Source organism: Triticum aestivum, chromosome 3D (genome assembly GCF_018294505.1).
Source record: "Triticum aestivum cultivar Chinese Spring chromosome 3D, IWGSC CS RefSeq v2.1, whole genome shotgun sequence".
In the NCBI taxonomy this organism is placed as follows: Eukaryota; Viridiplantae; Streptophyta; class Magnoliopsida; order Poales; family Poaceae; genus Triticum; species Triticum aestivum.
This window is the reverse complement of record NC_057802.1, coordinates 570,112,160-570,184,248: the sequence shown is the minus strand read 5'-3', so window position 1 is coordinate 570,184,248 and position 72,089 is coordinate 570,112,160. Positions and strand designations below refer to the sequence as shown.

General features: G+C 45.8%; 1 protein-coding gene, 1 non-coding gene and 1 pseudogene across 2 annotated transcripts; 1 reads left to right on the top strand and 2 right to left on the bottom strand.

Moving 5' to 3' along the window:
- The first annotated feature begins 24,459 nt into the window (after positions 1-24,459).
- On the top strand, positions 24,460-24,540 carry TRNAL-AAG (transfer RNA leucine (anticodon AAG)). Its single transcript has one exon. It is a non-coding gene; the product is annotated as a tRNA-Leu (tRNA).
- A 1,396-nt stretch (positions 24,541-25,936) lies between these two features.
- LOC123075515 (F-box protein CPR1-like) lies at positions 25,937-28,033 on the bottom strand (annotated as a pseudogene).
- A 17,156-nt stretch (positions 28,034-45,189) lies between these two features.
- Positions 45,190-57,712, bottom strand: LOC123076543 (E3 ubiquitin-protein ligase BRE1-like 2). The gene is made up of 16 exons (XM_044498733.1): positions 57,551-57,712; positions 57,379-57,466; positions 57,040-57,270; positions 56,767-56,934; positions 54,394-54,587; positions 51,486-51,578; positions 51,260-51,379; positions 50,997-51,183; positions 50,739-50,899; positions 48,415-48,491; positions 47,185-47,379; positions 46,454-46,508; positions 46,167-46,304; positions 45,793-45,995; positions 45,537-45,699; positions 45,190-45,347 (listed from the first exon to the last, which is right to left on the bottom strand). The coding sequence occupies exons 1-16, from the start codon at positions 57,710-57,712 to the stop codon at positions 45,216-45,218; spliced, it is 2,367 nt and encodes a 788-aa protein (XP_044354668.1). The 3' UTR covers positions 45,190-45,215.
- Between the last annotated feature and the right edge of the window lie 14,377 nt (positions 57,713-72,089).

The window sequence follows — 72,089 nt, the reverse complement described above, 5'->3', positions numbered from 1 at the left end:
TGTCATCGGTATGTTACTTGCCCGAGATTCGATCGTCGGTATCTCGATACCTAGTTCAATCTCGTTACCGGCAAGTCTCTTTACTCGTTCCGTAATACATCATCCCGCAACTAACTCATTAGTCACAATGCTTGCAAGGCTTATAGTGATGTGCATTACTGAGTGGGCCCAGAGATACCTCTCCGACAATCGGAGTGACAAATCCTAATCTCGAAATACGCCAACCCAACAAGTACCTTTGGAGACACCTGTAGAGCACCTTTATAATCACCCATTTACGTTGTGACGTTTGGTAGCACACAAAGTGTTCCTCCGGTAAACGGGAGTTGCATAATCTCATAGTCATAGGAACATGTATAAGTCATGAAGAAAGCAATAGCAACATACTAAACGATCGGGTGCTAAGCTAACGGAATGGGTCAAGTCAATCACGTCATTCTCCTAATGAGGTGATCCCGTTAATCAAATGACAACTCATGTCTATGGCTAGGAAACATAACCATCTTTGATTAACGAGCTAGTCAAGTAGAGGCATACTAGTGACACTCTGTTTGTCTATGTATTCACACATGTATTATGTTTCCGGTTAATACAATTCTAGCATGAATAATAAACATTTATCATGATATAAGGAAATAAATAATACTTTATTATTGCCTCTAGGGCATATTTCCTTCAGTCTCCCACTTGCACTAGAGTCAATAATCTAGATTACACAGTAATGATTCTCACACCCATGGAGTCTTGGTGCTGATCATGTTTTGCTCGTGGAAGAGGCTTAGTCAACGGGTCTGCAACATTCAGATCCGTATGTATCTTGCAAATTTCTATGTCTCCCACCTGGACTAAATCCCGGATGGAATTGAAGCGTCTTTTGATGTGCTTGGTTCTCTTGTGAAATCTGGATTCCTTTGCTAAGGCAATTGCACCAGTATTGTCACAAAAGATTTTCATTGGTCCCGATGCACTAGGTATGACACCTAGATCGGATATGAACTCCTTCATCCAGACTCCTTCATTTGCTGCTTCCGAAGCAGCTATGTACTCTGCTTCACACGTAGATCCCGCCACGACACTTTGCTTAGAACTGCACCAACTGACAGCTCCACCGTTCAATGTAAATACGTATCCGGTTTGCGATTTAGAATCGTCCGGATCAGTGTCAAAGCTTGCATCAACGTAACCACTTACGATGAGCTCTTTGTCACCTCCATAAACGAGAAACATATCCTTAGTCCTTTTCAGGTATTTCAGGATGTTCTTGACCGCTGTCCAGTGATCCACTCCTGGATTACTTTGGTACCTCCCTGCTAAACTTATAGCAAGGCACACATCAGGTCTGGTACACAGCATTGCATACATGATAGAGCCTATGGCTGAAGCATAGGGAACATCTTTCATCTTCTCTCTATCTTCTGCAGTGGTCGGGCATTGAGTCTTACTCAATCTCACACCTTGTAGTACAGGCAAGAACCCTTTCTTTGCTTGATCCATTTTGAACTTCTTCAAAACTTTGTCAAGGTATGTGCTTTGTGAAAGTCCAATTAAGCGTCTTGATCTATCTCTATAGATCTTAATGCCTAATATATATGCAGCTTCACCGAGGTCTTTCATTGAAAAACTCTTATTCAAGTATCCCTTTATGCTATCCAGAAATTCTATATCATTTCCAATCAGTAATATGTCATCCACATATAATATCAGAAATGCTACTGAGCTCCCACTCACTTTCTTGTAAATACAGGCTTCTCCAAAAGTCTGTATAAAACCAAATGCTTTGATCACACTATCAAAGCGTTTATTCCAACTCCGAGAGGCTTGCACCAGTCCATAAATGGATCGCTGGAGCTTGCACACTTTGTTAGCTCCCTTTGGATCGACAAAACCTTCCGGTTGCATCATATACAACTCTTCTTCCAAAAATCCATTCAGGAATGCAGTTTTGACATCCATTTGCCAAATTTCATAATCATAAAATGCGGCAATTGCTAACATGATTCGGACAGACTTAAGCATCGCTACGGGTGAGAAGGTCTCATCGTAGTCAATCCCTTGAACTTGTCGAAAACCTTTCGCAACAAGTCGAGCTTTATAGACAGTAACATTACCATCAGCGTCAGTCTTCTTCTTGAAGATCCATTTATTTTCAATGGCTTGCCGACCATCGGGCAAGTCAACCAAAGTCCATACTTTGTTCTCATACATGGATCCCATCTCGGATTTCATGGCTTCAAGCCATTTTGCGGAATCTGGGCTCACCATCGCTTCTTCATAGTTCGTAGGTTCATCATGGTCTAGTAACATGCCTCCAGAACAGGATTACCGTACCACTCTGGTGCGGATCTTGATCTAGTTGACCTACGAGGTTCAGTAATAACTTGATCTGAAGTTTCATGATCATTATCATTAACTTCCTCACTAATTGGTGTAGGTGTTGCAGAAACTGATTTCTGCGATGATCTACTTTCCAATAAGGGAGCAGGTACAGTTACCTCATCAAGTTCTACTTTCCTCCCACTCACATCTTTCGAGAGAAACTCCTTCTCTAGAAAGGATCCATTCCTAGCAACGAATATCTTGCCTTCGGATCTGTGATAGAAGGTGTACCCAGCAGTCTCTTTTGGGTATCCTATGAAGACACATTTCTCCGATTTAGGTTCGAGCTTATCAGGTTGAAGTTTCTTCACATAAGCATCGCAACCCCAAACTTTAAGATACGACAACTTTGGTTTCTTGCCAAACCATAGTTCATAAGGCGTCGTCTCAACGGATTTTGATGGTGTCCCTATTTAGAGTGAATGCAGCCGTCTCTAAAGCATAACCCCAAAATGATAGCGGTAAATCAGTAAGAGACATCATAGATCGTACCATATCTAATAAAGTACGATTACGACGTTCGGACACACCATTACGCTGTGGTGTTCCGGGTGGCGTGAGTTGCGAAACTATTCCGCATTGTTTCAAATGTAGGCCAAACTCGTAACTCAAATATTCTCCTCCACGATCAGATCGTAGGAATTTTATTTTCTTGTTACGATGATTTTCAACTTCACTCTGAAATTCTTTGAACTTTTCAAATGTTTCAGACTTATGTTTCATTAAGTAGATATACCCATATCTGCTCAAATCATCTGTGAAGGTGAGAAAATAACGATATCCGCCACGAGCCTCAATATTCATCGGACCACATACATCTGTATGTATGATTTCCAACAAATCTGTTGCTCTCTCCATAGTTCCGGAGAACGGTGTTTTTGTCATCTTGCCCATGAGGCACGGTTCGCAAGTACCAAGTGATTCATAATCAAGTGATTCCAAAAGTCCATCAGTATGGAGTTTCTTCATGCGCTTTACACCGATATGACCTAAACGGCAGTGCCACAAATAAGTTGCACTGTCATTATCAACTCTGCATCTTTTGGCTTCGACATTATGAATATGTGTGTCACTACTATCGAGATTCATTAAAAATAGACCACTCTTCAAGGGTGCATGACCATAAAAGATATTATTCATATAAATAGAACAACCATTATTCTCTGATTTAAATGAATAACCGTCTCGCATTAAACAAGATCCAGATATAATGTTCATGCTCAACGCTGGCACCAAATAACAATTATTTAGGTCTAAAACTAATCCCGAAGGTAGATGTAGAGGTAGCGTGCCGACGGCGATCACATCGACTTTGGAACCATTTCCCACGCGCATCGTCACCTCGTCCTTAGCCAATCTTCGCTTAATCCGTAGCCCCTGTTTCGAGTTGCAAATATTAGCAACAGAACCAGTATCAAATACCCAGGTGCTACTGCGAGTATTAGTAAGGTACACATCAATAACATGTATATCACATATACCTTTGTTAACCTTGCCATCCTTCTTATCCGCCAAATACTTGGGGCAGTTCCGCTTCCAGTGACCAGTCTGCTTACAGTAGAAGCACTCAGTTTCAGGCTTAGGTCCAGACTTGGATTTCTTCTCCTGAACAGCAACTTGCTTGCTGTTCTTCTTGAAGTTCCCTTTCTTCTTCCCTTTGCCCTTTTTCTTGAAACTAGTGGTTTTACTGACCATCAACACTTGATGCTCCTTTTTGATTTCTACCTCCGCTGCCTTTAGCATTGCGAAGAGCTCGGGAATTGTCTTATCCATCCCTTGCATGTTATAGTTCATCACGAAGCTCTTGTAGCTTGGTGGCAGTGATTGAAGAATTCTGTCAATGACGCAATCATCCGGAAGTTGAACTCCCAGTTGAATCAAGTGATTATTATACCCAGACATTCTGAGTATATGCTCACTGACAGAACTATTCTCTTCCATCTTGCAGCTATAGAACTTATTGGAGACTTCATATCTCTCAATCCGGGCATTTGCTTGAAATATTAACTTCAACTCCTGGAACATCTCATATGCTCCATGACGTTCAAAACGTCGTTGAAGACCCGGTTCTAAGCCGTAAAGCATGGCACACTGAACTATTGAGTAGTCATCAGCTTTGCTCTGCCAGACGTTCATAACTTCTGGCGTCGCTCTTGCAGGAGGCCTGGCACCTAGCGGTGCTTCTAGGACGTAATTCTTCTGTGCAGCAATGAGGATAATCCTCAAGTTACGGACCCAGTCCGTGTAATTGCTACCATCATCTTTCAACTTAGCTTTCTCAAGGAACGCATTAAAATTCAACGGAACAACAGCACGGGCCATTTATCTACAATTAACATAGACAAGCAAGATACTATCAGGTACTAAGTTCATGATAAATTTAAGTTCAATTAATCATATTACTTAAGAACTCCCACTTAGATAGACATCCCTCTAATCATCTAAGTGATTACGTGATCCAAATCAACTAAACCATGTCCGATTAACACGTGAGATGGAGTAGTTTCAATGGTGAACATCACTATGTTGATCATATCTACTATATGATTCACGCTCGACCTTTCGGTCTCTGTGTTCCGAGGCCATATCTGTATATGCTAGGCTCGTCAAGTTTAACCTGAGTATTCCGCGTGTGCAACTGTTTTGCACCCGTTGTATTTGAACGTAGAGCCTATCACACCCGATTAACACGTGGTGTCTCAGCACGAAGAACTTTCGCAACGGTGCATACTCAGGGAGAACACTTTATCTTGAAATTTTAGTGAGAGATCATCTTATAATGCTACCGTCAATCAAAGCAAGATAAGATGCATAAAGGATTAACATCACATGCAATCAATATAAGTGATATGATATGGCCATCATTATCTTGTGCTTGTGATCTCCATCTCCGAAGCACCGTGCTTGTGATCTCCATCTCCGAAGCACCGTCATGATCACCATCGTCACCGGCGCGACACCTTGATCTCCATCGTAGTATCGTTGTCGTCTCGCCAACTTATTGCTTTTACGACTATCGCTACCGCTTAGTGATAAAGTAAAACTATTACATGGCGATTGCATTTCATACAATAAAGCGACAACCATATGGCTCCTGCCAGTTGCCGATAACTCGGTTACAAAACATGATCATCTCATACAACAAATTATATCACATCATGTCTTGACCATATCACATCACAACATGCCCTGCAAAAACAAGTTAGACGTCCTCTATTTTGTTGTTGCAAGTTTTACGTGGCTGCTACGGGCTTAGCAAGAACCGTTCTTACCTACGCATCAAAACCACAACGATAGTTTGTCAAGTTGGTGCTGTTTTAACCTTCGCAAGGACCGGGCGTAGCCACACTCGGTTCAACTAAAGTGAGAGAGACAGACACCCGCCAGTCACCTTTAAGCAACGAGTGCTCGCAACGGTGAAACCAGTCTCGCGTAAGCGTACGCGTAATGTCGGTCCGGGCCGCTTCATCTCACAATACCGCTGAACCAAAGTATGACATGCTGGTAAGCAGTATGACTTATATCGCCCACAACTCACTTGTGTTCTACTCGTGCATAGCATCAACGCATAAAACCAGGCTCGGATGCCACTGTTGGGGAACGTAGTAATTTCAAAAAAATTCCTACGCACACGCAAGATCATGGTGATGCATAGCAACGAGAGGGGAGAGTGTTGTCCACGTACCCTCGTAGACCGACAGCGGAAGCGTTATCACAACGCGGTTGATGTAGTCGTACGTCTTCACGATCCGACCGATCAAGTACCGAACGCACGGCACCTCCGAGTTCAGCACACGTTCAGCTCGATGACGTCCCTCGAACTCCGATCCAGCCGAGTGTTGAGGGAGAGTTTCGTCAGCACGACGGCGTGGTGACGATGATGATGTTCCACCGACGCAGGGCTTCGCCTAAGCTCCGCAACGGTATTATCGAGGTGTAATATGGTGGAGGGGGGCACCGCACACGGCTAAAATATCGTATATCAAGTGTGTTTAGAGGTGCCCCCTGCCCCCGTATATAAAGGAGCAAGGGGGAGGCCGGCTGCCCTAGGCGCGCCAAGGAGAGGGGGGAGTCCTCCTCCTAGTAGGAGTAGGACTCCCCTTTCCTAGTCCAACTAGGAAAAGAGGGGGGAAGGAAAGAGAGGGAGAGGGAGAGGGAAAGGGGGCTGCGCCCCCCTCTCCTAGTCCAACTAGGATTCCTCCTGGGAGGGGGCGCGCCACCTCCTGGCTGCTGCCCTCTCTCTCCCCTCTAGGCCCACTAAGGCCCAATACTTCCCCGGGGGGTTCCGGTAACCCTCCGGCACTCCGGTTAATCCGAAACTTCTCCGGAACACTTCCGGTGTCCGAATATAGTCGTCCAATATATCAATCTTTATGTCTCGACCATTTCGAGACTCCTCGTCATGTCCGTGATCACATCCGGGACTCCGAACAACCTTCGGTACATCAAAACATATAAACTCATAATATAACTGTCATCGTAACTTTAAGCGTGCGGACCCTACGGGTTCGAGAACTATGTAGACATGACCGAGACACCTCTCCGGTCAATAACCAATAGCGGAACCTGGATGCTCATATTGGTTCCTACATATTCTACGAAGATCTTTATCGGTCAGACCGCATAACAACATACGTTGTTCCCTTTGTCATCGGTATGTTACTTGCCCGAGATTCGATCGTCGGTATCTCGATACCTAGTTCAATCTCGTTACCGGCAAGTCTCTTTACTCGTTCCGTAATACATCATCCCGCAACTAACTCATTAGTCACAATGCTTGCAAGGCTTATAGTGATGTGCATTACTGAGTGGGCCCAGAGATACCTCTCCGACAATCGGAGTGACAAATCCTAATCTCGAAATACGCCAACCCAACAAGTACCTTTGGAGACACCTGTAGAGCACCTTTATAATCACCCATTTACGTTGTGACGTTTGGTAGCACACAAAGTGTTCCTCCGGTAAACGGGAGTTGCATAATCTCATAGTCATAGGAACATGTATAAGTCATGAAGAAAGCAATAGCAACATACTAAACGATCGGGTGCTAAGCTAACGGAATGGGTCAAGTCAATCACGTCATTCTCCTAATGAGGTGATCCCGTTAATCAAATGACAACTCATGTCTATGGCTAGGAAACATAACCATCTTTGATTAACGAGCTAGTCAAGTAGAGGCATACTAGTGACACTCTGTTTGTCTATGTATTCACACATGTATTATGTTTCCGGTTAATACAATTCTAGCATGAATAATAAAAATTTATCATGATATAAGGAAATAAATAATACTTTATTATTGCCTCTAGGGCATATTTCCATCAGTCCATGCCTCAAGGCTCCTGCAAAGTTACCATATGAGAGGACCGACGAGAAAAATGCGGACATCAGTGCTGCCGAAGTGCAGGCCCATTTTGAACGGAGGAAACGTCCACCTCCGACGGAAACAATAGATCCGGTGAAAGCGAAGCGCACTCTGGATGCCCTTAAGCAACCACCACCGTCTCCGCCGTAATCCAACTATGACCGTTGTATTCAAAGGACATATGGTGAAGCGCGACGGTCAAGAAGAACTGCCAGTGATGTAAGAGAAGTAAAACGCAGAAGTGGGTAAACAATTCCCCAGCTCGGCGAACAGGAGAAGGAATCGTGCCCCCCGCTCAAGGTGTCTAGCGATATCGCTAATCATCCGGGGCTACTGCCCGGTACCAATCTTGGTGATTACGTGGGTGATGATGTACAGTTGGAAACGTTAGAGGTAGTAGAGATGTTTAGATACGAGCACGGGAAGCCTCTCGTCAACCTGATCATCCTCCTCTAACAACAATGATGCAAAGATTGCATGAATGATACTTGGAAAGCTGCAGGAAGTCTGGGAACGATAGTTTGATGGCGAGAATCCAAGAGGAGCACGGCCTCATTGGAGTCGACCTGATGCCTGTTGAATTTGTGGATTTATTTCAGTTATTCAATCAAGACGCCCTCGACAAACAACTCATGACATGCTACTGTCTGTAAGTATTACTTCTGTAATTAAGTCTCTAGCTCAGCTCGTTCATTGCATGTATATATAATTATCCTCACTATATTATGCAGATTCAAGATCATCGAATGAAAAAAGGACAAGTCTATGACATTGGGTTCATTAGCACAAATACCGTAAATGAATGGTCGGCAAAACAGAAAGCCGAAGTTATTGAGGAAAACTTGCTAAAATTGTTCCTTCGACATCAAAACAAAGGGAAAATACTCTTTCCTTACAACTTCTAGTGAGTGTTACTGTCTTGTGCATATTGTTCGCTTACTCGAAGTTAAGTAATGTAATTGATGAGTTACGTGTGTGCAGGTTCCACCTTATTCTACTATCCTTAAGCTTGACGGGGGAGTAGTAATTGTCTTAGACTCGAGACGTAAAGATCCCGAGGAATATGCGAACATGACTGCAATGCTCCAGAAGTAAGTTCAATCATTATCGCACCATATCGGCAACTTTCATTCATTTCCTGATATCAAGTAATCATTTTCTTTGCCTGGCAGGGTTTGGAAAAAGTTCACTGGAATGGTTCCGGGTCTGCAGAAGGAGTTGCGATTTACACACCCCAAAGTAAGTAGTACTAGCTAGTTCCGCGCATCTCTCATTCATTATTCGAGTTTCATCAATACCATTTATCATGCTTGATTATCAGTTTGATTGAACTCTATTTGTCGTAAAGTGTTTGTGGTAGAAAGGCGGGAAAGATTTATGTGGATACTACGTTTGCGAGTTCATACGCCACTCGACCTCTGACCGGGGCTACTCTGACAAACAATTTAAAGTACGTAAACAATATTCACAATTTTATTTTATTACCATCAATGGTGTTGAGTTTTATTCATATATATGTATTGACCCCCTTCTTTAAATTAGATGTGGGAGATGCGGCACTCCTACCACATGATCGCATACGAGCAATTCAAGAGGAATTGGCGGGGTTCTTTCTAGACCATGTCATATATGAAAAGGGAGAATGCCATGTGGAATTCAAGCTGATTATCGGTAGATGATGTCAGGGATCGTAAGAGATGTTATATTGTATATATGTAGTAGCGTCGGATAGATATACGAAAACTTGTTGTTCGACCAAGCACGGAGAGAGAGAGGTCACTTCTCTCTATATATGTTCATGATCAAGATGTTGTGTAATTAATGGTTCCTTCATTTGCTGACTAGCTAGCGCCGAATTTTCTCCATATGTAGTAGCTACCGTCGACCAAGCACGGAGAAAGAAAGGTCACTTCTCTTTATATGTAGTAGCTATAGCTAACACGATATGAACCCCTAAACCCTCCAAAACCCCTAACCCCCCCCCCCCCCCCCCCCTCAAAAATAAACAAAAACCCCAGCGCCTGGAAGCTGCTGACGCGTGGCTACCTTTTAGTCCCGGTCGGTGTCACCAACCGGGACTAAAGTCCTCCTTCCTGGACGCCCCACAGCCGCCACGTGAAGCTCCTTTAGTCCCGGTTTGTAAGCAAACCGGGACTAAAGGTTTTCAGCTTTAGTCTCGATCGTTTTGTCCCGGTTCCAGAACCACGACTAAAGGCCCTCTGAAACCGGGACTAGTACCATGTTCTCTACTAGTGGACTGTATTCTCTGCTTACCAGAGCTGCATGCACAGCCAATGCAATAGAGCCATCGCGCGCCGCAGCGGATAGTGAGCACGCATGCAAGCTAGCCACAATCCGTTTCATCCAGATGAATAGAGCCAAATCACTTCCACTCTATACTATCTAGGCAGGTAGTACAGAGAAAAGGCACAAGGACAACGTTGATCAAAGCCATGCACAACCTTCTTTTACTGCGAGGTTGTCCTTGCTTCTGATTGCTTAAGGGCAACTCCCACGCCGGAGCTTAGAGCATCTATAACCAGATCTCTCAAACCTTTCTCAAACGTCTAGAGGGATAGTCCGAACACCGCTTGGATCGAAAAACGCCACACACACCCTAAAGCTAGCCCAAACGTCTTGGCTGTCCAACACCCCTCAAACCCAGCCCATATGTGGGGTGGATTTGGGACCGTCCGAACACCCCTCAAACGCAAAATCACAGTGATGTCCTCAAGAGAATAGCGGCACCCGTGGGTGTTGACGCCAAAGTGCAGAGCTTTCCCACGGCAGCTCACCCTTGCCACCACGTGGCACCTAGACCAACTACGATGAGTACAAGCTTCCAGATCTGGATTTGAGCGTCACCACTACCAACGACATGCATGGAGCGAGCCCGGGCCACCGGCCACTAGACCCCTTGCCGTCCAAACGACCAAGAGGCAAGCCACCACCGCTGCCAAGGCGCCCACCGAAAAGCCAACCATGTGAACCACCATCTGGAGCAACCGCCCCGACATCCATGTCCCAAGCCACCGCGATAGGTCCACATCACACGCCCCAACCACTGTAGGAAGAGTGGAATCACACGCCCCAACCACTGTAGGAAGAGTGGAGGACCCAGCCGTCCAATTCTAGCCCAGCATCAGTCATCGAGTCTAGGCCGACACCTCCACCGTAGGAAGCAACAACGTCTACATCCCCTGCCAGTCCCAATGGACCGGGAGGGGGCACAACCAAGTGGGCGAGCAAGCATTAGTCCTCTGACCTTGATCAAGGCAAGCTCGCACATCACTACACCAATGACCAACGGTGCCGACCTGACCGATGGCACAACAGCTGCAAGGGCGCCACACTCGGACCGCCGCCAAGACCAAGCAGCATGAAAGGAGAGCACTCATGCAAAGGCACACACCAGCTTGGACTAGGTCGGCTCCCTGTACCTGCTCACCGCCCAACGTCGTCCACCACTACCTTCACGCATTTCCACACCGCAAACACGGCTGATGAGCCCGCCATCTCCTGCCCGGAGCGGCGGAGCCTCCCCTACACCGCCTTCTCGGAGCGTTGGTTGCACGAAGAACAACACCGCCACCTCCCGCCCCCAGAATCCAGCCGGACGCACCACCATCGATCCACCACTCCGGCCGCAACTACGACAGACTTGTTAGTCGTAGGAATTCAGAGAGTGGGAGAGACTCGAGAGTGTTTTGTGTTGCTAACCATCTGCAGCGTTTTCTCTGACGTTCTTATTAACAAGCAAAACTGAAAACAACTGAAAGGGGGGATTGTGCCCGAGCTATTCGGCCGCGCCATCCCACGACCAGCTCGCCACTCCCTCGATGCCGCCATGCACGCCTGGTTCGTGCCATCCCACGAAACGTACATGGCCGCCTAGTCTACCTATCTGCTAAGGACTCGGTCAAGCCACGAACACCCTCATGGACTTGCCGTTTATTTGCTAAGTCTGAAACTAACTGAAACTAACAGCGACAGGATTACAAGGTCAACAAATCTCCCCTTAATCCTGGCGCCCAGAAGAAACCTCCATGACACCGAGCTTTAGTCGCATCTCCAGGAACTTGACGCGGCCCAGTGACTTGGTTAAAATGTCAGCAAGTTGGCCATCTGTGCTGACGTGCTCGATGTCCACCTTGCCTTCCTCAATGCATTCACGAATGAAGTGAAAACGAAGGTCGATGTGCTTGCTCCGTTCGTGGTGCACTGGGTTCTTTGCCAGCTCTATCACAGACTTGTTGTCCACGAACAGTTTCACTGTTTCTGGTGGCCGTCCAAGCAGCTCGCCCAGCAGCCTACTCAGCCATACTGCCTGACATGCTGCTTTGGAAGCTGCAATGTACTCAGCTTCGCAAGATGAGAGAGCAACCACAGCTTGCTTCTGTGAAGTCCAGGTGATGATGCTGGAGTCGAGGAAGAAAACCACTCCAATTGTGCTCTTCCTGTCGTCGACATCCCCGGCGAGATCACTGCCACTGAATGCCACCAGTTTGGGTTTGCCACAGGAGCTCTCCTTGTACCTGCAGCCGTAGCCGATTGTGCCTCTGATGTACCGCAGGATTTGCTTCACCGCCGCCCAGTGCGACGCCGTGGGAGCCTGCATGTACCTGCTCACCATCCCGACGGCGTGAGTGATGTCAGGACGGGTATTGCACAGATAACGCAGACTGCCCACGATACTCCGGTAGTCCGTGACGTGCACCGCATCTCCGGCTCCTCCCTTGCACAGCTTGAGCCGGTTCTCCATCGGCGTGTGGCAGGAGTTCCAGTCTGCCATTCCCGCAGCCTCCAAGATCTTGCGGGCATATGCATCCTGACAGATTGTGATCATCCCCGCCTCTTGCTTGACCTCGACGCCCAAGTAATAACTCAGCAGGCCGAGATCGCTCATTGCGAACAGACTGTGCATCTGTTGCTTGAAGATGGAGATGTCGTCGACGTCCGTGCCCGTGATAATCAGATCGTCCACATAGACTCCGACGAGCAGCATCGACTTGCCCGTGGTCCTCCTGAACACGGCATGCTCCAGAGGGCTCCGCTCGAACCCGAGTGACGCCAGGGAGGCATCCAGCTTGGCGTACCATGCCCGTGGTGCTTGATGGAGTCCGTACAGGGCCTTGCGCAGCCGGAGCACCTTATCCTCCTCACCGTGGACGATGTAGCCGGGCGGTTGGTGTACGTAGACCTCCTCCTTGAGATCGCCGTTGAGGAACGCCGATTTGATGTCCATATGGTGCACCTGCCACCCACAGTGAGCGGCGAGTGCGAGCAGCAACCGCACGGTCTCCATGCGCGCCACCGGCGCAAAAACCTCGTCGAAATCTACTCCTTGGCGTTGCGCATAGCCCTTTGCGACAAGCCGCGCCTTGTATTTGAGCACATTTCCTGCAGGATCCTTTTTTACCTTGAAGACCCACTTCAGCCCGATGGCCTTGTGCCCGGACGGGAGCGCAGCGAGCTCCCAGGTTTCATTGTTGCGGATAGAGGCGAGCTCCGCGTCCATGGCTTCTTTCCAGCTCTCCTCGTTCAGAGCCACATCCACAGATGCAGGTTCCTCCGCGGCCACCAGGCACAGCTCGTCGTCGAACTCCTCTGCATCGGCCTTCATCACGTAGTCGTTGTAGATGGGATTCGGCTTGACGATGCCGCCGCGAGCCCGCGTGATCATCGGATGCTGTGGCCTTTGTGGTGCAGGAGAGGCCTCGGCATCCAAACTTGTAGACGCGTGGGACAACATGGGACTCAGCGTTGTCCCTCCCGTGTGCTGCAGCGGCGAGCGTGTGCCACTGCTCCCAGCCGTGGCGGCAGCGTCGTGAGGCGTCTTTGCTACCGTGGCAGCGCTTTCAGGCGAGAAGCGCTGTCCAGCAGGGCTCTTCACCGCGAACGGGCATTCCTCCGCACTCGCCGTGGCGGGAACGAACACCTCGACTTGGAATGGCCCCGCGTCCATCGCCTCGCCGGTCTTGTCCCAGTCCCACCGTGGTGGTACGCCGCCGAGCCCGGCTCGTAGCCGAACAGCACCATGGGGATGCTGCGATCATCCAGCTTTGCCAGGTTTGGCTTTGTGACCTTGACATGAGCTACACAGCCGAACACACGCAAATGACTCACGTCAGGCTTATAGCCGTGCCATACCTCGAAAGGAGTCTGCCCATCAACGCTTTTCGTGGGCGAACGGTTCAGCAGGTACACCGCGGTGGACACCGCTTCTCCCCAGAATCTTGCAGGTACCGCCATCGCCTTCATTAAGCTGCGCGCGGTGGAGACGATCGTCTGATTGCAGCGTTCCACAACGCCGTTCTGTTGTGGCGAATATGGCGCCGTCAGTTGGCGCCCGATCCCCTCGTCAGCGCAGTACGCGGCGAAGGTGGCCATGGTGAACTCCCCACCGCGGTCCGTCCGGAGTAGACGCAGTTTGCGCCCGGTCTCCACTTCGGCTCCTGCCTTGAACCTCTTGATCGCCTCTGCTGCTTGGTCCTTGGAGTGAAGCAGAGTGAGCCACATGTACCGGCTCTTGTCGTCGACCAGCAGCAAGAAGTAGCGCTTCCCCGCGGGTGTCGCCGGTGATATGGGGCCGCACAGGTCGCCGTGCACCAGATCGAGCAGTCCCTTGGCCCGCCGCTTCGCCTGCAGCGGGAACGACGCGCGGCGCTGCTTTCCAACCAAACAGCCGTCGCAGAGTTGCTCGACGTGCTCGATCCGGGGCAGCCCTCGTACCATGCCAAGACGCGCAAGCTTTCTGAGCGCGGCAAAGTTCAGGTGGCCGTATCGTGCGTGCCACCTCCAGGAGTCGTCAGTGTGCACCGCTGCGAGGCACACCGGTTTGGCGATGTCGAGGACGATGACGTACAGGCGATTGCACGCCCGCGGCACCCTTGCAAGCAGCCTTTTCTGTCGGTCGAACAGCTTCAGGATGCCGTAGCGGATGTCGATGTGGCAGCCGTTCTCATCGAGCTGTCCCAAGCTCACGATATTGCTGCGGAGGCGCGGGATGTAGTACGCTTCAGTGAGCGCGCGGTGATCGCCGTTGTCGCAGGCGAAAAGGATCGTACCCCTCCCTTTGATCTCGACGACGGATCCGTCGCCAAACTTCACCGTGCCACTGATGCTGGTGTCCAGGTCGGCGAAGAGATCGCGTCGCCAGTCATGTGGTTGCTGGCGCCGGTGTCGAGATACCACGTGTCGCCGTCGTGGTCCGCAGCAGTGAGGAAGGCGTGCTCCTCCACCAGATCAACGCGTGTGCCCACATGTTCGCCAGGGCCGGCGATGGTGGCCATCATGAGTGCCGGCCCGTCGTCGTCGCTGAGATTGCACGCACGCGCCAGGTGCAGCGCGGGCTTGTCCTCCTCCGCCGCGGCCAGGTGTGCCTGCGGCTGCTGCTGCTTGCGTTCGCGACGAGGTTCAGGGCAGTCACGGGGTATGTGCCCTGCATATTTGTTGCAATTGTAACACTTGATCCCGGACATGTCGCGCCGCCCGTTTCCGCCGTTGGAGCTGCGCCGATCGTTGGCGCGATGTTCCTGCTTGCCGCGGCCATTTCCCTTGCCGCCGCCGCCGTTGGAGTTGGAACCCTGTCCTTGCTCCTTCTTCTTTCCACGGGCCAACCACTGCTCTTCCGTGAGCAGCAGCTGGGTGCCCGTAGCATCCGCGGTGCCGATCGAGCACCTCTCTGCCGCTGACCGTAGGCGGCCGATCAGCTCCTCGACGGTCATGCCGTTGAGGTCGAGGAGAGTCTCGATCGAGCAGGCGATCTGCGAGTACTGCGATGGCACTTCACGTAGAAATTTCTGAACAATCTTTACCTCATCTATCACATCCCCGAGTGACCGCAGGTTATTGGCGAGGTTGGTGATGCGCATGCCGAACGCGTCGGGCGTCTTGCCATCCTTGAACGCGATCTGCTCGAACTCTTTGCGAAGCCGTTGTGCCGTGGCCTCGCGTGCTCGTCTCACCCCCATCCTCATCAACTTGATTGCCTCCCATGCGTCCGCGGACGTGTCCTTGACGGCTAGGACAGGCACCATCTCTGGTGGCACCGCACGGAGCAAAGCCGCGAGCGCCGCCATGTCCTTGCGGTCGCCCGGCTCGCCCATGTCGGAGACGGCCTCCCAGAGACCTTGCGCGCGCAGGTTGATTTTCATCACCAACGCCCACTCGATGTAATTTGTGGACGTCAGCGTGGGGTAGACGATGTTGCCGCCGCCGTGGCTTTCCCGGATCACGCGCTCGTGGACGACGATCTCGTTGTCGCCTCTGCGCACCAGGCTTCGCCCGCGCTCCCGCGGTTGTGGAGGGGTGCGTGATGGCGTGCGCACAGGAGACCTTGGCGTGGCCCCCCGTGCGCCTTGTCGCTCTTCTCTTTGTCTCCTTCCTTGTAGCCGCCGGCCATGGCGGACGCCGGATCCTTCTAACGAAGCTCTGATGCCACTGTTAGTCGTAGGAATTCAGAGAGTGGGAGAGACTCGAGAGTGTTTTGTGCTGCTAACCATCTGCAGCGTTTTCTCTAACGTTCTTATTAACAAGCAAAACTGAAAACAACTGAAAGGAGGATCGTGCCCGAGCTATTCGGCCGCGCCATCCCACGACCAGCTCGCCACTCCCTCGATGCCGCCATGCACGCCTGGTTCGTGCCATCCCACGAAACGTACATGGCCGCCTAGTCTACCTATCTGCTAAAGAGTCGGTCAAGCCACGAACACCCTCATGGACTTGCCGTTTATTTGCTAAGTCTGAAACTAACTGAAACTAACAGCGACAGGATTACAAGGTCAACAAGACTCTCCGGAGAAGGTCTACCAGAACCACCCACAAGTCCCGTTTCCTAGATCTGGACCAAACATTGTAGCGACGGGCATGAAGCCGCTGCGCCACGAACCGCCGCCCAAACCGTCATCGCGCCGCCACTCTACATGCACACCGCCGCAGTGCTGACGGGCCATGCGCGTGTCCGACTCCTCCCCTCGGTCCGGACACCCCGCGCCAACCATGTCCGAGAGGAAGAGGGAGAGGGGCCCGCCGCCCGGCATTGCATGGGTTGGTGGCGCCGCCCGAGCCGCCTATGGTGGCTTTGGTACCATTCTATCATGTACGTGCCCTGAATTCTCGATGGCTCCCCGTTTTCAGATTTCAACGGGGTAAAATAAACCAAATCAAAGTTTCAGGTTGTAATGTGAACCCTAGTACTACAAGTTCATGACTTCTCTCAAGTTTAAAGTAATATTCAGTGGTACTTGTTGTTACGATCCTAGGAGATGTGTATATCCAAATTTTCGAGTAAACATGTACCACCAGCTTGAGCTAGCAAAAGAATTACCTATCATCCAAATTAACATGCGATGGTCCAAATTAACTCAAATTTCATCATTTAACCATAACCATTTCATTGAGATCATTGCATCTCTAACCAGCGCCGCTTGAGGCAAACTGCAATCTCTTTGTGTATTTTTTTCGTTTTTCATATTACATATGGAAAACATAAGGGCATCCCCAACGTTGACCCCCAAATCAGACACCGTATCCGTCCGCGGACCATTTGGGCTAGCCCACGGACAGTGATGCGGTAGCCAGCTATCCGACAATGCCCGCACACATTTTAAAACAAATTTGAAGAAAACGGACAAATTACATGCAAAACGGATGAGAACAATTACATTTCGGACATATTTCATATAAACTGGACAAAACAATTACATTTGGGACATATTTTAACTAAACTATAGGGGACTAGGCTATTCTAACCTGGCCTATCGCCGGCAGCGGCAGCGCCCGTTTCGCACGCCATGTCTTCCCTAAGTCTAGTAGCAAGCTCACCGGACAGCCGACACGGATCAGGGTTGGTGTTTATTGGGCGGGGTAAGACGGTGGCGGTGGCTTTCGCCTCCGCGAAAAAGGCAAGCTCACTACGGGCGATGTGCCCCCAAGCTTAGCTTCAGCCGAAGGGGAAGAATAATGCCCTCCGCCTTCACGTGGCGAGCAAGCTCATCACCCATGAGCCCCGACAAGATGATGGTGGTGGCCTTCCTGGGACCCAAGCGCCATGGCCTCCCATGTTCTACTATTCGTAGCTATCGGCGGCGGCCGTGGACATGCCGGCCTCCTCGTCATGGTTGCCGGGCGCAATCGACATGGAGCGGCGACGTCATCGGCGCCATCATCAAGTCCCTCCACCGTCGCGTCGATCTTGGCGAACAAAGCTCCTTTCTCCGCCTGTAGGACGCGGAGCCGCCATTGCTCATGGCGGATGTTGCGGGCGGTGGTGTAGGACGGGAGTAGCACCTTCTACTCATCCACGTCCGCCACGATGCCCGTGTTGGTGATTTGCTCCTCCATGAGCCAGTTATCATCGAGGAGCCAGAGGTTGTACATCTGGTTGGCCTGTGCTTGCCAGAAACGCCTCCTCCCGCTCTTCCATCACCATGTCGGTGAAGTGCGCCCGTGCCTCGCCCATGCTGATGCTGGCTTGGACAGGCGAGGGCCTTGGCGCTGGTTCTTCATCCACTAGCTCGTCTGCGTTGTTGCCTTCTGGAGAGCTCATCGGCAAGCCCGCCTGTATCTGCCTAGCTTTGGGTCTGCCATGTGGCTCCAATGCCGGAGACCTCCTTCTTCTGTTTCCCCGGAGAGGCTGTCCCATGGGGCTTTGGAGCTCGAGGGCATGGCGGGTGTGGTGCACGGACGAGGAGATCAGGATCGCGAGCGGAGGTGTGCTACGTTTGTTGCCTGAACACAGTTAAATAGCGGGGGATGCTAGGAGCCAAGCGGCAGAGTGTCTAATGACGGCTGACAGGTGGACAAACGTGTGGTGCTTGCATGCAGGCATCAGAGTAGTTTCCTCGGCAAACACGCTGGTTTAATGGAGGGAGTTGGACGGATGGATGCCGTTTCAATGCGGAGAAATGGCGCGTGCAGCAGGCGACGCTCTAGGCCGGCACTCTGCTTCAATGCCGGCTCTAGTGAGAGGTCGTGTCTCCTCTGGGCCGGCACGAATGCGACGCTGACACTCTAAAGGGCGCTAACCGTTTCGGGTTGGAAAGAGCGCGAGGAAAGGGAGGGGTTTTTGAGTGGGTCTGGGGTGTCAAAAGAGGGCGTCGCCGCGGTCCGGACACCCGCAAAGCAGCTTAGTTTTGCAAGAATGCAACTCATATCTCTCCCTTTCTGTCCCTGAAAGCAGAAATTGTTTCTTAGTCTCCACAGGCTCCACAAGGTAGCAGCAATTACCATATTCAGAACAGGTTTTTCCTTACGCATATGCCAGAAGGCAAAAATATTTTCAAAGCTAGCTATTCTATCTATCTTAAAGAAATCAGACACAAAACCCCAAACATGTTGAGCAACCACACAGTCAAACAGCAAGTGTTGAACCGATTCATGTTCAGCACAGAAAAGACAAGTAGGATCTTCCACATTCCTCCTTTTGGCAAGATTATCTCTAGTCAGAATATTTTTATGAACACACAACCACAAGAACACATGAATTTTCTGAGGGCTAAGAATCTTCCACAAATCATCCTTCATAGCAGAAGCTACCCCCCCCCCCCAAAAAAAATTTAATGTGATGATAAAAGGACTTAACCGAGTATATGCCACTTGGCTCCAGAGTCCAAATTGGCATATCAGGATCATCAGTTAACGTGTGTTGTTGGATAATATTAAGCAATAATTTCCAACGATCTAAACCATCCTGATCGACACACCTTCTAAATGTTAGTTTAAGATCTTCACCGTCCCAAACCTGGGCTACAGTGCATTCAGTCTGATTACAGATACAGAAAAGATCCCAGAATTGGACCTTCAGGGAACATTCCCCTATCCATATATCATGCCAAAAACTTATCAACTCACCATTGCCCAATTTCCATCTGTAAAAGTTTTTGGCCGCAGCTAGTGCCCAGGTGATGCTCTTCCAAAAGGTAGAGCCCCCATCACCTTTTGCCCAGAGGAGGTTGGGGGAATTCACTCTATATTTATGCATAATAAATTTTTTCCAATCTGACTCTGTGCCATCAAAAAACCTCTTCCCCCATGAAGAAAGTAAAGCCATGTTAAATTCTTTAATATTGGGTATCCCCAGCCCCCCAAACTCCTTTTTCCTGTTAACCAGCCCCCAATTAGCCAAATGATATTTGTGCTGTCCTCCCTCATTCCCCCAGAAGAAGTGTGCCATTTGAGAATTAATGGCATTGATTGCCCACTTAGGAAATTTAATAACAGACATAACGTAAGCAGGAATACTGATCAGACAAGCACATATCAAAACAATCTTCCCTCTATAAGTAAGATATCTCCCAAGCCAACCAGAAATCCCTTTAATAATCCTGTTAATAATGGGTTGAATATCTTCCCTCTTCAAATTGTCATAGTGCAAAGGCACTCCTAAATACTTAATAGGGAAGGATCCTTTTTTGCAACAGAAAATCTGAAACTCATTAGCTACTGAATCCTCTATATTGATAGTCATCAAGTCACTTTTATGAAAATTAATTTTCACCCCGAAAAGGTTTTCAAAGAAAGACAAAAACCATTTGAAATTTCTGGCTTTATGAACAGAATTTTCTAAGAAGAGAATGGTATCATCTGCATATTGCAGACTCACCACTCCCCCTGGAATTATATTGGGCAGAAGCCCAGCAATTAATTCCTGTGAGGCAGCCTTCTTTAACATTTTAGTAAAAACATCTGCTACAAGGTTGAATAACAAGGGGGGGTGTGGGTCCCCTTGCTTCAGACCCTTCCCCCCAACAAAGTAGTTTCCATTAGTATCATTGATCCTAACCGCAAAAGTGCTATTGATAAGAGTACACTTGATCCATGAGATCCACTTGGGGCAGAAACCCCTAGATTGTAGCATTTCGAACAGAAATTCCCAATTGACTCGATCGTAAGCTTTCTCATAATCTAACTTAAGGACTAAGCCTTGAGACCCAGATTTCTTGACCTCATGGATAACTTCATGAGCCATAACCACACACTCCAAAATATATCTCCCTTTGATAAAAGCAGTTTGGTTAGATGAGATTAATCTACGCCCCACAGGAGAGACCCTGTTAGTCATAGCTTTAGAAAAAAAAATCACGCTACAATTACTCAAACTAATTGGTCTAAATTTCTTCATATCTTTGGCGTCAGGTTCTTTAGGAATAAGGACAATTAGAGCAAAATTTATTCTCTGCATATCAAGTTTTCCTTCCTCAAAGTCCCTGACTAAAGCCATAAAATCATTTTTGATTACATCCCAAAAAGTTTGGTAAAACAGGAAGGACAAACCATCAGGACCAGGGGCCCCATGGGCATACGACCCAAAAATCGCTTCCCTAATTTCCTCTTCTGAGAAGTTTCTTTGAAGAAGGTCATTTTCTTCATTAGTAACCAGTTCATCTTCCTCCCAGAAGGAAGGCCCAAGATGAACATTAAGTTTCTCTTCCACACCAAACAAATTTTTATAAAAGGATGTAGCTACATCTAGCATTTCTTTGGTAGTATACACAGGGCCATTATTCCCATTAAGCTCAGACAGGTGGTTTTTCCTATGGCTAAAATTAGCCAGGGCTTGAAAATAGGCATTATTCTTGTCACCATCAACAATTCTATGATCCCTAGATCTCTGCTAGAAAGCAGTCTCCTCTTTACTCCAAATTTCAGCCAATTCCTTCTTAATCTCCGTCATTCTAGCTCTATCAGTATCGCTGATTTGATTCCTTTCAGAGAAGACATCAAGTATGTCAAATTCAAGCAGAAGCTCTCTTTTCCTTTTCTTAATGCCCGCTTCAATATTAATACTCCAACCTCTCGCTTTTTTCCTAAATAATCTACATTTGTTCATCCAAATACCAATGGCTGTCTCACCAAGAACTGGAGATCTCCACGTCTTAATCACTAGAGTTTTAAAGTCTGGGTGATCAAGCCACCATTTTTCAAAACGAATATTTTTGGAGAGATAACCCTCCGAGCTCCCGTATCTAAAATCAGAGGCGTATGATCGCTTCCAACGCGTGGAAGTGCAGTTACCACCGAAAGAGGAAATTTAGAATCCCAAGCGCCAGTAATAAAGATTCTGTCTATCGTAGCAAAAATAGGGTTGTTCTGATTCCGTGGTAGCCTGCATTGGCACTCAGTCACCAGGCAGCGTGATAATGGTATTCGACACCACATCTGAGTCGTTCCGGCGGATGTGTTCTCCGGTTGTCCCGGGCCTTGCTGACATGTTTGATATTGGTGACATGCTTGGGCTGTGCAGTCATGACAATGTATGGAGAAGTGTTAGTATCTGGGCACTGCATATGAAGGCGAGGTTTGGACCTTAAAATACCGTGTTGAATTACCGGTTGCAGAGATAGGGGTCCATGATAAGCTCGATAGCGATTGGGATGTGGTGGTCGATTCTTGGGATGGTGATGTCGTCCTGCTGGTTACCATTGATGACAGCAACATGCTATTTCAGGTTGATATCAATGGCAAGTTGGTTGCGACTATCTCCTGTTGCAGAGACCTCTACTCAGCTCACCTTTGGCTCAAACAAACTCTAGTTTTGCATACGTTCTTTCCGACACTTGAGGGTTATGCCGTGAATGCTTTGCCATTTATCTGATAGCTTTTATGTGAGGTGGTGATTCAGAATGGCCTTACTGTCAGTATCCCCATCAGTTGCTGCAATGTGTATGACTGAATTGAGTCCACTATGGGCCAACTAGTTTCATTTTGATGTATGCAAGTTAGGATCAAGAACCTCTGACTGTTTTATGGTTGTATCCTCATCAGCTGCAATGTGTATGAATGAATTGAGTCCACTATGGGCGACTAGTTTCATTTTATTGTATGCAAGTTATGATCAAGAAGCTCTGACTGTTTTATGGTTGCGTTATATTTCTATGAATATCCTTTTGGGCTGAAGTGGGCTGCTGTGAGTATTCATGCTAAAATTACAAGTCATTTGGGCCAGTGTTTGAAATGTTTGCTGATTCCTCTCGCTCATGTCTCTGTTTTCTTGAACTGAAGAATGGACTTCTTTCCCCCCCCCCCCCCCCCCCCCCTTATGTAGTGACTTCTCAATAGTAAGTATTGTAGTTGCCTCGTGCCTTTGTTTATTGAACTGAACAATTGACTTGATCTTTTATCGAGGTCTTCCTTGGTAGAGTTTATCTGGTGATCTTCTTAGTAGTAAAACTTAGCAAATATACACTGTTGTCTTGTTTCTATTTTTTGGCTGTATGCCTGTATTTAATTATCCACTTGCTGACTAGCAAGTTGCACCTGAATATTCAGAAGAGCTTGGAGCACGATACTCTTGTTATATTAAGTTATTAAATTATAGTCAGCTTTTCAGAAATGTTCTGTTGCAATCCATTCTTTTTTCATGAATCAATTGCATCATTTAGAAAGTTATGCTGCAATTCATTCTTCGTGAATCCATTGCATCATTTGGAATATTCTGTTCTTCCAGGTTGTTGTTGCATCATTTGGAATTTCATTTTACTTTGGTTGCTAACCATTTTAATAAGAAGAGACCTACCCTGTGGAGCGCGACATTTGTGGGAATGGTTCTGAAGACCGCCACCATGCTGTATGTTGTACCCTGAAGTTTGGGAACTCCTGCCTGTAGAGGCATTCAGAAATGCAGGACCTGACTGGTTATTAGTTCTGTTGACGTCCTGTGTACGGAGGAGATTAGAAGCAAAGTCCTGCTGATGCTGTGGGCACTTGAGGAATGGTGCTATTGTTCGCAGCAAAGGTAATGGTAATGGGTACCACTGGCGCCTAGGGCCAGGATTATTTCGTCTGTTCCCAACCTGACTACCATGTGTGTGACGGTAAGGAAGCAAGCGGAACATGTTTGCTGAAGCAATTGGACGGGAAGGTACATCAAAGCATTCCAGATGGAAAATGGTGTAAACCTGACCAATGATCAGGGGTGGATCAAGTTCAGCACTGAGGGCTCCTTCCCTTTGTCGAACAGACTAGCCAAGGAGGTATAGGTATATGCTTAACATCAACAGTTCAGAATGGGTTATGCTGGTGGACCGAGTACCATGAAGCTAAAACGAATGGGGAAAAAATAGCCTGACGTCGGATGGACACAGCCTACCTCCAGCTGAAAATGTGAAGATATGTTCTGATGGGGCCGGTGATTGGGGCTGTATTGCAAGAGGTGATGATGGTGCTGCTTTATTTTTGCTGGTGCTGGTTGAGTATGGGGCATGCCATTTTCGGGACTGATTGTCAGGCAACGGCTTGTTCAGATTTGGATGGGAACCCTGCTTTGTGAAGCAAAATTCCTGAAAAAAAGGGACGACGTGAAAGGTTGTCTCAGATGATGAAAACCGATGCTTATCTCTAGTCTACTCCCTCCGTTCGGAATTACTTGTCGCAGAAATGGATGTATCTAGACGTATTTTAGTTCTAGATATATCCATTTTCGAGACAAGTAATTCCGAACTAAGGGGTAGTATAGTAGTGGGGCGTTGTCCGGCCAATTGTGATCTCTCTGTCGACAATAATAATCTAGCCTATAACTAACTTTGGGAAGGCATGAGCTTGTGGCCCGTCCCAGTTTATAGTTTTCAACGGCCCATTCTGGAGACTGGATATCTTTCCTTCGTTAAGTTTTTTCTTTCAGGTACAATTTTGCTAATCCCTCCTGTTCACAAAATATATTAAGTTTTAAAGATAAATTATTTATTGAATAGAATATATTATTGTTAATGATAAGAATTGTTGGGATGGCCGAGTTGGTCTAAGGCGGCACATTAAGGGTGTGTTCCGAAAGGGCGTGGGTTCAAATCCCACTCTCAACAAACCAAATCCTTTTTTTTGTCTTTTGTCTTCTAATATAAAAACATTTTCTCCAGAGTTTTTTTTAATGTTTTTTTAACAGAGAGACTGTAAGGGAACCCCCTACAGTATAATTGGTGCAACAAACCCAAATTACAAGTATCATGACTTGAATCTGGGTGGGCGGGAAGGCATCAGCCCCTTCCCACCACTAGGCTATGCCTTAGTCTGCAGTTTTTTTTTATGTCGGCCAAAGTGACTCAGGTCAGGGCCCGGCTTCTCATGGCTTCTTCCATTAGTGCACCATGTAAGGCACTGTGCAACAGAAAATTCACTGTTGAGCCGATGCATTTATCCCCTTGCCTTTTCGTTCCATTTTTTCTTATTTTCTATGAATATTCTTTAAAAAAGCAGGAGTCGTTACAGAGCCTTTCTGATTCTGCTGTCTGTTTGTTGTATGTCGTTGAGTGCGTCCCCTTTCTTTTATTTTTTATTTTTTATATTGTTGTTTGCATCCCTAATGTCTCGACTATATCTTTGATATTGTGTCCTTACAGCAATAGGGTGTAATTGATATCAACTTGATATTATTATATACAGTCGCAAAAAAAAACTTGATATTATTATATTGCCTTTGTTGGGGAAAAAAAACAAAGACTTACACCTGAGTTTTCTGAGAAACTTGGAGATTTCCTGATAAGCTAGCCAAGTATCTTCATGTTGCTATGTAGTACCTCCGTGAGATTGAACTAGTCAAATTGAACTAAAACAGCGTCACTTATTTCCTGACGGGCCAATGTGTTGCTAAGGATAAATTTAGACTAGAACCAAGCACAAACTTAAGGTGCGACGACATTAGACCTACAACAAGCAAATGCAAGATGGCAAGAGTAGCATAAAAACGTACACATTTACATTCTCAAGTTTGTTAAGAAACAGAGATAAGATAACAAGCTTGTAGTAGAACCTCCATTGATGTGCCTAGAGTTGAAGAATCTCAGGGAGATGGCTTAATTTTCTTCATGGTCACTCAAATATACTGTATTAAGAACACCAAAGAAGCCACCTAGTTCGATAAGCAGAGCATACTCTTGGCCGCGCATACCCTTTTGTTCTTACATGCTAGTTTTCTTCATGGTTACTCATATATTGGCCGTCCATGCAATCAGCCAGCCAGCTCAGGTAAAAAAAAAGTGAAACCCTGCAGCAAGAAAAACAGAGAATACTTTTTCGCTGGTTTCAGACTGTAGAAACACTGTAATATAATAATCTGGCTGTTAAGCTTCTAGTATATTCCACCAACAATGTAAACTGTAACCACACACACACACAAAAATCGCCAGTGTACATTTATGAAACAGGAAAAAGGAACTCACATGGACGCAGATGCCTCCAAATGATGGGGTAGCTGAGCAATTACCAATGTCAGATAATACAGCCAGAAACAAATGATTGGAGAGAACTTGAGACAATCTGCTTGAGACACAATTCATGGTGTTGTGCTGCTTGAGGCAATCTGCTTTCGACCAATGGTACTCAAGATGATCTTGCACCGCTCACAGAAAAAAAACATGAACATATGGCTGGCAGTTACAGAGTCTAAAGGGGTGCGCAATCTGGGACCTGGGCTGTACCATGATAAACCTTTCTTCTGCTTATCACTTATAAGTTCCATTTCTCGAGCCGATGTTGAGATCAACATCACATGAAACATTGATTCCTTGAAATTGTTAGGAGCTAAGGTTAAATGATAAATATAGTTCCAAATGAAGCAACACAAAAGCAGAATTATAATATGATTCAATACTTAGCCAGAGTTATAATGCAATCTTCAGTTTAACTAGTGTTCTGACCTCTTGAACAAAATCGGGTGCAACATGGTACTCATGGCAGCTGCTGACCATTTCAACTTGCTATGCATACCACTTACCCAAATCGGGTGCAACTTGCTATGCATACCATTTACCGAAATGACTTGTAATTTTGGCTTCAACACTGATGGCAGCCACATCAGCCCAAAAGGATATTCAAAGAAACATAACGCATCCATGTAAGAGTCAGAGCTTCTTGACCATAAGTTTTTATACCTCAACAAAGAAGCTAGCTGGCTCATAATGCATCCAGTTCAGCAAAATCCACCTCCGCAGAATCTGCAGCTGAAACGAACTGACCCTAAATTAAATATTGCAGCTGATGTGGATACAGAGTGAGGCCATAAGAAGCACCACCACAGCCAACAACCCTAAGATGAAAGGATATGTATATCCACCACATTATCATCTGATGAAAGGCGAGCCGTTCACAACATAACCCTCTAGTGCCGGAAAGAAGGCATGTGAAACTAGACTTTGTTTGAGTCGAAATCGAGTAGGACGGAGGCCTTTGCGATGGAAACTGGCAACCAACTGGCCTTCCATGCCAACCTGAAGTAGCCAACCATCAAAATGGACCAGCACGAGCACATGACCGTCCCAAGACGACGTGACAACCACCTCCCAACGATGGTCAAACTTTCCACATTGCAAGCTGATCTCCGCCACCGGCAATTCGACCCGATACTTTAAGGCCCAGATCTCGGCTTTGTAGTCCTGCATCACCCACATTTCAACGCTTGTCCCTTCATAATTAAGACCAAACATGCTAAGCATGCCACCCATCTCAAACAGGTCGGCGCAGCCAATAACTGTCGGACATCGCATCAACCGGAACGACTCAACAATGGTGTCAAATACCGTTATGTAATTGTTTACATACCAATGCAGGCTACCATGAAGCAGGACAGATCCAGCTGAAAGGTATATCAAATCCTCCGCATCAGAGCACCCGATGCACCTTGGGTGCTGGTCGGAGCCTAACGAGAAGACATAGGCGCCATGTTGAGCGTCTGGCGCCGGTCCATCACGCGTCGACCTCGTGAACGAGCGCAGCAGCAACCGATACTCGCCGGTAGGGCCGTGCCGGTACATCCCCAAGGGCATAAAGCCACGAAGCTGCTGGAGCGGAGCATACTGACGAGTTGACGGGTTGTAGATGGAGAAGTGCATGTTGTAGAGAGAGAGGAGGAGGAGTCCATCGCAGGAGTTCTGGAGCAGGAGGCCGTGGCCGTAAACGCTGCGAATGCAAAGTCGCGCGCTGTACTGGAGCTGGTCGACCCCTGCCACGTTGTCGAACGGAATGATGTCTAGGGTCTCGACGACGTCGCCGGCGCAGTTGTAGCCCTGGAGGAGGGGGGGGTGGGCTGGCGGGCGTGGTGAGCGAGGAGGAAGTCGCGGGTGGAGGTGGCGAGGCGCCAGGCGCGGCGGACGGCGCGGCAGCGGAGGAGGGGTTTCGGGGGCAGCCGGAGGAGGATCTCCCATACGACGATGTCATCCGGGAGGCCAGGGAGGAGATGCGTCGCTCCTGCTCGTGCGGCCTTCGCCATGGTCGCCGGTTGAGAGATCTTGCTCTTCTTGTGTGTGTGGTAGCGGCGGCGGCGGCGTGGTAGCTAGGTTTTCCTCTATCGCGTCGCGGAAACAGCACAAGTACATCTGGGCTGGGTTTGATCCATCTCGTTGTCTGCCGCTCTTAAACCGGCTGGGCTTGGCTCAGGATCCTTTGCTTGGATTTAGCCCATCAATATCAAGCTCTAAATTTACTCAAAAACATATATCCTCTTACCTACCTCTCACCAGGTGGTGTGTCAAACTTATGACTTATATATATATTCTATTCTCTCCGTCCCATCATATAACACTGTTTTCGATGCTAGTGTAGTGTTAAAAACACTCTTATATTATGGGATGGAGTGAGTACTACATAATGTACTAACTTTGAAATTTTGAATCTTTTTACTGAAATGTGATATCAACCGTCGATTGATGTTGATCCAATGGTCTGCGTTGCAGAAAGTTTCACGACCACAGTAACCCAACTCCAAATATTGTATGCATTGTTTCCTTTGGAACATAATCTTCACCCGTGCTTAAAAAAATGGAAGCAGAGTTCATGCCCAGCGGCGTGTGTTAGTGTGCATAGTCATTGCCTGGACGACGGGTAGCAGCATCCCCGCCTCTTCCTCCCCGCGCCCACCACACCGACAAATGACTCCACATGTGTGTTGCTTCGCATGCCATCACCCCACCCCTACACCATCGGCTACCACAACAAGTCGGCGGTGACGAATTTAGGATTTCACACTAGGAAGGGGGCGGAAAGTAGACATTTCATACAGTGCCACAAATTAGCATGACATGTACAAAATTTACCAAAAGCACAATAGAAATAGATTCATAAGGTCACATAAGAAGCGAACCAGTCTGTGATTGGATGGTCAGATGAGTAGGGTATGCATGTGTGCGTTCACATAAGAAGCCTTGCGCAACACGACATTGCTAGCTCCAGCCCACCACGGCTCGGCCGCTAACCCAAGGTTGGATGATTGGCACCTTTTTACCCCTAGCGATTAGCACAACGATGGCATGCCTTGTCAGAACTTGTGACCAATATATCATGTTCTGTATATTATTGTTTTCAAATGTTATAAGAGTTTGAAGAAAATACTTTGTTCAAAAGTAATTAAAAACAATATTTTTAACATATACAAAAAAGTTCTTGTATGTCAAATAAAATGTTCGTGCTTGATGAACTCAAAGATCAAAGGCATCTCTGCTCCTGCCTCCTGCGACCTCTTAGCTAGGGTTTCCCTAGCTCTCACCAGTGCCGCTGCCGATCTGCTTCGTCTCCTATGGTCCTTGGATCATGGATACATGGTGCATCCAAACCCTTGTCGGCGGGGGGCTCCGTTTTTACGTGTCTTTTTATTCGTGTTAGGGTTCGTGCCATGTGTAGAAGACTATAGGATGCAACTCAATTGTATTCATAGGAGTCTGTTACAATACATACAGGTGGTGTCTTGCGTGACAAGCCAACTAACCCTACAATATCTCTAGGAGTTAACCTATACAAGGCTAGAGATGATAGGAGAATCAGTCGGTAATAAATACAAATATGTCACGGTTCAACACCCCCCCCCCCCCCCCGGCAGTTGAAGCGTCGGCATCGGCGATGCAAAGACTGGAACGGAACTCCTGGAATGCAGCAGTTGGCAATCCCTTGGTCATGATGTTGGCAAACTGTTGGGTAGTCGGTACGTGAAGCACACGAAGCTGACCCAACTGAACCTTCTCACACACAAAGTGAACATCGAGCTCAATGTGTTTGGTGCGCTTGTGCTGCACCGGATTAGCCGCGAGGTAGGTGGCCGACACGTTATCGCAGAAGACCAAAGTAGTTTTCGGAAGTGTAATCCGAAGCTCACTAAGAAGGTGACGAAGCCAACAGGTCTCCGCGACCACGTTGGCAACAGCTTGGTACTCCGCCTCAGCACTCGAACGGGAGATAGTAGGCTGCCGTTTAGAGGACCATGAGACAAAAGAGTCACCGAAGAAGACACAATAGCCAGACATGGAATGTCGAGTGTCAGGACAGCCAGCCCAATCCGCGTCAGTGTAAGCAATGAGATCAGTCGAGGCGGAGGCACGGAGACGAAGACCATAGGTTGGCGTGCCGCGAACGTACCAAAGAATGCGCTTGACCAAAGACCAGTGAACATCACGGGGCGAGTGCATATGCAAGCAAACTTTCTGCACCGCAAACTAAATGTCTGGTCTGGTGAGAGTAAGGTATTGAAGAGCGCCAACAATGTTGCGATAGAGGGCGGCGTCAGCAGCGGGCTGGCCAGCGATGGTGGAGAGCTTCGGCTTGGCCTCAGCAGGCGTGGCGGCCGGCTTGCAGTCAGTCATGCCGGCACGGTCCAGAAGATCAAGAGCGTACTGCCCTTGATGAAGAAAGAACCCAGAGGCATCACGTCGCACATTAATGCCGAGGAAGAAGTGCAGCGCGCCTAGGTCCTTCAGCCGAAACTCAGCCAAGACGACCAATGATGTCGCGAGGAAGATCCTCTTGGGGGCAGTGATGACAATATCATCGACGTAGAGCAGAAGCATAGCCACATGATCAGACCGATGGAGCACGAACAACGACGTGTCAGAGGTGGTGTTGCGAAACCCAAGAAGACCGAGGAACGCCGCGATGTGCCGGTACCATGCGCGCGGAGCCTGTTTGAGGCCGTATAACAACTGTGACAACAGGAAGACATCATCCGGATGCTGAGGGTCAACAAACCCGGCTAGCTGCTGACAGAGAACCCGCTCCTGAAGATGGCCGTACAAGAGAGCATTGTTGATGTCGAGCTGATGTACGGGCCAACGACGAGAGGTGGCCAGCTGGAGGACAACACGGATCGTGGCGGGTTTGACAACCGGAGAGAAAGTCTCGCAGAAGTCAACACCGGTACGCTGTGCAAAGCCACGGGCAACCCAGCAAGCCTTATACCTGTCGAGAGAACCGTCCGGGAGGATTTTATGACGACAAACCCACTTGCCGGAGATGACATTCACCCCAGGAGGACGAGGAACAAGGGTCCAAGTCCAATTGGCGACAAGAGCATCGTACTCAGTGCACATGGCGGCGGTCCAATGCGGATCACTCAACGCAGAATGCACCGAGCGCAAAACTGGAGAGATGGTCGTGACGTTGAGGTTGTGGTAGCACGGGTTCGGCTGGTGCACCCCGGCCTTGGCACGCGTCACCATGGAGTGGTGAGGCGGCGGGGGAGGCTGATACGTCTCCAACGTATCTATAATTTTTGATTGTTCCATGCTGTTATATTACTTGTTTTGGATGTTTATGGGCTTTACTTTACACTTTTATATCATTTTTGGGACTAACCTACTAACCGGAGGCCCAGCCCGAATTGCTGTTTTTCTGCCTATTTCAGTGTTTCGAAGGAAAGGAATATCAAACGGAGTCCAAACGGAATGAAACCTTCGGGAGCGATCTTTTTGGAACAAACGCGATCCAGGGGACTTGGAGTGGACGTCAAGCAACAGAGGAGGCGGCCACGAGGGTGCCTGGCGCGCCCCCTACAAGTGGACGCGCCCCCACCCTCGTGGGCCCCTCGAGCGTCCACCGACCTACTTCTTCCTCCTATATATACCCAAGTACCCTGAAACCTTCAGAGAGCACCACGAAAAACTATTTCCACCGCCGCAACCTTCTGTATCCGCGAGATCCCATCTTGGAGCCTTCGCCGGCGCTCCGCCGGAGGGGGAATCAACCACGGAGGGCCTCTACATCATCTCCAAGGCCTCTCCGATGAGTCATGAGTAGTTTACCACAGACCTTCGGGTCCATAGTTATTAGCTAGATGGCTTCTTCTCTCTCTTTGCATCTCAATACAAAGTTCTCCTCGATCTTCTTGGAAATCTATTCGATGTAACTCTTTTTGCGGTGTGTTTGTCGAGATCCGATGAATTGTGGGTTTATGATCAAGTTTTTCTATGAGAAATATTTGAATCTCCTCTGAATTCTTTTATGTGTGATTAAGTTATCTTTGCAAGTCTCTTCGAATTATCAGTTTGGTTTGGCCTACTAGATTGATCTTTCATGCAATGGGAGAAGTGCTTAGCTTTGGGTTCAATCTTGCGGTGTCCTATCCCAGTGACAGCAGGGGCAGCAAGGCACGTATTGTATTGTTATCATCGAGGATAAAAAGATGGGGTTTATATCATATTGCATGAGTTTATCCCTCTACATCATGTCATCTTTCTTAATGCGTTACTCTGTTCTTATGAACTTAATACTCTAGATGCATGCTGGATAGCGGTCGATGTGTGGAGTAATAGTAGTAGATGCAGGCAGGAGTCGGTCTACTTGTCACAAACGTGATGCCTATATACATGATCATGCCTAGATAATCTCATAATTATTCGCTTTTCTATCAATTGCTCGACAGTAATTTGTTCACCCACCGTAATACTTATGCTATCTTGAGAGAAGCCACTAGTGAAACCTATGCCCCCCAGGTCATTATTTTATCATATAAGCTTTCAATCTACTTTTATTTGCATCTTTTACTTTTTCCAATCTATATCATAAAAATACCAAAAATATTTATCTTATCATATTATCTCTATCAGATCTCACTTTCGCAAATGGCCGTGAAGGGATTGACAACCCCTTTATTGCGTTGGTTGCGAGTTCTTGTTTGTTTGTGTAGGTGTGTGGGACTTTTGAGGAGCCTCCTACTGGATTGATACCTTGGTTCTCAAAAACTGAGGGAAATACTTACGCTACTTTGCTGCATCACCCTTTCCTCTTCAAGGAAAAACAACGCAAACTCAAGACGTAGCAAGAAGGATTTCTGGCGCCGTTGCCGAGGAGGCTTCCACCAAGTCAAGTCAAGATTGGACCTCCCGCCAACGTGCGATTTCTGGCGCCGTTGTCGGGGAGGTCGTCGCTCAAGTCAAGACTTACCAAGTACCCATCACAAACTCATCTCCCTCGCATTACATTATTTGCCATTTGCCTCTCGTTTTCCTCTACCCCACTTCACCCTTGCCGTTTTATTCGCCCTCTCTTTCCCAATCTCCTCTCTCTTTTCCGCTTGCCTTCTTCTTACTCCTCGCTTTTGTCTGCCGTTATGTCTGAAATTGGGGAGATTATCGTCGATATGGACAATAATGATAACATGGAAAATTCTGATGCTCTTGCTGAAGAACCCCCTATCTTGCATACTAAAAAGTTTCGAATCGGTAGTGGTAATATTATTGGAGAAGGGGTTATTCAAGATTTCTTTACTTGTGTCGGTGCTTTACCTTCTATGGGTAGTTCTATCTTGCATAGAACTAGTAGTCTTGCGGATGCTATTGCCATGCTTATAGTTGAACTTGAAAGACAATTTATGCACATGCATCCTTGCATACAAAGAATTTTCCTAGAATTTTCTAATATTGAGCATTCTTCTGTTAAGCGCGCATCTACTATCTTTTTGGCACATTAGTTTAGATTTATAATAAAAGAAGCCAAAGAAATCTTCGCGCACTATAGGGTGGACTCCGGTCGTCCTCCCATAGAGGCGATCCTCTTCGATCAAGAGGAAATTATGTGTTTCCAATCTTTTGACTATATCGCTTTTAATGAAAACCTTAGAAAAAAGGTTCCTACCAATGTTCTAGTTGATAGAATTTCCGAACTTAAAAATGATTTTGCTATTCGAAATAATGAGTTAGGATATTCTATTGAGTATAGGCTTACGAAGTTCTGCCAAAAGAATGTTTATAATGATGAATTGGTTGTGCAATATGAAGGGCCCAAGGAGGAACCTATACTTCCCGAGATTGATCTTGGGGACTTCTGTCCCATTAAGTTTAGCCCTTTTGATTACTTTTGCTTGCCTCAAAGAAAACTTGCTGCTGAACGTAGGGAATATGAAATGAGTTTTCGTGATCTATCTTACTATTATGGCACTACTTAGATCTATCCTCGCTTTTATGCCTAGCTAGGGGCGTTAAACAATAGCGCTAGTTGGGAGGCAACCCAATTTTATTTTTGTTTCTTGCTTTTTGCTTCTGTTTAGTAATAAATATTTCATCTAGCTTCTGTTTAGATGTGTTTTTATGTTTTCATTAGTGTTTTTGCCAAGTAGAACCTATAGGATAACCTATGGTGTTAGTTAATTTGATTCTGCTGAAAAACAGAAACTTTGCGCGCACGAAAACAATTTTAATAAATCACAGGAATGTGCTTTTGCATTTATTCTTTTTTCTGTAGATCAATAGACAAATTTCCTAGGACGTCCTATTTTGGTAGGATTTTTGGAGTTCCAGAAGAATTTGGAAGTTACAGATTGCTACAGACTGTTCTGTTTTTGACAGATTCTTTTTTTCGTGTGTTGTTTGCTTATTTTGATCCATCTATGGCTAGTATCGGGGGGTATGAACCATAGAGAAGTTGGAATACAGTAGGTTTAACACCAATATAAATAAAGAATGAGTTCATTAAAGTACCTTATGTGGTGGTTTTTCTTTCTTGCACTAATGGAGCTTATGAGATTTCCTGTTGAGTTTTGTGTTGTGAAGTTTTCAAGTTTTGGGTAAAGATTTGATGGATTATGGAATAAGGAGTGGCAAGAGCCTAAGCTTGGGGATGCCCATGGCACCCCAAGATATTCAAGGATAACCAAAAGCCTAAGCTTGGGATGCCCCGGAAGGCATCCCCTCTTTCGTCTTCGTCTATTGGTAACTTTACTTGGAGCTATATTTTTATTCGCCACATGATATGTGTTTTGCTTGGAGCGTCATCTATGATATGAGTCTTTGCTTTTTAGATTTCCACAATCATCCTTGTTGTACACACCTTTTGGGAGAGACCCACTTGATTTAGAATTTATTAGAATACTCTATGTGCTTCACTTATATCCTTTGAGCTAGATAGTTTTGCTCTATGTGCTTCACTTATATTTTCTAGAGCACGGCGGTGGCTTTATTTTGAAGAAATTGTTGATCTCTTATGCTTCACTTATATTATTTTGAGAGTATTTTAGAACAGCATGGTATTTGCTATGGTTATAAATTTGGTCCTAGAATGATGAGCATCCGAGTTGGGTATAATAAAAACTGTCATAGAAAGTGCATTAAACACTATGACCAATTTGATGCTTGATAATTGTTTTGAGATATAAAGGTGGTAGTGTTAGAGTCATGCTAATTGGGTAATTATGAAATTGAGAAATACTTGTGTTGAAGTTGGCAAGTCACGTAGCATGCACGTATGGTAAAAGTTGTGTGACAAATTTGTTGCATGGAGTGCTCTTTTAATTGTCTTCCTTATGAGTGGCGGTCGGGGACGAGCGATGGTCTTTTCCTACCAACCTATCCCTCTAGGGGCATGCATAGTAGTACTTTTCTTCGAGGGCTAATAAACTTTTGCAATAAGTATATGAGTTCTTTATGACTAATGTGAGTCCATGGATATACGCACACTCACCCTTCCACTTGGCTAGCCTCTATTATACCGTGCAACCTTCGCCGGTATCATGCACCCAATATTTACCTTCCTCAGAACAGCCACCATACTTACCTATTATGGCATTTGCATAGCCATTCCGAGATATATTGCCATGCAACTGTCCACCGTTCCGTTTATTATGAGACGCTCCATCATTGTCATATTGCTCTTTGCATGATCATGTAGTTGACATCGTATTTGTGGCAAGGCCACCTTCATAATTTTTTCATACATGTCACTCTTGATTCATTGTATATCCCGGTACACCGCCGGAGGCATTCACGTAGAGTCATATTTTGTTCTAAAGTATTGTTGTAATTCTTGAGTTGTAAATCAATAAAAGTGTGATGATCTTCATTATTAGAGCATTGTCCCGAGTGAGGAAAGGATGATGAAGACTATGATTCCCCCACAAGTCGGGATGAGACTTCTGACTTTATAAAAATAAAAGAGGCCAAAGAAGCCCACCAAAAAAAGAAAAAAAAAGGAAAAAAGAAAAAATGATAAAAAAAGAGAGAAAAGAGAGAAGGGACAATGTTACTATCTCTTTTCCACACTTGTGCTTCAAAGTAGCACCATGATCTTCATGATAGAGAGTCTCCTATGTTGTCACTTTCATATACTAGTGGGAATTTTTCATTATAGAACTTGGCTTGTATATTCCAATGATGGGCTTCCTCAAAACGCCCTAGGTCTTCGTGAGCAAGCAAGTTGGATGCACACCCACTTAGTTTCTTTTGTTGAGCTTTCATATATTTATAGCTCTAGTGCATCCATTGCATGGCAATCCCTACTCACTCACATTGATATCTATTAATGGGCATCTCCATAGCCCGTTGATATGCCTAGTTGATGTGAGACTATCTTCTCCTTTTTGTCATCGGGTTGTGCATGATGGGAGTATTTTTTGTAATAGAAATGAAGCATGGCCTAACTATATGATTTTGTAGGGATAAGCTTTCTTTGGCTATGCTATTTTGATAAGACATGATTACTTGTTAGTATGCTTGAAGTATTACTATTTTTATGTTTTATGGAATTTTATCTTGAATCATTTGGATCTGAACAATCATGCCACAATAAATAAAATTACATTGAGAATTATGCTAGGTAGCATTCCACAACAAAAATTCTGTTTTTATCATTTACCTACTCGAGGACGAGCAGGAATTAAGCTTGGGGATGCTGATACGTCTCCAACGTATCTATAATTTTTGATTGTTCCATGCTATTATATTACCTGTTTTGGATGTTTATGGGCTTTACTTTACACTTTTATATCATTTTTTGGACTAACCTACTAACCGGAGGCCTAGCCCAAATTGCTGTTTTTTTTTGCCTATTTTAGTGTGTCGAAGGAAAGGAATATCAAACGGAGTCCAAACGGAATGAAACCTTCGGGAGCGATCTTTTTGGAACAAACGCGATCCAGGGGACTTGGAGTGGACGTCAAGCAACAGAGGAGGCGGCCACGAGGGTGCCCGGCGCGCCCCCTACAGGTGGGCGCGCCCCCCACCCTCGTGGGCCCCTCGAGCGTCCACAGACCTACTTCTTCCTCCTATATGTACCCAAGTACCCTGAAACCTTCAGAGAGCACCACGAAAAACTATTTCCACCGCCGCAACCTTCTGTATCCGCGAGATCCCATCTTGGAGCCTTCGTCGGCGCTCCGCCGGAGGGGGAATCAACCACGGAGGGCCTCTACATCATCTCCAAGGGCTCTCCGATGAGTCGTGAGTAGTTTACCACAGACCTTCGGGTCCATAGTTATTAGCTAGATGGCTTCTTCTCTCTCTTTGCATCTCAATACAAAGTTCTCCTCGATCTTCTTGGAGATCTATTCGATGTAACTCTTTTTGCGGTGTGTTTGTCGAGATCCGATGAATTGTGGGTTTATGATCAAGTTTATCTATGAGAAATATTTGAATCTCCTCTGAATTCTTTTATGTGTGATTAAGTTATCTTTGCAAGTCTCTTCGAATTATCAGTTTGGTTTGGCCTACTAGATTGATCTTTCTTGCAATGGGAGAAGTGCTTAGCTTTGGGTTCAATCTTGTGGTGTCCTATCCCAGTGACAGCAGGGGCAGCAAGGCACGTATTGTATTGTTGCCATCGAGGATAAAAAGATGGGGTTTATATCATATTGCATGAGTTTATCCCTCTACATCATGTCATCTTTCTTAATGCGTTACTCTGTTCTTATGAACTTAATACTCTAGATGCATGCTGGATAGCGGTCGATGTGTGGAGTAATAGTAGTAGATGCAGGCAGGAGTCGGTCTACTTGTCACGGACGTGATGCCTATATACATGATCATGCCTAGATAATCTCATAATTATTCGCTTTTCGATCAATTGCTCGACAGTAATTTGTTGACCCACCGTAATACTTATGCTATCTTGAGAGAAGCCACTAGTGAAACCTATGGCCCCCGGGTCTATCTTTTATCATATAAGCTTTCAATCTACTTTTATTTGCATCTTTTACTTTTCCAATCTATATCATAAAAATACCAAAAATATTTATCTTATCATATTATCTCTATCAGATCTCACTTTCGCAAGTGGCCGTGAAGGGATTGACAACCCCTTTATTGCGTTGGTTGCGAGTTCTTGTTTGTTTGTGTAGGTGCGTGGGACTTTTGAGGAGCCTCCTACTGGATTGATACCTTGGTTCTCAAAAACTAAGGGAAATACTTACGCTACTTTGCTGCATCACCCTTTCCTCTTCAAGAAAAACAAACGCAAGCTCAAGATGTAGTAGAGGCCGGCGTGGACCGCGGCGAGGAGCCACAACCCGTGGCTCAGACGATGATGAAGACGCGGGCGAGGCCACGGGCGTCGGAGTCGAGGGCGCGGTCGACGAAGCCGATGGTGCGGTCAAAGAAGCGCCAAAAGGACCGGCCGTGGGCGGCGACGAAGGCACCGACGGGGCCGAGAGGCCCGGCTCCTCCTGAGCCGGTGAGGGGGTCCGCGAGGCTCGCGGAGACCCAGCTGAGGGCGATGCCGTGGTTGGGGATTAGACCCCTGAGGGCTCAGCTAGGGGCGAGGCCTGGAGTAGGGCCGGACTGAGGAGGCCGGCTCCTCCTGAGCTGAGAGGTGAGGGACCGGCGAGGCCTTGGAGGCCGACTCCTCCCGAGCCAGGGAGCGAAACGCCGAGGGTGGCAGGGCCGTGACCGAGGATGGAGAGTCCGACGGGGCCGCAGCCGCTCCCAAGCGACTTGGTGGAGGGAGCGCAAGGGCTCCATGAACACGTCGAGGAGGGGCGTCCGGAGACGGCGAGGAACGCATCAATTCCTGCTGAAAAGGAAAAACAACCTCATCAAAATAAACGTGCTGGGACGCGATCACACGATGGGACTCCGGGTCGTAGCAGCGGAAGCCTTTGGTGTTGGGTTGGTACCCAAGAAAGACACAGGCAAGGGAACGAGGGGCCAACTTGTGCGGTGCCGTGGCTGTGATGTTAGGATAGCAAAGGCAATTGAAAACATGAAGATCATCATATGACGGAGGTGACCTGAATAGGAGATGATGAGGGGTGTAGTTCCACCGGGGTTTACAAGGCTGGATGTTGATAAGAAGTGTAGCTGTGGCAAGAGCATCGGGCCAAAACCGGGCAGACATGTGTGCGTGGGAAAGTAAAGCGCGAACACTCTGGCATGCTCGTCTTGGTCATCTCGGCGCCGACGTTCGTTTGCCGTTTTCCTACGCGAGAGGCATGACAACTGTGTGCCTCCGATTTATTACCTGAAAATGGAAAAGTCTGCAAAACTTTATGAAAAATGTCGGCACCGAGATGACCAAGACGAGCATGCCAGAGGGAGACGTCAGTGTGAAGTGCGACGGGACCACTGGTCATCGTTGGGCCGCATGGATAGAGATCGCCGGGGGAATCACATCGGTGCAGAACCTTCCGGGAGTGGGCATCCTTAACAGAAAAGCCATGTTTGTCAAACTCAACTGTAACAGGATGTTCACGAGTAAGAGTACGAACGGAATATACATTTTTGATTAAGGACGGAGACACAAGAACATTGTTAAGAGGTAATGATGACGATGGTAGGGGAGGGAAGACGCGCCATGGTGGGTGATGGGAAGCGTAGAGCCATCACCAACGACAACGTGAGAGAAGAACGAGTACGGAGAGGCATGAGAGAGGATGCCGCCGGTGTAGTTGCTTGGGGAAGGGGCGGTGTGGAGAGCGTCTAGGAGGGTCAGGTCATCAGAGTAGCCGGCGGGGGCGACACCGTAGGCCGAGTGGCCGCATAAGAGCTACCAGGGCCGGAGCCACCCGGCGCGGCCAGGAGGGCCTGGTGATTGGCCGGGCGAGGGCCAAGGAGGCCCGGAGCAAGTGCCTGAGGGAGAGGCATGGAGTTGGCATGCACCACCCCGGTCCAGGCGTTGTACCTCGTGAGCCAAGGCGGGGGCGCCGAGGCCGGGGCAGGGGCGGGCGCAGGGGCCTGGTGGGGCTGGGACCCCCGCGTTGCAGGCCCGCCCATCGCGACCCCCCCGTCTCTTCTAGCGGCCACGGTCGGGGGCGGCTGGCGGCTGTGGAGTTGGCGCACGAGGAGGCTGCGGGAGGGCAGCGGGGCCCCCGACGGTGCCGGCGTGGAGCGCGGCGAGAGGTGCCTGCCAAGCTGCGTGACGGAGACGCTTCTCCTCCATCCACATGTAGGTGACAACCTTTGCAAAGGAGGACGTGGCGTGGGAGAGGTTGGCGGCGGACTGGCAAGGTCAGGGTGGAGGCCGCGGAGGAAGTTGGTGAGGAGGACCGAGTCATCGATCACCATGCCGACGTCGCGAAGCTCATCGGAGAGAACTTTCAGCTTGGTGAAGTACTCGTCGATCGTGAGATCATTTTGCTGCATAGTGAAAAACTCCCCTTGGAGTAACACGCGGCGCTGAAGCTGATTGTCGAGGAAGAGGTCGCAAAGCCGCGTCCATAAGACGTGCGCAGATGGGTCGTGGCAGTTCACCATGTCAAAGAGCCCGCGCAAGATCGTGAGGAACAACCACTTGATGATACTAGCGTCGACGGCCAGCCACTCGTCGTCGCCTTTCATGTCGCGGATGTCGATGCTCCCATCCATATGCTCGATGAGGCGGTAGGAGCGGAAGAGAAGCGCGAAGTATATGCGCCAGGCGTTGTAGGAGGGGGAGTCGAGCTCGAGAACGACAGGAACGTGGTCTTTGATGTGGAGGTCGTTGAGGCGATCGGAGGTGAAAGCGAGGACGGTGGTGGAGCTGTCGAGGGAGGAGGTGGATCCCAGCATGATGAGAGAAGGGGGCGGCGATGGCGGCAGGGAGGGTGGGAGATGCGACGACGGCGGCTTAGGAAGAGAAGCAGCGGCGGCGGCATGGGAGGGTTAGGGTTTTGTGGCGGCGGCAGCTTGAGGAGGGAAGCGGCAGCGGCGGCGTGGGAGGGGTTAGGGTTCGGGTGCAGCGGCGGCAGCTTGGGAGAAAGCGGCGGCGGCGTAGGAGGGTTTAGGGTTTAGTGCGGCGGCGGCGGCAGGGAAAGAGGAGGCGGCGGCGGGGTGAGACGCGGCGGTGGCCTAGGACGGAAGCGATGGGGATCGGTAGAAAAATGATACCATGTAGAAGACTATATGATGCAACTCAATTGTATTCATCGGAGTCTGTTACAATATATACAGGTGGCGTCTTGCGTGACAAGCCAACTAACCCTACAATATCTCTAGGAGTTAACCTATACAAGGCTAGAGATGATAAGAGAATCAGTCATTAATAAATACAGATATTTCGCAGTTCAACACCATGATCCGGAAGACGAGGCGGAGGCACCTTCTTGAAGATGGAATAAGGTCCACCCTATATAGCCCCATTCTGGCAATGCTTCTAGATTAGTTGGAGGCCGTGTGGAGGTGTGTCTCCGACAGATATCGTGGGATCCGATCGGCGTTTGTCTTTGGTGGATGCACTTGGATCCGGTTTTCGTTTGTCTACATCTGTGTATCTGCTGGATCCTTCTGATCTAGGCTTCTCTTCATTGATGTTGGTTGCGGTTCTGGTGCGCTGGTCTTATGGGGTCTTAGCACGACGACTTTCCGACTGTCTACTACAACAATGTTTGCCCGGCTTTGAGGAGGCCGATGACGGCGGCGCGCCTTTAGCTCGCTCCAGTGCTTGTAGTCGCCGCTAGGTGGTCTATACTTACTTATGATATTCTTTGTACTACCTTTGACAATTGATGAATAGATCGGATGATTTCTGGCCAAAAAAAAGTCTGTGCAAAACCCATAAGATATTTCAATAGATAAAATGTTTTGTAGGTGAACTATTTGCGTTCTTTAGATACGGTTTATCTCTTAGAAAAATGTCCAAAACAAAATATTGGTATGTCAAATAAATTGTTCGCATGACTTAAAAAAAGCGACTAAAACTAATACTCTACACCATGTATGCCAAATAAAGTGTTCATGCAACTTCTAAAGTATGTATTGACAGATATGAAAAATATGTTATTTTACGGTAACGAAAATGGTCTTGTGTATTTATAAAATGTTCGTGCGACTTCTAAAAATTATTCTAACACACAAAGTCTTACACAGGATTTTTACCTTCTGCTTTCAAGTATGATAAACTATTCAACTCTACTTCGGAAAAAAGTTCGGTAATCATTCAAAATGTTATTGGTTCACGACATACAAACATGACAAAGTTATTTGTGTTGAAATTATTTCACTTTCAGAAAATATATACACCTGTGAAAAAATATATTACTTGAACATTGCATAAAATACATCAACAGACTGTACTGGTGTCCCTGCAAAAAAAAAGACTATAATAGTGGAACACATGATTTTTTTTCTAAAAAATAAGTAAAAAGGAGAAGAAAGAACAATGAAAGAAGAAACAAAATAGAGAAAAGGGGAAATATAAACTGAAAAGAAAATACATGAAATTAAATACAGATACTGGATAGAAGTGACATCAAACAAGAAGCAACATCTGGATAGCACAGAGTATCCCTCAAAAAAAAAAACTCCAGCAAGAGCAGCTTTGCAGAAACAAGTGTTGCTTATCCCTGTTCATCATATCCTAGCGGGTGAACCTTCTATTCATTTCTTATCTATACCTACTAATAAAGCAAGGTGCGTTGCTCCAATTTTTTCATCCGTTCACCGCTAAAAGATTTTTGTTATATATATATATATATATATATATATATATATATATATATATATAAATAAGCAGGGTGTGTTTCTTCATTTTTTCATCTGTTCACCGTCGAAATTTATTGTTCTATCCGGGGTGGTACTAAATATTTGTGCGTCCGCCTGTTTTTTACTTTAGCAATCCGGATTTTTCGTATTTGGGCCGCACACGCACTGGCCCAGCAGAGCCAGCCCACTTATTTGCCTGCTCAGGAAGCTGCGAAGACACTATTTGACGCCCATTGCGGCAGATAGTTAGACATTCGGACGGGGCGCACAAAACCGTGCCGGCCCGTTTCGTTTTTCCTTCCATTTATTTATTTTGACTATCTGCTGACTGGGAGTAAAAAGTTCAGAATTTTGTTTTATTTCCATATTTTCAGAAAATGTTCAGAATTACAATATTGTGTCCCCGCTTCTGAAAATGTTTAGAACAAATTCTCGTTCCCATTTTTTTCGAAATTAAGGACATATTAAAAAAGGTATTTTCGAAAAAATGCATTTTAAAAATATTCGAAATTCAAAAAAAATCTTGTTTTAGTAAAATGTTCACAAATTCGAAATAATGTCCGTGTTTAAAAATGAATTTTATAAAATTGTTCGGAATGTTCAAAACATGTTCTACTTTTAAAAGTCGGTCACAACTTCAAAAAACATTTGTGTTTTCATAAAAGGTTCATGTGTTCAGAAAATGATGCGGTTTCAGATTTTGTTCATGCTTTTTTTCAAATTGGATGGAATATTAAAAACGGTTCGTAATTTCAAAAATGTCCAAATTTCCAACAATATTCGGCAATTCATATTTTTTTAAAAATTCAAAAATAAATAAATCTGATGTTGTAGTATGTTCTTAAATATTCGCGTTGGCCATTCGTTAGCTGCAGGTGTCTGCTGCCATGGCTAGCAGCACATGGTCGAGTCTTTAAGGTCATCTTTTCGGTCGTTCAACCTGTCGTTTTTCTGGATTATTAGTCGTGCCCTGCGAACATAGGTCATTTTGGTGCCTGCCAGTAGCTGGCCCAGACAGGATTGGTTGTGCATTCCACGCGCTATTTGGTGCAACTAGCGTCATATAGTAGCTGCCACACAGCTGCCCCACGAAAAGCAAAAAACACACATAGATTTTGTTCCGTCCATTCCACACGTAGTTCCCCATTTTTTCGCTTATCCCCAACTGGGCCTACCACGAATTTCTTTTTTCTGTCACACTGACAAACAGCAACATATTAAGGCCGCGAGGGGATTGAACTATGAACCTTCCATATTGTGTTGACGGACAAAGCCAAAATTCTGATAACTTGCAATTATGATAGGAACACTCTCACCTTGGGACTTTATACTAAATCACACCCGTTTGTATATGTGCCTAAGTTGTCTGGAAATAAGAAGGTTATGTGATAATAAGGAAGTTGTCTCGAAAATCATGTGCAGAACGTGGTACTCCACAAATTATTGCCGGAGGTAACTTGCACATGCCAATAAAAGACAATATGCTGGTTGGCTATAGCCTATAATTAAAAAAATTGTGGGCATCTGCTAATAAAAGAGAATATGCTGGTTTTGCTCTAATTAATAAAAAATGTGGGCACATGAGCGCAAAAATAGTCAAAGAGAATAAACCCTGCTAATGAAGGAATATTCATGCCTGGTGATGCGCTAATTATGTCAATCAAACAAAATGTATGCGCTGCAATTAGTAATCCTCCGGTTATATCGTCGTAGGTGAGAATAGTCGAAGCAACCGTGCCTTGAAGGTCGCCCGTGTAGCAACCAAATGAGAATGCAACCACAACTTCAAGACGGAGGTGGACCCGGAGGAGAAAAGGACATCAGTTGGGTGGTCGCCACCACACCGACCAACCCCACCACTATCAAGATCTCGCGGGCCAACGATGGCAGAAAGCAGGCTAAGCGACAATATAGATCGGGCGTTGTGTTCACATAGAGGACGTGGAAGAGTGTGTGCGGGGATATGGGGAATGCTGAGATATTATTTTTCTTCCGTTGCAACACACGGGCATATTTTCTAGTTTACTCCTAACTCACGTCAAACCATCATTGCAATGGCCCTCAAGTATTGACGAGTCAAGAGTGGAGAATCTGGCACACTCGGACTCGCTAGGAAGAGACCATTGGACAAACAAAAATCACACAGGCAATAAGGTTACAACAAACTTCTTTTGACTTCAGTATTTTTCGACATCTGCATGGCACACAGCTGGTTTTTCACGGTAGATCAACGGTTGGGAGGCCATTGCGCACATACAATCCGCTGGAGCACGTTCGCGCGCTATCTTAAAGGGTTATATTTTTGGGAGTACCTAGAAGTCATCTAGATGAGACGTAATTTGGTCTCATTTACCTGGAAAACAAGAACGGACGCACCCCACGTCAGCATACACGTATCTTATAGCATCACATCCAATGGCTATAAAAGGTGAATGAGAACAAATTAAATCTCATCTAGATGAGTTCTAGCAAAACTGCATATTTTTACTTCTTTGCTGGATCTAAGCGCCCCCATGAGAAAACCGGAAACTATTACATATCTACAAGAGACAATCACGGAGAGCAGGTTGGTGCTGTCTGCTGTCCCAAGGTACCAACTACTACCAGGTCATCCAACCCAGCTGACTTCAGATCTTCACCTCTCGCACATCGTTTTGCCCAAAAGGGGTGCCGCAGCCCGGGCACTTCCGGTGGCGTAGCTCGAGGTTCCTCTGGATACATGTTGAGCAGAACAGATGGAAGCATTTGGCGATCACAACCTGCCAACAACCAACAAGGGAACATCAGCAACAGGTGGTCACAACTTTAAGATCTTAACACAGAGAAACTGAAACTTCGGTGACATGTGAACACAAATGAATGTGGATCTCAGCTTCTAAAATCCTGGGTCAGGCACAAATCCGCGCCATTCAAACATATGCTGTACGATTCAATGGACAGTTAGTTACCTCTTTGGGCCGGTCAAAGCACACGCCACACTTGAGAATAGCCTTGCAGTCTTTTATCTCGTCCTGGAGCTTCTGGATAGTAGCTTCTTCGTTCTCGGAGGTCAGCTTCATGACCTCATTCTTCACCTCCTCGTATTCTTCCTCGAGCTTTCTCTTCTCGCTTCTATAAAATAGCAAAAGAATGTAACAAGCCCTGGTGGCAGAACAGCAAGACCAACTTGGAATAAAAAACTAACACCACACCAGCAAGCCTAACCTCTCACGCTCCAACTCCGTTCTGAGCTCAGCTATTTTTTTCTGGTTTTGCTCATATTCTTTCTCAGAAGATCCAACAGCGGACCGAAGCCACTTGAGCTCCTTCTCTGCTTCAGATACCTCCAGCAGAGTCTTTTCAATGGTAACTGCATGATGCCTATTCTCTGAAGAAGTTTTTATAGCTTGTGCGACATAGGCTTTCATCTGTAAGGTTTATTCAAATAAAGACACTTCAAAACCAGCTCAGTGGTAAACACAGGCACACACAAAATATATTCTTTTAATACAATATTCGCTTTGACGTGATCTTCAAATACTGTTGGCAGAAGCAAATTGAACTATTGAAGAACACATAGGGCATGAGTCAGATATTACCTGCTCTTCACCACGGGCGAGTTTTTGTTTAGATGACTCCAGTGAACTGTTAACCTGACGGAGTTGCTTCTGTAAAAAATGCTTTTCAGAGAGAAGGGAAGCAGAGGCTTGCTTTGTCTTCACGCTGTCTGATACTAGCTGTTAGATGAGAAACTAATAAGAAAAGCAAACAACATATCTTCTGGCAATGCAACAGAGTATAAATGATGTGAGGTAGAAGTGCATGGTTAATAAGGCAAGGTAATGCACTGGACTACTGCCCCAGCATCTAGGTGCTAGCCAGAGACGTGCTGCAAGGCCACACTATATGAATCAACAAGTAGCAGCAACTGGAGTAAGTAGCTAATAGATAGAGATGAAAAAGGGAAAAGAGAAATACACCATGCCACCAAGCCCAACAGCCGCAGCTGTCACCATGCTTGTGCACATGGAGCATGTAACAAGATCCTAGTGGTGTGTTGCTATATTGAGGGGGGTGCGGAGATCATACAAGGGATGAAGCTGCGGAGATGATACAGCATACCAAGTCCTAATTGAACAATAAAATATCTACTGGTTCACAAACATAACATATACTGTCAGCTGTCACAAAAAAATTGTACCAGGAAAATATAAAAGCTCGTTTAAACTACTGATCACTAGAACTAGTTGGATAATACTTGATAGCAAGCAAGATGAGGATTATTGAGATCAAATTAGGTTTTAACCTAGTTGGCCAAACAGGACAGCAAGGCACATACTATATGCATTACTAGCTGTATATAGACGTATTTCGATGCTAGATACATCCATTTGAACATCAACTAATTCCGGACGGAGGAAGTATGTATTTAACACACTCAACAACTTTCACATCATCAATAGCATCAACCAGGATGAAACAACTGCAATAATTAAGATCCTGATCCCCTCAATGGAAATCTCGTTTGAAATAGTAATGCAAGTAACTGGAGAACTATTTCAATCCCAGTAAACTGGAGAACACATATCGAATTTTCACTAGGAGAAGATAACTGACCTTTCAGATGCATCTACATCAGTCCTTAACTCTTCCAGTTCTGCTTCAGCAATGCAAAGCCTTCGCTGGCATGCAGTTTCGGCTTCATTTGCTGCTTTTACACGAAGCTCAAGACTATGCTCTTCTAGACTAGTTCTCAAATATTCAGCCTGCTTGCGAGCTTGATTTTCTGATTCCTTGATCTCTGTAATTGTCCTAGATTCACAGTAGATAAAATAAGAATCTAACAAATGATGCAAAGTATATTAGTATGCAAAATTGATGAAAGCTTTGAATTGACAATCATTCTATGGACCGTTTTCAAAGGGGAAATCAATGGGTATTTGGTAATGGAGGAAAGCGTAGAGGTAACCAACCTATGTTTTTTTTTCACTTTTTGAGTTCTTAGACTATATGATCAATGATTTTTATTCCTTGCCATTTTGAACACTTCATTTTCAGTGATCTAAACTAGTATATTTTTCTTTCGGCATTTACAAATGTCACATAGCACCTATGTCAGCTAGTGTTAGCAGATTGCATCCAAATTAACACTCTCATCATTGTTGAAGTGTATATATGGATTGCCTAGCCCTTTCCATCAGTTTGACTTTTGGTTACGTTGGCTAGTGCATGAAGCTTAACATGGTATCGGAGCCTAAGGTCTCAAGTTCAAGTCCTGGCTTTCGCAATTTATCCAAAAATTGTGGCTGCCCCCCTCTATGTCCACGTATAGGCCTCTTGAGCCATACCTCTTCAGTCTATTCACGTGTTGACTTCCCGTGTCACACGCGAGAGGGGGTGTTGAAGTGTATATGTGGATTGACTAGCCATTGCCATCAATTTGGACTTTTGGTTGCGTTGGCTAGTGCATGAAGCTTAACAATCACATGTTTTAACAACTTAATAGATTTAACCTGATCGCAAATTTTCATATGTAAAGTATATAGCGGAAATTGAGGATTAGAGTAAAGATGGACTTCTTTTAGGCATACACTAGAACATGTTTATTCAGAAGAAAAAAATGCATTGAATGATGGTAGAACTTTAAGAATCATAAAGGGATGTGTCAACTTTATCTCTTGTTCCCAAGGTGTGGTAAACTGTAAATCCCAAGTAGAAAACATTTTCTAACAGAGACTTTCAAGAATCTGGTGGAGGACTACGTGATCATTTAAGAGAATGGCATAAGTCACAATCATCAAAAAGCAACACAACTGATAAGTGATAACGATAACAATCAAGTCATACCTCGACTCGGAACATTCTTTCCCATACATATCCACAATAAATTCCAACTCCTGATTTTCCTTTTCCAACGTCTCAATCTGTTGAAATTTCATTCAGAAAACATGAATGGCAATCCAGACACAATGCAAAGTTGCAAGAGCTTGACTTCGGACCATCGAAGGGCAATACTTGTTTTTCTTAAGAAAATGAAAGATTTTTATATTTACGCTCATATATGCAACCTCTCTTAGTTGCATATTCACTACCAGATGTTTGTTTGCCCACAATTTTTTTAAATTTAAGGGCCCATACTTTAGTTGCATATTCACTACCAGATGTTTGTTTGCCCACAGTTGGAAAATAACAACAATTTCAGGTAGCTAGTTGCAAAAGCTGAATATACACCAATGCTTGAAAGACTAAGAACTAACTGTTAATCCATAATATATTTTCAGAAACCAGGTATCAAGTAAGTACTAATCTTGACAGATCTGGCCTTATTTAATGACAAGTAGAGATAACCTAATGGTGCATGATATCTCTTTTTAAAGAATGGCTTTGTTATAGAGAGCAAGGACTAAATCTTCACCGGTAGCATGTACCCTAATGGACATAGAGATAGCAAGGGCTACTCTTGACAGATGTGACCTTATTTAATCATATCTCACTCTAGCGTAACTAATTTTATATTTCCTTATATATAATTGGCTTAAGGCCCAAGCTACTTGCTCTCCAAGTTGCTCCTTTGGCCAGCAATGGGGTGAGTCTGCGCTAATAAGTAATAACAAATCAGATATAATTGCTTGTATAACATGAGTATACCCGAGAGTATTGAGTTAATCCTATTTTTGTAAATAATCACCCAGCTTTAATAAAGCAGAGACAACCTGAAGATTATATAACCTTTCTCTTCACTTCTCATTTTGGAGATCAGACACGGTCTCTGATACAAATAATTAACTATAACTTTTCATATACTTTAGAGATAAAATATTCAGGAAAATGACATAGAATAAATTTTATGACAAATATTTTTTTTGAGTGACAAACATAAACACTTCTGCATACTATATTGGGGAAAGTAAACGTACATACAGAGGTGGTTGCTTGAGCTAGGTTTTAGATACTTGTGCATCTGGAAAACTTCTCAAAAAAGTCACATATGTGCATCTGTAATAACATGCTATATTTTAGATTTGGTTGGTTTAAATTGAGTTGGTTATGTGCTAGCACTGCTACAAAATATAGCGAGGCCCTTCTCCAAATGCTACACAAGTTATAGCATGCTAATAGCGTGCTATATTTCAAAATAGCGTTTGCAAAAAAATCCAAATATATCTAGAAATAAAGTATTTAAGCAACTATTTTTTTTCCTAGGAGCAAGCAATATATGCCTACAATCCAATATATAACACAAGCACACGTTTCAGTTCAGTCAAAGTATACAAAGAGAGGAAAGAAGCAAACTTGGTACTCGTGGCACGAGCTTCAGTTTAGTCCAGTACAGAGTATAAGTGTATAACACAAGCTACATCAGTACAGATTCAGAACAAACTTGTATACTGTATAAACACATCAGAGTCAAAACAAAGCGGTCTTGTCGTGGAAGAACGATAAAAGAGTCAGAAGGGTAGTGGTCGTGGGTTGGTTTCAGCCTTTTGGGCCAGATGGGCTCTGGTTCTCTCACTTTTGCCTCGTGAGCACGTTAAAACGTTAAACGTTACAACGTTATAGCGTGGTTAGCGCGCTATATACGCCATTAGTGCCGTAGGGGCAGAATTTGGCATAACGTAGCTTCTCCCTTCCAAATATGCTATAACGGGGTTATAACTGCGATATAGCGTGCTATTTTTTTCGTTGGCTAGCAGTCAACTATTTAAGTGATGACTTTTGATGACTTTGCTTCTTTGTAGAAGGCGATCAGTAAACAAACTTCCCTTGACCAGCTATTCTAGTGTTACTACCCCAACTGGTTACCCCTTCAATCAAATTTCGTTCTACCTTAATCCATCTTATTCCATTTCCAACCCCTTGTTCAACTCGGTTCATGACACGGTAAGAATGGACTAGTTCAGGTATGTGGAGCTTTCTTTTTGTACTTGATCTATATGTCAGATATATGAATGCAGAAAATAACCTATCAGATAAAATCAATGCAAAGTGAGTAAATATGTACAGGAATCACAATGAAGAAACATAAATGATTTATTTTTCATTACACACTGTGTGGCAATCTCACTACCAAGCACAAACATGTTAAGTTTCAGTGACATTAACAGACATGGCAACAGATGCAGACTGAGATCCAGTTTGGAAACATCGATAGATCCAGATCAATGGCATACCTTCTTAGCTAACAAGGTTCTCAACGATTCAGCTTCTTCACGTAATGTAAGTGCTTCAGAAGCCGCATCCTTTGATCTATTCAATTGATTCTCCATCATTTCCATCTCTTTGGAGAGTGCTGCAGCCATGACATGAATCTCATCCTTGAAGTCTTTTTTACCTAGACAGTGGTGGAATTGAGAACAAAGTATATTACACTGCAAAAGGAGGTTAACCCACATCTCGATTTAACAAGCCACTAAGTCAGGCCTCAATACCTGAATCCTGCGATGATTCCTCAACTTTGATCTCAAGATCATTCTTCTCAGCCATGGATTTTAGAATCTGATGTTCCAGTTCTTCGATTTTGGCCTCATAAGCGGTAATGGATTGTTTAATATTGTCGACGGATTCTCCTTTTGCACACATTTCTTTCTCCCTTTGCAAGAACTGGTTCTTATCATTCTAAAGTCAAAGAAAGGAAAAGCTGGTCAAGAGAAACCTTGCAAAACAACAGCACAACAGAAGAAAAGCATATTACCTGTAATACTTCAACCAAACCCATGTATCGTTCTATCTCAGCATTCAGATGTTGTAACTGATCGCTAAGAATTGTATATGGTTTTGATGTGAAAATATGGTTATCGTCTTTTAATTGACCGTGCGCACATAACACCAGAATGCAGATTATAGGAATAAGAAGACCCAGGATACAACTTGAAAGTACAACAAATATGTCAGTCATCCATTACAAAGAAGGTGCCAACCTGCAGATCTTCTAACTGCTTAGACAGTATTAGATTATCCTCTTGAGTCTCATGGAGTTCAAACAGGCGGTCTCCTGCAAGATAAGATGAATGCTGAGCAGATAAGGCATATAAAAAGCATATATGCAATGGAATTCGGTCTGGTTCAAAGTACCACTACTAGGGAAAACCCTAGTAGTAGCGCGGGTTTTGAGGCTATCAGCAGCACGGGCAGCCGCGCTACCAATAAGGCGTTACAACTAACTGTTAGTAGTAGCGCGGTCTGTACCTTCACTACTACTATGGACTATATCAGCAGCGCATTTCCTTATCGCACTACTATTAGTTAGCTGTAGCGCTTTCCTGGCCCCGCGGCTATATCTTCCATCACCCCCCTCCCCCTTCCTACCCCGTTTCAGCTTCAATAAACTGCAATTTCCAGATACTAGGTACTACTAGATATCAATTTCATAAAGCATTATAGGTACTAGATAGTACTCCCTCTGTTCCAAATTACTCGTCGTGATTTTAGTTCAAATTTGAATTAAAACCACGACGAGTAATTTGAAACGGAGGGAGTACTAGATAACAATTTCATATATACTGAACATGCATCCTCAAGCAGTATAAGGTGATCATCATATGTAGTTCTAGATGATATCGACAACGATCATCATATGTAGTTCTACATGATATCGACGACGATCATCATATGTAGTTCTAGATGATATAGCCACACACACATATATAGTTCTAGATGATATCGATGACGATCATCATCTTCAAGCCTGGGCGGTGGGTGTTCCTGATAGTAATTAGGATGGCCTGTCCAACACGAAGATTCTTGCCAACAAGGAATCTCTTCCACCCAACCGAGTTTAAGTGTGTGCGACCATCTGTGTCCATGCGGTAAGTACAGGTGGTGACGGAGCCCCTTGCGGTAAGGCGTAGTCCAGCTAAGCCTTCTTCATCAGGCTCGATACCACAACTCACACATAGGTTCTTTGGCAATTTCTGAATAATAAAAACATATCAATTAATAAATAGCCTCGCACATACTCTTGCAAATATATTTCTATTAAGTCTAGATTTCTACACTATCAAAAGACATAGTACTATGCAGTTGTACTAACTAATCATGAATTCTACTAATAAGTATATATGGATTATCTACACTATTAATAGTTCCTTGGATTCTACACTAATAAGCATGTGATCAGACTCTACACTAAAGCATATCATCGACTAGATTCCACAAAGCATTTGTAAGTATAACAATGAAGCATATATATATCATCAAATTACTACAGTCAGTACGTATAACATACATTTCATGCCGATCGACCATGGTACTTGTCAGGCGGGTCACGAATGGCACCCCGACAAAGTCATCACGTGGCGGAATTATGTCCCATAGGTTGCACACCTCCTCCTCGCCCAGCCTCATTCTCTGAGCTACGATGGCTTCATGAAGTGGGTTCTCATCATCTTCATCGAGTGGGTCCTCATTATCTACATCATCTTCGTCATCTTCATCATCTTCCACCAGGTTGATATAAATGACAACCAGCTTGGGTCTTTCTGCTCTGAAGGAGAAGCTGACCAACTCACCCCAGTAAGACGCATGCGGGCGAGGAAACAGGCCCATCCATCTCCTCCAATCCGCGACATATTGCGTCATTTCTCGACCTCCATAGTGTACGGCCCCCCAGGAGCCTCAAATGTCACAGTGTCTCCTGTCAGCTTGTTGAATTTCAGCCTCACATTGCATGGGACGATCTGTGTAAAAAAAGCAAAATGACACAATGCAGTAATGCCAACACTAAAAATAAAATAGTTGTTACATTTCATATAATTTCTTACCGCCGCATGATGAAAACTCGGCTGGAAGTAGATGCCGAATAGCTTGCCAGTTGCAAGGCTGCTGGCGCACCTTGACTTGCACAATCGACATGGTGGTGGTGGTGGTGGCGCCATTTTCCTAAAGCAATATGAGCAAGGATTAACGATCCACTTCACAGGAAAGAAAAATAATTGTTAAATCAAAATGTTCTATAAATCAACTAAATCAACTAGCCTATTAAATCAACTTGCCTACTAAATCAACTAAATCACAATGTTCTATAAATCAACTAAATCAACTAGCCTATTAAATCAACTAAATCAAAATGTTCTATAAATCAACTAAATCAACTAGCCTACTAAATCAACTTGCCTACTAAATCAACTAAATAAAAATGTTCCTAATCAACTAAATCATATGAACTAAATAGAAATGTTGCATATGAACTAGCCTACTAAATCAAAATGTAGCAGGGAGGAGGGGTTGTGGATGGAGGAGGGAGGAGGGAGAAGGAGGGGCGACTGGAGGAGGGAGGAGAGAGTAGGACGGAGGAGGGAGGGCGGAGCGAGGAGGGGCCGGCCGGCGGCGAGTCGAGGGAGGACGGAGGAGGAGGGCGGTACTGAGTCCAGCGAGGAGGAGGAGTTGACGGCGGTGCAGAGGGAAGAGGGGTAGGCGACGGCGGCTGGCGGGGGTGACGGCGGCCGGCGGGGGAGGACCGGCGCGTGGGGGGGGGGGGGTTGAGTGGGAGATGGAGTGAGTGTGAGTGTGAGTGTGTGGATCGGATAGAGGAGAGAGCGTGGGGTGGAGATAGCTAGTTTTTGCAGTAGCGCTCAAAAGGTAAAGACGCTACTGCTAAACTACCTAGCAGTAGCGCACTCCGAATTAACGCGCTGCTGCTAGAACTAGCTTCGCGGCGGGGTCGTGGGAATTATAGCAGTAGCGCGGCTTAGAGGAGCCGCGCTACTGCTACGTTTATTTCAGCAGCGAGTATTGCCTGAGCGCGCTACTGCTACATTGCAGCAGCGCCTTAATTTAAAACTCGCTACTGATAAGATCATGTGTATAAGATTTTCCCTAGTAGTGTACCTTAGCTTCTTCAATAGCATCTTTGAGATCTCCCCAGCCCATGTTTTTGGCTGAAGATTTATCAGCCGAAATAGCACCATCCACAACGTTTGGACCAGACATGTTCATTAGCGAACCTCCATGCCTCTGCAACTGGAGAATAACCAACTTCCGTCGACTTTCCTCAAGCTCCGCCATGGTTTCCTCTAGCTCTCCTGCATAAGCACATGAATATGGATTGCTTTGCTTTAGAATCAAAGCTTGACCAGTTTTATAGCTCAAAATTTGGAAGCACTGAACAAGATAAGTTTTTTTTTGTTTTGATTTGGCAAGGGTCTGTTAACATATCTTAGTACATTTCTTCCAGTTCTATTGGCAGCAAGTTTTAGCACAATTAATGCCACAAATTATTTCCGTATGAAATATGCAAACTGTGATGCAAGGTCAATCTTGTCAAGAATGCAAAGTCGAGCTTGTTGTGAAAAGGGGCAGCTTTAAAAAAAAGGGACCAGGCAGGACTAGTCCTAGGTGGCATATTTTAATAGAATAGGTAACCTTGAGCATCACGCGTGTGAGACTCGAATGCGGGTGGGCTGGCTTTGCATTTGCGCGCCTTGCCAACAGAACTTTTAATCATCCAGATGACAGAAGGAAATGGTATGTTTTAAAATTAAGCCAAATGCATTCGTGTATTGTTACCTGATTCGCGATTTGCTATTTGGCTTCACGATTAGCTGCCTCAGCCCGTATCGGGTTCACTAGGAGTTGTACATCTCTGATTCGCGAATCGGAGATCGGATTCGGCAAATCAGAGATTGGGGTTCGGCGAATTGAAGGTCGGGTTCGGCAAATCAGAGATCGGGGTTTGGCGAACCAAAGGCCAGGTTTGGAAAAATAGAGATTGAGGTTTGGCTAATCGAAGGTCGGGTTCAGCAAATCAGAGATTGGGGTTTGGCGAATCGAAGGTCGGGTTTGTCAAATCAGAGATCGGGGTTCGGCGAATCGAAGGTCCGGTTTGTCAAATCAGAGATCGGGGTTCGGCGAATCGAAGGTCGGATTCGGCAAATCAGAGATCAGGGTTCGACAAATCGGAGGTTAGGGTTTGTGAACACTAGATCTTTAGGCACAAACATTAAAGTAGCACATGTTGCTGCACACAGAAACATTGGAAAATAGGCAAAGCAAGAAACAGGCCTAGTCAGCCCACATAGCCCATAAACGATCCTGGGTCCCAACTACCAACTCCCATCCCTAATAAGCATCGTGACTGCCTACCCTGCCGAGCATGGAGCGCCACCCCTCCAGTTTCTTTGATCTGCTTGCAAAAAGCTTTCCTTAGGAATTCTATCAACTCCATCTTCCTCACCTCATCCACACATGGTTCACGGCTATGGCTGCAGCCGCAGCCCATACCCTGCCAACCTACTCGAGAGCACCCAATGGTGACGTTCAACTCGATCTACTCCACATGAGATAGCTGCATGGCAATTCCCTCCATTTTTCTCTCAATCTCCTTGGTTGGAATCTAATGGTCCACCTGAATGATCAGTCACTGCATCCTTACTGCTTGGCACCAAACTCGAATCCCAATCGATATGAGAGTTTTTACGGTACCCTGGTACTCCCTCAAAGTAACATGGAGTACCAGTTAAATCTGACCACTCATATTCAAGGGTATTATAGACTTTCTCAGATATTAAAAGGGTACTTTTGTTTAACCTAATAGCTGGAGATTCATGGAAGTTGCCGCCGCCGGGATGAACGATTTGCCGTGCTAGTGCTTATGTACGCGGGAAGGATCATCAATCAATGAGTAAAAAATATCTAGTCATCCATGCATGAGCACACACTGAATCAAGTAATCGGTGGTTTGGCCATGGATTTCCGTTCCATGCAGCCCGTGCAGGGCATCAGTTCAACGATTGGACAATAAAGGATCAATCAAGCAGCATTCCGGATCGACTAAGGCACGGCGCGTCCTATGCCCCAATCACAGTGCCGGCCAGCGGCCGTCGTCTCAGTTAGTAGAGCAGAGCCGCCGTATCCTTCTTGTCATGGCCTGACTTTTCTTGATTAGATTTAGAATTTACTAGCGAGAGATTACCATTTTACCCTTACTGCCTAGGTACTCCCTAATTTTCAGCGAGGGTACTCCCAGATAGTTAAGTTAGAGTACCAGTTAATTTTATCTACTAGATTAGAACGAATGGACGGTCCACACTAGTTTCAGGGTACCGTAAAAGAACTCATCGATATTGGGGTTTGGGGTTTAGAGGGTGGTTTAGGGAATCTGGTAACTACGGAGAAGATAATAACTGAGAATGCCCAGATATGCACACGAGACAAAATTTAACAAATATATCAAATGAGGAAAGGAATGACATTTTTTAACACCTGAAAGATGCTTGATTTCCTGCAATTCTTTTGAGTAGCTGCTTCTGAAAGCCTCAATCTCATTCAGATACCTTTTATGCTTCTCATTGACGATAGAAATAGATTCACAGACGTTGCCAACCACCTCTTTCAAGTGATCATTGTGGTTTTGAAGGGCAACAACAACATCTAAATTAAATAATGAAAGTTCAAGCGGATGGGTAGTTAGCAAATAATAAAGGTGCACTGGAAAAAAATGGAGGGGAAAAGCCAGATATTACCTTTTGTCTTTACCTTCATTTGACTTCTCTGCATTTAAAGCTGATGACAAATATTCACTTCTAGCCTGTTGTGCAGCAATAGCCTCTTGAAGGGACCTCATCAGAGCAAGAGTGGCCGAACGGCGCAAAGCAAGAGCTTCTTCAGCAAATTCCAACAAGCTATTGTCACCCTTTTTTCCATAATTGTTGGACTTCAAGAGCATGAAGAGAAAAATTTCCTCAGAAGGACATGACTCGATGGATTCTGAGCAACAAAAAAGAACACACAATCAGCTAAGGCAACATCGCTACTGAAACAAAAAAGAACATCCCAAAAAGCAACATTTAACACGTAAACAAATAAGCCAGCAACCTTCTGACAACTCTTCATGGTCAAGTGCAGGCAAATTATTCAGTCCGCCACCAAATCGAACTCCAAGCAGGATTAAATCATCAACAAGCTATAATTAACATATATTAGTAAGAAGCATTACGAACCGGAAAAGAACCATAAAACAGAGTTTACACGACTCAGAGGAAAGAACCTGATTCCACATCTTATCCAGGGAAATCAGAGTATTGTCATGAGAAGATTGTTCATTCCTCAACTCCTTGAACTTAGCTTCCAAAACATGCATTTCAGACTTCTGTGCTTCCAATTGCTGCACCAACTTCTGGTTTTCATAATGAAGGGCTGTGGCATCCATCTTTAAAAAAAAACACAGAAAGTTAAGTCCTACAACAGGGCAGCAAGAAATTAACAGGTTTGCAACCAGATTAATGTCCGCTAACCAAACTTTCCAAACTAATTGACCAATCTTATAGAGGCAAGTATTCGGTCAGTCTTGTCGGTTTGCTAAAATTTCTAGCCAGATTTCAAGTTGCAACACAAATTTAACTTCTAAATGTACTAAATAACTTGAAAATCAAAATGTATCAAAGTTAGAAAAAAAATGTTAAACTGGGAACAGTGGGCGAGCCCCCTACAGGTCAAAATTAATAGTGCACATAGAAATAGAGGTAGTATGCCTGATCACTGTTTTAATTAAGCTTTTGCTATGCATACCATGTTATTATCTTGACTAATGTTTTGCTCCATTCCAGTTTGAGGAACTGTGGATAGTATCATCGAGGCCATGGTATGAAGCTCGGTTATTGGAGACAACAATTCAAGCAGCCATTTAATAACATATAATGGATTAATGGAAAAAGCTTTGAATTTAGGGAACCGATATTTGTTTTAATAACATATCTCCGGCATATCTCGTGGGATTCGGTGGGTGGTTGTCTTGGTGGATCTATTAGGATCTGATATTTGTTTCTCTTTGTTCATGTGTCTTTGGGGTGGATCCTTCCGATCTAAACTTCTCTTCATCGACAGCGGTTGCTATTCTGTTGTGTTGGTCTTATGAGGCCTTAGCACAACGACTTCCCAACTGTCTACTACAACAATTGTGCCCGGCTCCGCGAGGGAGGGGCGTGACGGCGGCGCGCCTTTGGCTCGCTTCAGTGCTTGTAGTCGTTGCTAGATGGTCGACGAATCTGAATGTAATTTTTACTATTTGATTGTTACACTGCCATGATTGAAGATGAATAGATCGAAAGTTTCCCGCAAAAAAATGAAAAATGAAAAATAAAACAGAAAATAAAAGGGAAAACATAAAATAAAACCTAGTGTGCAGGCCATGAGGAAAGTGTCGCCATATATGGCATTTTAGGGTATATTCTGCATATTTTTTTGAAAACAAGGAAAACTCTATTCTTTTCTTTTTTTGGCGCACACAAAACTCTATTCGCATACGGACTAGGACAAGAGTCTAATTTAGATGCTTTAAAAAAAGAGTCCAATTTAGATTCAGTAAAAGAATACATGGTCAACTTAGCTTCTTCTATATAATGTCAATATTCGTATCTGCCGTCCGGAGCGAAATAAGCTGAGAGAAGAGGCAGAGCCATTGGGGATTTCTTTGCGTCCACCTACGACGATGGCGCGCACGTACCGGCTTGAGGTTGAATTCAGTTTCAACGAGGAGCGATCAGCAATGGCGTGCAGCAGCACCGGCGACCTCCCGTCATTGCCACTGCTCGTCTTCGAGCACCAGCCCACACGGAACGAGTCGACGACAGCGATCGGAATCGGAGGTGATGATCAAGAAGATATCCCCGAGATGCTCATGTTCAGCCTATCGGAAGAGAGAACATGCATGGAGGCGACACCGGCCATGCTATCCCCACATGACAACCAGATCTGCTTCGCCACCCCGCAGGGCTGGATCTTCATCATCCACGGCGCCTCCCCATGGGAGACCTGGCTGTGGCATCCCATCACCGGAGAGACCATACCCCTCCCGCCCATACGGGACGACCACTATGTCCCCACCAGCTGCACCTGCCTCCTGACCCACAGCTCCGCTGCGCACCCCGACTGTGCCGTCGTCCTGTTCGACGTCGAGGACCCCGACATGTGGTTCTGCCGAGTCAATGGCGGAAGCAACAGGGCATGGGGGCAGCACACATACGACGTCGGCGAGTACACTCTCCCAGACCCAGAGCCAGAGGACGTCAGTGACGGCGACGGCGACTCCACTTCGGCGCATTCCGGCAGCAGCAGCAAGATTTAGTCGGTCCCGCCGACGGTTGGTAGGTGTGGTGTGTGGATCCGATGACAGAGGGTGCGGCGGTCGCGGATCTGGAGGCGGCGGCATGGGTGATCTGCTAGCCATTTTGTTTTTGCAGCAGTCACCCACGTGTTGTATATTTACAGCATCTGCTGCCGCATTTTTGGTCAGCCCAAATTTGGTTTTTCAAAAAGTTTATGATAGATCAGCTGTTGGATGGTTTTTCCTAAAAAGAGCTACTGGCTTAAAATAGGGCATATTTTACATTCTCTGAAACAAGTCATCGAACAGTGACTCTGCCCCTGCGGGCACTGTTTCAGTTTATCACTAGATAATACCCCGTGCGTTGCTGCAGTATATTTAGTCAACATTAGATATTACATTCCCACAAAAAAACATTAGATATTACATAGCGATGAGTACATTTAGAAAAAAAAGAAATATAAATAAAATTTGAAATGGAAAAGAAGTATTACATATGATGAATATTAGGTAAATGTAACATTATATGGATCGTTACAATTTATTGCACTATGAGCATTCACAATCTACATATGTTTTGAGCCTGTATAGTTGGGCTGCTAAGTTTTCCTCAAATTATTGTAGTACATGATAGCAGAATTTTTTTCTTGATGTAGTACATAATATGAGACACAGGACTTGCTTGATCTGTAGCATATTGTAAACCTAAATTCAAGATGGCCATTAAGATGAAAGGAACAATCAAGAAACGAATGTTAGTGCCAAAATAATTATAAATATCTCTATACGCGGAGTGATCACCAGCCTTTTCTTTTCAAATACAGATGTCGTACTGCACCATAGATGGAACTATAACCTTTCAATCTCCACAACCTGGCATGAAGTTCATTCACACTTTAGACCATGCAAAATTCTAGCCAAAGCCACATACGAAAAGTATAGTATGGACAAAATCGTCAGGGTATGCTTCACTGTATCCTTCGTGAGCAAACCAAGGATGTCGAGGCACTGAAAAACAACGTGTAGAAACGTACATACAGAGCAACCAAACCAGGAGAAAACTGCAAGTAAATAAGTTGTTGTAGCATCATGGAAACTTATCTGCATGGATAAGAATAGTGGGAATGGATGGACCCAACTGATCAAAGGAAGCACATGTAAATCCATGTAGAAAAATTCTCAACCCCAAAAGGAAGTGCCACTATGGAAATCCTAACACTAATCATACCGAATTAAATGGACGTTGTGGGAATTGGCCTAAGGATTGGGTCTGGTTCCATGGCATCATCACCATCTGTGACCTTGACGTGGGCACCAATGTCTCAGGGGTACTGGACGTGTAAATCTAGCCTTTCAGAGTTGCTGCAACGGATATGTTCAATTTATATTTGTTGCAAAAACAGATTTGCTCTTCTAAAATACTTTGATTCTGCATTACATACAGTCTTTTAGTCAAGAGCAGATAGATCCAAAGAGAGTCAAAGATCTTTTCTTAATCTAAAGTAGACTGCAGCAGATTGACACGAACATTTAACTCACTTGTGACTTGTGAGCCTCTCCAATAGGTTGAAGGTGAGCTTTCTCTCAATAAGGTCGAGCGCGGCGGGCTGCACCTTCGGGAACTGTCCCTGGAAGGGCAGGAGGGGGAACTTCGGCAAGTGCCTCGTGTAACGTTTGACATCCGAATAAAACGCAGTTCATCGTGGTTTCTCAGCAGGAAGAGCGGGGCGTGGTTGATTTCTACATGAGGTCCATGAAGATGCATCCGCGAACCAGACGTCGATGGCGGCGGAGTAGTCAATGGAGTTGAGCAGCAGCTCCAGGGAAGGTGCCACCTGGTTACCACGTACTCTGTAATCATGTTGCTATCCGACAATGGCCGTGCCAGACCGAAGTGGCAGATCTTGAGGATCAGCAGCAGGTTGCTCGACAGGACAGAATATTTTCCTTAGGAGTCCTTGGTTATCTATCCTTGCAACGACGACTGCAGAGCAAGAATCTGGCCATGGAGCGTCAAACTCAATTGGGAGGACTGGAGGACAGGGGCTGGAAGGGGGAGATTTAGACCAGATTAAAGTTCATGCAGCAACGGGGAGGCATCAACCTCAATGGGGAGGACGGGAGGAGAAGGGCTTGGAGGGGGCTATTTATAACAAATTAATTCTGAGGTTTTCTTTTTGGAAAAGGGGACTCCCCGGCCTCTGCATCTGGAAGATGCATACGGCCACATATATAAATAAAATAGTTCAACAAAGTCTAAGAGTCGTAAAAGAAAACAACGTCGAGCTCACATAGACCTCGACATGAAAACAAAAAAGTTATGAAGCCACAACCGGCTGGCAGAAATAAAGGTAGGAAAACTAATTGCCTATCCTATTACATGACCGCCATCCAAACCGGTTGAATATATCCCGCGCTACCATCTCCCACCGGACAGATCCAGTAACCAAACGCTCCCTCGCCTTCGTCGGAGTGAGTAGGGACCACATACGGATCAACGCCGAAGCACGGAACACAACCTGCAAAAAATGAATAGTGTTTATTCTGTTAAAAGCCAAATCATTTCTGCAGTTCCAAATTGCCCATAACAACGCACAAACTCCTACACGAATGTGTCTAGCTGTAACGGACTCTATCCCATCCAGCCACGTTCCAAATAAGGACCCGACCGAACTCGGAGGAGTAATGTTAAAAGCAATTTGCACTGAGCGTCACAAAATCCTTGCCAACGGGCACTCAAAGAATAGATGCTTGATGGTTTCATCCCGATCACAGAAACTACACCTAATAGATCCTGTCCAATTGCGCTTAACAAGTTGTCCTTTGTTAGAATAACCTGTTTATGGACAAACCACATAAACACTTTGATTTTCAAAGGAACTTTGACTTTCCAAACATGTTTGGAGTTAGGAATGACACTCGAGTTAATAACATCGATGTACATCGATTTAACGGTAAATTGTCCAGACCTAGTAAGTTTCCAACACAACTGATCGGGCTGATGTTGTAGCTGAACCTCCATCAGTCTACGCACTAGATGAAGCCAAGCTTCCCATCTATTACCAACAAGCACCCTCCTAAACTGAATATTAAGAGGGGTGGCCTGCATAATCGTCGCCACAAGCGCGTCACGGCGATTCACAATATGATACAGAGATGGGTACTGTAATGCCAAAGGTGTCTCACCAAGCCAAGTGTCCTCCCAGAAGCGAGTATCGTTACCAGCTCCGACTATAAACTTTGTTCTATTAAAGAAGGCTGACTTAACTCTCATAAGCCCCTTCCAAAATGGCGAATCAGTTGGTCTCATTGTCACCTGTGACAAGGTTTTGGATTGCAGATACTTGTTACGAAGTATCTGTGCCCAAGTCGCATCAGTCCCAACTGATAACTTATATAGCCACTTACTAAGCAGGCATCTGTTCTTGATCTCAAGATTGTCGATACCCAACCCCCCCTGATCCTTGGGACGACAAATAATATCCCACTTGACGAGTCTATACTTTCTCTTAAGATCATCGCTCTGCCAAAAAAAAATCTTGACCGATAGAAGTCCAGCCTTTTCCTGACCCCAACTGGAACCTCAAAGAAAGATAGTAGGAACATCGGCAAACTTGTGAGCACAGAATTAATAAGAATTAACCGGCCTCCATAAGACAGAAGTTTGCCCTTCCAACAACTAAGTTTCTTTTCGAACCGATCTTCGATACATTTCCACTCTCTGTTCGTGAGCTTACGACGATGAATGGGTATACCCAGGTAAGTAAAAGGTAAAGCCCCTAATTCACAACCAAACAATTGTCTATAAGCCTCTTGTTCCTCCTTGGCTCTACCAAAGCAGAACAACTCGCTTTTATGAAAGTTAATCTTTAAACCGGACAATTGTTCAAATAAACACAACACCAGCTTCATGTTTCTCGCTTTTGCCAGGTCATGCTCCATGAAGATGATTGTGTCATCAGCGTACTGCAATATGGATACACCCCCATCAACTAGGTTAGGCACCGAGCCACCTACCTGACCGGCGTTCTTAGCCCTGCCTATGAGAATGGCCAACATATCAACTACAATGTTGAACAATATAGGGGACATTGGGTCTCCTTGCCTCAGGCCTTTGTGTGTTTGAAAATAATGACCTATATCATCATTTACTTTAATTCCAACACTACCTTTTTGCGTAAAGGATTCTACCTGGCGTCGCCAGGCCTCATCAAAACCCTTCATGCGTAAAGCCTGTTGAAAGAAAGGCCATTTGACTTTGTCATACGCTTTTTCGAAATCCACTTTGAAAATAACCCCATCCAACTTTTTCGTGTGGATTTCATGGAGCGTTTCATGTAGGACCACAACACCCTCAAGGATGTTCCTATCCGGCATGAAAGCAGTTTGGGTAGGCTGCACAACAGCATGCGCGATCTGTGAGAGCCTATTGGTCCCGACCTTGGTGAAAATTTTGAAACTAACATTAAGAAGACAGATTGGCCTGAATTGCTCAATTCTCACAGCCTCTGTTTTCTTTGGAAGAAGTGTGATCGTTCCAAAATTTAGCTGAAAAAGATGAAGCTGCCCAGCAAACAGATCATTGAACAAAGGCAACAAATCACCTTTAATGATACACCAGCATTTCTTATAAAACTCCGCTGGAAATCCATCTGGGCCCGGCGCTTTGTTAGTTTCCATCTGTGAAACGGCCTCAAATACCTCTTTCTCGGTAAAAGGAGCCGTAAGAACTTCATTCTCTACAACTGTGAGCTGAGGAACATCCTCAACCCTGGACTCATCCAGAGACACACAGTTATTTGCTGGAGGACCAAACAACTGCTTATAGAACTCAGTAATGTATAATTTTAGGTTCTCCTGTCCTACAATTGTTCCCTCATCTTGCTCAAGCTGAAAGATCCTCTTCTTTCGATGCTTACCATTAGCAATCATGTGAAAAAATTCAGTGTTCGCGTCCCCCTGGACGACTCTCCGTACCTTGGCCCGCAACGCCCATTTCAACTCTTCTTCCCTAAGAAGTTCTTTCAGCCTCAATTCCGCGTCCAGCTTGGTTTGAAGCTCCGCGACTGGCAGAAGCGTGGTTTCTGCCTTTACATCTAGGGACTGAATAAGTGACAGAAGCCTTTCCTTTTCAACCTTATAAATCCCGTTAAGATGCTTAGCCCATCCACGCAGGACACTCCTCAAGTGCCTGATCTTATTCTGCCAGCGCTGAAGCGCAGTGATTCCTCCTGAATCCTTAGCCCACTCTCTAGCTACAAGATCAAAGAAGCCTTCACGTTCAAACCAAGCCATCTCAAAGGAGAACACATTCTTGTTCCCCAAGTGGGAGGGCTGACCAGAGTCCACAATAAGCGGCGTGTGATCCGAGATACCACGGGATAAGGCCTGGACCGTTACTAGAGGAAACTTCTGTTCCCAATCGACACTAGCCAACACACGGTCCAACTTCTCATACGTCAGATTTGGCAGCGCATTAGCCCAGGTGAATTTTCTGCCCGAGAGCTCAATTTCTCTCAGGTTCAAACTCTCAATGATAGTATTGAACATGAACGACCATCTGCCGTCGAAGTTATCATTGTTCTTATCCTCACGCCTTCTAATAATATTGAAATCACCCCCCACCAGGTACGGCAGCTGCTCGGAACCACACATCCGAACTAGATCAGCCAAGAAATCGGGCTTGAGCTCGGGCTGCGCAGCCCCATAAACCGCAACCAGAGCCCAATTAAACCCATCTTCCTTCGACCGCACCCTGAACTTGACTGCAAAGTCTCCCATAACCACACTGCGAACCTCAAGCGTCTCGCACCTAACGCCGAGTAGGATTCCACCCGATCTCCCTCTCGGCGGCAAGCAATGCCAATCAAATTCAATACCTCCCGACAAAGAATTTAGAAACTGTGGCGCAAAATTATCTCTCCCCGTCTCCAAAAGAGCGATAAAATCTAAGTGATGCTCGACAGACGCCTCAGCAAGAAACCTTCGTTTAGCCAAGTCTCTCAGACCTCTGCTATTCCAAAAGATTCCTTTCATAGTTCATCGTAATTTTTTTTGCCGAATGCATCCTAGCACTCCTACGCACTGCGGACAACGGGTATACCTTCCGTTTCCACTTGCGCTTTGGGATAGCTTGACTCTGCAACTGGTCCTCATACCCAGTGTCAGAGGGGCTTGCCAAACCTATCTCAGTAGAGACCTCCTCTACCCCCGTCTCAGAACTAGAAGGCAAAAGATCCGCACAAAAATTTTCAAGCGCCCTGACCCCAAGCGCATGAACCTCCGAATCACACATGGGTTTAACAGCTGCAATATCGCGAATCATCTCTAAGGCCCGCTCAGCCTCTAGGTCAAGTAGATCATTAATAGAATTAGAAATTTCAGTTTCATTACTACCAAGAGAAACCCCTAGTTGATTTGCATTATCAAGAATCTCATCATTTGAAAAATGCAAAATGGAATTGGAAAAATTGACCGACATACCAGTAGTGACCTCGACCTCACGAAGCTTGGCCGCCCTCATGGCGCACCGTTGCTGGATATCGTCCACATCCGGATGTGCCTGAAGACGGTCACTCACCCGGCGCCCCTCAGACAAGGGATCCTGGATCCCGCCGAACGCAATGACCTCCTCCCGAGAGATCGCGGATGGGGTACGGCCTCCTGCCTCACCCCAACCCGCCGTCCGAGCGCCCTGCATGGGCCGCCCCACAGTGGCACCAGAAGGAAGGGACGCCTGGCGCGCCCCACCAGACGAGGCCATCGCCGATGGTGGTGGAGACATAGCCAGGATCGCCCGTCCTGGCTCCCCAACCTGCACCGGAGAGGGCACCACCATAGGAGAAAGCTCCGAAGCCGCCTGCCCCGAGCCCACTCCCGAAGGCGAAACCGGCACCATCCGAGAAGAAGACACCACGGGAGAAGAAGCATCCGAGTCCTCCTGACCCGGACCTCCTCCAAGTAAAACAGAGGACACGGGAGCCACCTGCCCCGCATCCCTGCCCTCAGCACAAAAGGAACCCGAGACCGCCTGGCCTATGTCTCCTCCCTGCACACGAGGCCCTGTAAGCTGCGGCATCTCCTGAGGGGGTGCCACGAGCTGACCAGACGAGGGAGTGGCCACCTGCCGACTCACCTCCTCCGTCCCCCTGACCGCAAGTGATGAGACCCGGAGATCCCCAGAACCCGAGTCCACAGCATCCAGAAAATCCAAAGCAGGCAAAGCGAGCTCAAAGGCCTCCTCGGACTCCACCCGATCGCTCCATAACCTCGGCGGTGCAGAAAAAGGTTCGAAGGACCCAAATCTCAACGACTTCGAAGGCACCGAGGAGGGCTGAGCAGCCCCATCCCCGGTCGTCACGGTGTCGGACCCCGGCCCCATGGACAGCTGTCGTCCAGAGTCCTCGGCCGGCGGTTCCTGCACACCCGCGCCACCGTCACCCTCATGCATATCAACATCAGACCCGTGAGCCGGTGCAGACAACAGGCTCTCGTCCTCAAACTCAATAACCAGATTATAAATCCTGCCTCGATAAGCCCACTTAACCACTTCCGGCACATACTCAACATTCAGAATACTGAGGTAACTGAGAGGAACAGGAGAGGAGTCGGCGTCGTTGATTGGCAGAAGATGAAGAGCTAGAGGGAAATCCATTAATCGCTGCACAATAATCAAGAGATGAGTTTCTCGTTCAGGATAGTAATGGAAAATTGTAAATTGTTTTTCTTCTTCTTACATGGCATATTTGGTGATGTGGAATGCCGCATGGTGAGAGGATTAGTGGTAGTGATAACTAAAAAGCTGATGTGGCATGCATGCTGAGTTGGAGTGTGCGCATGTTGAGAGAATTCATAGTAGTGGGGATCAACTTTTTTAGAATGTAGGATGTAGGATTCCATGGTCATGTTAGTAAGAAGAGAAGAGTAGCTGAAAGTAACAGAGAACAGTGGGTGAGCTAGTGAACAGCAGTCAGCAGGTACATGCACAAGCAGAACTACTAGTTCTCACGCTACCTCCATAAATTCTTCTTTACCTCAAACTGCTGCATCAGGTTTGTTTAGTTCTTTCTGATTGAGTTCTGAAGTTTTTTTTTACTACAATTGAGTTCTGAAGCTGAAACTCTGAACGAATGGTTCTTCTGCAGCTTCTATCTCCTCTGCTGCTGCTGCCTACTCCAAGATTGCTGCCGCCCTCTCTTTGGACACCCAGGCCCAGGTGGCCTGGTGCCCCCTTTCGGAAAGTTTGCCGAGCCACCGACCGTATCCACCACGGCATATATTCGCTGAAGAACCCACCTGGCTGAAGATGTTGCATACTTTGTCAACACTACTGAAAGCCATGGTCTTATAGTCTCCTGGAGATCACTGTTTTCAGTCCTATTTAGCTACCCGTACTAGTGTTATTTCAGAAAATGAATGCAATCATCAGTGCCCTGAACTCACAAAGAACAAAGATGTTCTCTCCATATAAATATTGTGTCGTTTTTTGCAGTTTCTGTTTCTAAAGGGATACTGTAGATCGACTCTCTTTACATATTTCCGCCATGGCCTCAACTGGGATGGCTTCATGCCCCTCAAGGCCAAGGTACGGTGTTCGCCTGGATTCTGTGACATGGCAACATTCGTACGCGGGCCTTCCTTCATCGAATTGGTTGTCTTGATTATGATGACTGCCCTTTCTGCCCGGGGCATTCGGAGTCAATCCCGCACCTCTCTTTCTAGAGTGCCCCCGTCTGCGTCTGATGTGGGCGCGTGTCCTCAGCAGTCGTTGCTTCCCTGTAGATTGCATGGTGGAAAATGTTTGGTGCGCTTTCTCTGCCTGTCACCCATCCTGGAGCCGTCCTCTCCTAGCCTGGTGATGTGCTCTCTCCTCTGGGTAGTCTGGAAGTCCATGAACCGGTTGGTGTGCGATAACATCCGCACATCTGACCTTGACTTGCGGCACTCGATCCATGAGCATCTTCGATTGTGGGTTGTCCGTGCTTCACCGGTGTGTGGATAATACATGTGTTGTTCAGATAATGCATCTGTTGATTGGATCATATAGTATGAAACCAAATTAATCCAAATGAACATTTTAATGAAGTTGCAACTGATCGCCAAACCATAGTAGTAGGCTCGATACAAAAAATTAAATTGTCAGTGCAGGACTTGCTTTGATATTATTTCAGGCTGGAAAGATTACCATGTGCATTGACGCTAAAGTTGCCAAGCCAGACTGTGTATGAAATGGAGTTATGTAGTGCTAATTAATCTCTTAAATCATGGCGATCTTTTGCTTTTTTATTTGGTGGTCTTTTTGCCACTTACTTACTAGTTAGCAATCTAATTGCATGTCATGGTATCTCCTGAAAATCAAGAGTTAGCAATGAACTTCTGAGTCATGGTGTCTCTCTTGAAAATCAGTAGTTAGCAATCTACATGTCTTTCCTGTTTATTTGTTTTCTTCAAGCTAATGATGAAATGCGGCAGATACTCCTTTGACTTGCAAGTTCTAATTCTTAGAAGAGCTTGGAGCACTATTCCTTAAGTTAAACCATTGCATCAGAGTCCATGCTACATACATGGTTATATTTGCCCCCTTGCGACATATGTCGATCCATTGACAGATCTAATTAATGGGAAGAGCCTTGCTTCCTTGCGTCTTTATTCTTCCTTTTTTGGAACTGTCTCCGTCAGTTCAACTCAGCTGCTAACCATTTTATACAATGCTTCATGTAGTTTTGCCATTTTTATGTCCAGGCTCAGAATCCTCACCGTGTTCATCTTGCAAAACTGCGGAATTGCCATCCATGAGCCATGTTCATTTCACCATTATATTATCTTTTCTCGAGCAGATGACACCGTCTGGAATTATGTGGCAATACAATTGTACAGGCAAAATTGAAACTTAAAAGCTCGCTCTTAGCACTTGCTGCATGCATTTATGAGCGATCAAAAGATAACTGGTAATTTGTTACCATCATACGTATTGATATGTGTCATTGTGGTTGCAGTCAATTGCTCGGCTTCTCAAATTTAGGCTACAGATCAACAATCACTCATCTACTCCACAATCCTTTTGGAGTGTTTGGCCAGGTTTTACACCATCGATAGGCAGCATACAAGTTCAACATCTAGATTGCTAAATAGTCCAGTGTATCTGTACTACGAAACCGACAATCGAAAGGCATGTTGGTCGTCCTTGGCTGCCCTCAGTCTGTGCTCTTGGGTGCATAGTTGCTGCTCAGCCAGAGCTAAGCCTACTGATCGACTGCATGCATCATCAATGCAACAGAGTGGACACAGTAAATTAGTAATAAGACTTGTGCACCACTGCAATGCCACAAGGGCTGTGTGTACGGTAAATTACTCAGAACCACCACATTTGGGGCAGTCTCCAATCATGACCTACCTGACCAGATGCAATATACGCGTGAAGAAAACTGATCTATGAAGGACACTTCGTTGAAAAAATAAAGACATAATGCAGATCAGTTGGAAAATGCTTGAAAAGCAGAGCAAAATGTGTTGATTTTAGAATCAACACGAGATGTAAGACAGGAAGGGTGCATGGAAACAAGCAAAAATTTCATGAAACTATATAAAAGTCACTTCTGAACATAACTTCATATATATCTAAACAAAAAGAAGAAATCAACAGGCTCATACTTGGTCCAATTCTTAAAGATTGATCCAATTCATAGACATCGTAGGTCAAAAGGATACGAAAAATACACCATTAGGAAGCCCCGCCTCAGTAAAAAGCCTTCCGATGAGACATAAGATTCAAAGTTCTCGCATCATTAACATCTAGTGTCGTAAAGAAGGTATGTGGAACAAGAGTTTGTTTGTGGCAAAAACGAGAGGCATAGAAGCCTTGGAAGCTGGCAACCAGTTTGCCATCAGTGTCAACGTAAAACAACCAATGATTAAAACTAACCAGCAAGAGCACATCAGAAGCAACATTCGCATTCCAATAGGCATCATGGTCGTCAAACTTCTCCCTGATTTCTGCGATCGGCAATGCAACCCGATACTTTAGGTTCCAGACCTCACTTTGGTAGTTATGCAACACCCATATATTAACAATTTCCAAGGTCGTGTTACAACTATAGATGCCAAGCGTGTCATCCATCTCAAACATACATGCCTTGGTGGGAATAATTGGAGCATGCATCTGCCGGAACGACTCTGACATGGTGTCGAATACCATTACCGGTTCAGTCTGCTTGGAAAGATAAATTGGGTACCAATGCAGGCTATCATGCACCCGGACAGGTACAATGAACCACTCCGATGCTTTCTCCGGCCACCCAATATACCTTGGTGGTTGGTCGGAGCCCAACGCAAAGACATAGCAGCCAATTTGATCTTGAGACGAGTTTTGTAGTAACAGCCGGTACTCACCGGTAGGTCGGTGTGGGTACATCCCCATGATGTTAAAGCCCAACAGTTGCTGGATGGGAGAGTGCTGTCGCATGGTCGGGTTATATACGAAGAAGCAGCGGCTGGCATCGGTGCCATATTTGTAGAGGATGAGGAGGCCATCGCTGGAGGCCACTAGAAAAATCTGGTCACTCAGGTCGATAGGTTGGAGCTGGGCGTCATGGGCGCCGGCCCGGTGGTCCAAGGTGGCGATTTTTTTGCCGATTTCGTTGCCGTAGCTGAAGACGATGGGGAGCGAGGGCTGGCGGACGTGATGGGCGAGAAGGAACTGACGATGGGTGGTGGCATGGCGCCAGACACGGCAGACGGCACGGCAACGTAGGAGGGATTTGGGGGGAGACGGACGAGGATCTCCCAGATGATGATCTCCTCCGGGAGGCCACGGCCGTGAGGCATCGCCATGGTCGCCCGCAGGGATTCCGTGGCAGGAACGAGAGGAGTCGTGCTGAGAATTACTGAATTAGGGAAACAGTATGGGCTAGGCTAAGCCCAGTTTTTTTTTTTGACTTGGAGCCTAGGTACTTCCAGCAGAGGTTGCTCAAAAAAATATTGTACTTCCAAGAGAAAACTACATGTACGATGGAATGATGTCACTTTTTTATTCTCAAGATAGAAAGAGAAAGAAATATATATTTGTCTACTCCGAGGAAATAAGACCCAAGAGATGATGTCTTTGCGTAAAGGGAAACATAATACAATTCTCTCGACTGTACATGGTGTTATCTCTTCAATCACACATTTTCTTAATTAATTCGACACTTTTTTTCTTTCGAGCATAAAACTACAAGAGATGAAACTATGAGAGTAATCTATTATTTCCTCGGTCGAAATATACAAGCCCTCGTCTACTTCCAGGTCCTTAGGGCAATGCAAAAAACCATCTCAATGATCGAAATCCCGTTGTGACTCGGAGCAGTCATACTCGCGGTCGCGGGTATACGACCAATCATGAGATTGCTCATGGCAGTGAGTGCGACAAGCCCACAATCTTCTTGTAGGAGATATGCCCTAGAGGCAATAATAAATGATATTATTTATCTCCAAGTTTATGATTATG

Excerpts from the sequence above, each read along its gene's own strand:
- LOC123076543 (XM_044498733.1), bottom strand. The coding sequence starts at position 57,712 with ATGGATGCCACAGCCCTTCATTATGAAAACCAGAAGTTGGTGCAGCAA. Across the intron at positions 57,467-57,550 it reads TGGATAAGATGTGGAATCAG|CTTGTTGATGATTTAATCCT; the intron begins GTTCTTTCCTCT and ends TGTTAATTATAG. Across the intron at positions 50,900-50,996 it reads GGAATCATCGCAGGATTCAG|GTAAAAAAGACTTCAAGGAT; the intron begins GTATTGAGGCCT and ends ACCACTGTCTAG.